Source organism: Myotis yumanensis, unplaced genomic scaffold, assembly GCF_028538775.1.
Source record: "Myotis yumanensis isolate MYYU_CA2020_CCGP unplaced genomic scaffold, mMyoYum1.0.hap1 SCAF_7, whole genome shotgun sequence".
NCBI lineage: Eukaryota > Metazoa > Chordata > Mammalia > Chiroptera > Vespertilionidae > Myotis > Myotis yumanensis.
The window spans coordinates 31,381,921-31,453,802 of NW_027223758.1; the positions used below are offsets into that span (position 1 = coordinate 31,381,921).

Here is a 71,882-nt window from a genome sequence, read left to right on the forward strand (position 1 = left end):
GCCTTTGTCCCCAAGCCTGAAGCTTTCCCTAAAGACCCAAGCTGGTTGGCCTAGGACGGGAGGAAGCTATGGGCCCGTATCCAGAGGCTCCGTGCTCCCAGGGCCACGATCCTGAGTGTGTCCTGGAGGGACTGCCTCTGGGAGCCATGGCCCAGGTGCCATGCGGGCCTGTTCTGCCCCCAGCAGCTCAGGGCCTTGGCCGCTTCATCTCTGGGACTTCTGCCTCCACTGCAGTTGTAACCTGGGCCTCATGTCACCAGGACTTGGGAAGTATCAGCCCATCTCTCGTCCCCTTCTCATCTCCCACCTCTCCCACCAAACCCACTTCAAATCCTACCCAGGACCTCTGGCCCCGTGCCCTTCCTCTCTGCAGCCATGGTCGAAGGGCTGGCCGTCCACTGACCCACCACCTGATCCTGAGCCTGAGTTTCAGCGTCCTTACCTGCCCAGGGGGATGATGGCCCCTATTGGTGAGCTCCTGCCAGGATTAAAGATAACAACCAGGAGGACCTGGGTACTTCTTGCCTAGGAGGCACTGGAAGGCTGGAGGCCAGGGGACCACATGCTTCCCCGGGAATAGGGAGCTTTCTTCCAAGCCTCTGAGAACACGCTGCCTGCCCTCTGCAGCGCCCCAGCAGATCTGCTCTGGACTGGGGATGTGGGCCAGCACCGGCACCCTTGGCCACCCACAGTGTGTGATGGTGCCTGTTGCTAGGCAACAGACCTCCGCTCAGGCCCTGAGCCCCTGATGTCAGCTGCCTCCTGGATGCCAGTGGCCTCCTAGATTTCTCTCCTCCATAGCCCAGGAGGGAGGGAGGGGCAGCTGTGTGTTGGGGACTCCGTGAGTTGTCATGCCTCTCTAGAGCCAGACCCAGGAGAGGCTGTGACGAGGAATCCCGAACTGTCATCAGGTTTGGGGCCCAGTGAAGGACAGGGACCTGCCAAGACAGAGCCAAGCGGTGGTGGAGCAAGGGCTCTAGGACCCAGATCTATCTCCTCATTGCCGTCCCCACTAGAGGTGATGCAGACGGGTCAGAGAGGTCAAGTGACTGACCCAAGATCACACAGCAAGTAAGAGGCAAAGCGAGGGTTCCAGCCACATCTGTCTATGCCAAGACGCCGTGTAAGCTTGTGACTTGCAGGTGGCACTCCTTCGAGCCTCAGGTGTCTGCAGCAGTGTCTCAGGGGCCTCGCAGGGGAGGCGACAGAAGCCGAGCTCACAGCTGGGACTGATACTCCTCCCCAATCTCCTCCATTGTACGTGGGCCTCCCAAGGAACAAGGGAGCTACAATGTTTTTGAGAAACTGCTGACCCATTCAGCACCTTCACTGCCTCAGTGTGGAAACGGAGGCTCACAGAGAGGAAGGGACTGGTCCAAGGAGCGCAGCGAGGACTAGGAGCCGGGGCGTCTGATCCTCACCCAGGGGCTTCCCCGGGGGGAGGGGGAGGGGAAATAGGGAATGGAGTAAAGAGGCCTTTATGTCGAGCCGCTAAATCACTCTTTGTGTTCACCAGCACCATGAACATTTCCCTTCGTCCCCTCGCGCTAGCCGAGCAGTACCCTGTCCTTTTCCCGTCCACCCGCCTCCGCACTCAGTGCTGTCGGAATCGTGGTGCTATTCCTGGGCCCACTTGTTCAGTGCCCGCCTCCCTCCTGCGAGGGGGCCGCTCTGCAAGCAGGGACCAGGTCCATCTCAGCAGTTGTGTCTGTCTCCCGGCACGAGGCTTGGCTCAGTAACAGACATGACAAAGCTGAGTCCTCACAGCACCCTCAGAGACATTTGTCATTTTGGTCCTGCGGTATCCGTCCTGTCCTTCCTACCCCTGATTTCCTTCTGGGGAACTGCCTTTCCCGCATTGCAGAATAGTAATAATAATAATAATAATAATAATAATAATAAACTAATATGTATTGCTTGCTTTCTGAATGCTAGGTACTGTTCTCCGTGCTTTGCACACGCCGCTTCATTCATCTTCTCAGTAAACCCAGAACACGGTGCAGCTCCCAGCAGTTACTGAGGGCAAAGCCAGCTTGAAGGTGGCCTCGCTTGCACGCAGCAGGCTGGGATCTGAGCTGAGCTAGGCCAGCCCTGGAGGCACCCTGCTCTCTCCCTGCCCTGTGGGTCGTTCCCTCAGGGCTTGCTTCTTAGAACGCTGACACCACTGAGGCAGGCCACGTGACCTGTGCGTCCAGGTGGGACTTCAGTTCGGAGTGGAGTGATACGGGACCCAGTATGGGCGGAGTTGTCATTCCACAGGCAGGGCCCTGACAATCTGGTAGCTGTTATCCTGATTCCTGCCTGTTCCCTGGCTCTCCAGCTTTTGCCTCAATTCTATGATCCCCAATAATCTCCCAATAAATTCTCCTTTTCCTAAAACACCAAGGAACCTCATGGATACAAGGTGAAGAGGGGATGCAACAGTTAGCTGCTGCCGTGGAACAAAACGCCACCAGGAAATTATTGAATTAAAACAACAGGGAATTCTTTCTCACAGTCCCATGAGTCTACTGGAACGTTCTTCTGGGCTGGATGGTGTAGGATGGCCCCACACACTGGCTGGCAGTGGGCAGGCTGGCTGGTCTGGGGCCCGTCTCTGTCTCATGTGGCCTCCCAGCCTCCAGCAGGCTCAGGCTCGCTCACACGATGCTCTCAGAGTCCCAAAGAGCAGCCAGTGCTTCGCAAGCCTCTGCGTGTGTCCCATTTGCTATTGTCCTATTGGCCAAAGCAAGTCACATGGCTGGGCCTGGAGTCAGGGTGAGGGGGACCCCCAAAGGGCATGGATGGAGAAGTGGGGGAGAATGATGTGCAGCCTTTTTCACTGTCTTCCACCGGTGGGTGTTTTTCCAGGAGGGTCTGTGCTGACCTCCGTTGTCCAGGGCTCCAGGCGCAGAGCGGGAAGGCGGCCCTCCCAGCAGCGCTGCGGAGAGGGGAAGGCAGGCCCGCTTCCCTCTCTGATGTGAATCGAGCTGATACAATAATCCCTTTGGCAACGAGGAAAAGCTGCAGGGAGACATTTGTTGTGTGGAATTAGCAGCCCATTGCCCGTGCGCAGCGCTGACCTGGGCTGATTGCTTTTATGTGCAGAAAAATAAGAAAGGGACCCGCACGCGCTTCCAGCGCCCAGAGAGGTCGCCGTCTTTAAAAAATCAATTACCTGTTCCCACTTCAGAGGAAACACTTCGCACATGCATTTTACATTTTAAGTAGAACTCAGGGCTCCCGGCTGAAATCTACCTGGAAATTCTTGTCAGGGGCTGAGCCGCCAGACAGAAGCCCCCAATTACCTCGGCTATTGACGTTCCAGGCGGAACGCGGTGCCATCTCAGTAATGAACTGTGTTTCCATCCAGAAGAAAATCCCAGAGTGTGACAACCCTCAGATCAGTTCCTCCTCCCACCACCTGGCCTGCCACCCACGCGGTTTCCCAGCCACGTACACTCCGTGGTCACAGAGAAGAGGTGTGGGAGAATTCGTCTGCCTTCCTCTAGGCCGGCATGAGCTCCGGTGTCACACTCAATCCCTTTCTGCCGCCTTCTAATTGTGCGAAATTGGCTCATGACGCAACCGCTCTTGACCTTGGTTTTCTCATCTGTGAAATGGACACAAGAACAGGGCATCACAGAGTCGGGTACAACAGCGTCGTTCCAGGTGGCAGTAGCCCGCGTGGCGGTGGAGATGCAGGAGTGGATGTTTGTTGAGGACTTTCCGGGCTCCTCGGGCCTCAGTCTCCCCACAGCGCTAACTGGTGGGCAGCCAAGGAGAGGGTCTGGCTCAGAAGTTGGGTTGCCTGGGTTCAAATCTCAGCCCTGTCGCTCACCAGTGGGCTGACTGAGGCCAGTCACTTCACATCTTCGTGCCGTGGTTTTCTCATCCATCCACAGTGCCTGCCTCGCAGAGCAGGACCTGCCAAGGCCTGGGGGAGACTGTGGTGTCCTGGCCCCCCAACATGGGAGGAAGAGTATGAAGGAGGCCGGGCGTGGAGGGAGGTCAGTCCACCTTCAGCCCGTTGACGCTGAGGTGGCCCTGACTAGGTGATGGGAGGTAGGGGCACACTGGGTGCAGGTGAAGGCCCGGGCAGGCGGCTGGGGCACAGATGGCTGGCAGGCATGGAGATTTCAGTAGCCCCTTGATGTGACGGGGAATGGGGTCTGACAGCGATCCCTCGGGAGAGTGTTGTGTGCATCCGAGGAAGAGTGTGAGCCACAGGTGGTGGGCGAGCCCTGGCCTGAGCCACAGCCTCTCTGTGAGAATCGCTGAGAAAGGTAGAGTCAGTCCTGTGTGTCCCCACCTGGGCCGAGCCAGACAGCCCTTGGGTCAAGCCACTCCCTCTCCTCGAGCCCCAGGTCCTCCAGCTTTAAAATGAGGACAATCATGTGCAGCCGCCAGGGCGCCATGGTCACCAGAGGCCACGGGAGAAGGTGTCATAGCTCATGGTTGTTACTATTGCATCTGTCCTGACGCTCCACACTCCTCCGCTACGACCAACCTGTCAGCCGCTCCTGGTGGCTCTACCTCCAGAATCTCCCCAGACTCTGGCCCCTTCTCACCTCCGCCTCGGCCAGCCACCCAGTGTGGCCACCTCTCCCACGGTATGTGCTGGCCTCCTGGCCCCCTTCCTGCTTCACCACCCCACACCTATTCCCAACATGGAAGCCAACGGACCCTTTGACAATGGAAGCGGGTCCAGTCCCTGGGCTCACACCCTCCAAAGACCTAGTAATGGCAGGCAGGCCCTGCGTGATGGATGCCTCCCTCCCCTCCCCTCCCCTCTCTCACCTGCCTCCAACCCATCGAGACCCCCCACTCAGGGCCTTTGCACTTGCTGCGCCCCCTCCCCAGACATCCACCTGGCTCACCACTCTCTCCAGTCAGGCCTCTGCTCAAATGTCACCTCTGCCAGGAAGCCCGCCTGCCACCCTGACCCTCTGCGTCCCATTGCCCTGATTTCTCCCTTCGAAGCACGCACTGCCTGCTGCATGCTTTAGTGGTTATTTCTATCTGTCTCCCTGCACTGAGCTCTAAGGGCCAAGAAAATGGGGTGTCATGCATGGATGTCTCCGGATCCCCAGCAGTCGGCCTGGGCCTGCCTCAGAGTGGCCACTACTGGGACCATAACAGCCGCCCTCACTTGCTGACCTCTGCGAGGGCGCCACGCCACTGACCTGTTACATCTCATAACTATGTTCAGTGGTCGGCAAACTGCGGCTCGGCAAACCGCGGCTCTTTGGCCCCTTGAGTGTGGCTCTTCCACAAAATACCAACTTCTGCGCATGGGCCACAAAGTTTCAATCGCACTGTACGTGTGCGCCCGCACGTGGTATTTTGTGGAAGAGCCACACTCAAGGGGCCAAAGAGCTGCATGTGGCTCGCAAGCCGCGGTTTGACGGCCACGGGTGTAGGTCAGTAACCAGTATGACTCCCTGGTAGACAGGGGAGGACCCCGAGGCTGGCAGAGCCCCGTGCCCACCCAGGGGCCCCTCTGTGGGTAAGAGGAGGTCTGAGGCACCAGGTGGTGCCCCTCCAGGCAGCTCAGGCCATGAGTCCCAGCACAGGAAAGGTCAGAAGGCAGAGGCGATGCCCAAGTGAGCCCCTGGCGCCCGGCATGTGTGGGCTGTGAACAGGGAGCACAGCCTCCGGTCACCAATGCCCAGGTGGGGCCGAGGCCCCGCAACAGCCAGCGTCCAGGGCGCGCCAGCGCCTGAGCTCCTCCCAGGCCCCAAGCGCCGAGCGTGCAGCTTCTTTCAGGGCCAGTGGGCAGAGCGAATGGGCAGTGGGTCCTGTCAGGGCGATTAGGGAGCTCCAAGCTGAAGGGATGGCAGCTTGGTATGTGGTCTGTGCCGCCTCTCTGGGTGAACACAGAATAAAGGTCCTACCGGCCCCTCTCACCCCTGCCCAATGCCAGATTATGTAACGTGTTTGTGCTGCAAGTGGCACCCACTGACTCCCTGAGAACTCTGCCTTCACCCTAGAAATGAGTCTTGGGAGGATGGCCAGTGCTCACCACCCCGTGCCCCAGCCTGCCCAACGCGCGAACACACACACACACACACACACACACATGCATGCACATGCTTGCTCACAGGCACGCATGCATGCATGCATGTACACCACTGTCCAAAGGAAAACAGACACTTGGCGTCAGTCACTCAAGAACTCTTTATTGAGCACCTACTATGTGCCAGGCACTCGTACAGCAGTGAACAGGATGGATGAGCATGACTGCCCTCGGGGAACTGGCATTCCAGTGGGCATTATGGACAACAAACAGGACAAACAGATGCTGCAGGAGATGGTGCTGTGTGCTCAGGAGGAAATTAAAAGTAAAGCCAGCAAGGAAGACAAGACGAGAGGGACAGAGCTGGGTAGATATCAGGGGGCGGGGTGAGGTGGGGGTGAGGGGAGGATACATTTCAGGAGAGAGAATGAGTGCAAAAGCGCTGAGGCAAGAGTGCTGTGACGTGTGTCCCCCCAAAACACACGCTGGTGGGGCTGGAGCAGTGTGAGTGCGGTGAGGAGAGTAGAGGGGTCAGGGAGGGGACAGTGGCCGACTAAGGGCCGGCATGCCAGGGTAGGACTTGAGTTGTTACGCTCAATGAGAGGGAAGCCACTGCAGGGCGAACCTGCTCGGTGAGCATACCATGTCCCTCGTCTGTACATGGAGCTGGTGGCCTCGTACCTCTGAGGCCTCGGTGGCAGCCTGCTTCTCCGTGTTTGCTCCCTCCCTGGCGATGGGCCCCTGCTTTCTTCTGAGCTCCACTGCAGGGGGCTCTTCGAGGGAAGCTGGAGGAGGAGGGCCAGGCAGGAGGGGACAGCCTTCCTGCTGCAGAGCCCAGACAGGGCTGTGGCTGCTGAGAGGAGAGAAGCTGCTGGGCAGGCGGTCGGTCAGGAGAGGCCCGTCCAAGGTCCGAGCCTGAAGCTGACTCTCCAAGCTGGAGAGACCCTTCTGGGCCAGCGACCCACACCCATTCTCCTCTAACTTTTAACCGGAGTATTTTTATACCAACAGAAAAATGAATCTTGCAATGGACACCCTACATACCCTTCACCTATGCGCTCCCTTCCTCTCTCCCTCCCAGCTTCTCTCCAGGGAGAGGAAAAGATGGAGAGACAGACAGACAGAGAGAATAGTGGTACAGCTTAGCTATCAGGCCATTTCACCCCTAAATACTTCAGCCCATACTCACGTATCATCCCCAAACAAGGGCATTCTTCTTTCTTTCTTTTATATTTTAGTTTCATTGACAGCATTTTTATTTTTAATAAAAAATGTTCCGATCATCATTTACAAGGGCATTTGTCTATACAACAAAAACACTGAACTCTAAAATAACCCAAATGTTTAACGGTGTTGTACTACACTCAGCATGCAGTCTATCATCATATGCCCAGATGCTGAGTTCCCCAAATGTATGACAACACCCTTTTACAGCTGTTTGAGTCACTTCTTCTCAATCCTTGGTTGCATCAAGCATTAGAGACTTCATTTGGCTGGTGCCCGCCTTCAGTGTCTGATCTAGAATGAGTGGCGCCCACTGTGCCACCCTCACCCTTCTTTTCCTTTCCTGACATGGGCATTTTTGAGACAGCCCAGTTATGCTGTTGAATGTCCCTCCGTCTGGGCGTATCTGCTTGTTTCCTTGCGGTTAGATTCGGGTGGAACATTTTGGGCAATAACACCACAGAGGCGAGGTCACGTCCTCGACAGTGCATTATGTAAGGAGGGCATCATGCCAGCTCGTCCTATTGTCACCGATGCTGACGTCACCTTTGATGCAGGTGGTTCCAGCAGACCTGACCATCGTGGTTAAGCTTTCCCTTTGTAAATGCCGGTTCATCTGTGTAATGAGTGATGTGTCTGAGCCCGTGTGACTGTCCTGTGTAAATTCATTCCCTCACCCATTTTCACTCCGTGATTCCAGCAGCTATTGATACCTTTTCCGAATTATGTCTCCGGGACCTGCAAAATAGAGAATTCCCCAGTTCTATCATCCTGTCTACATTCTTCTGAAAAAGGAGTTTTCCGCTCCCTCCATGGATTCTTTTATTATTATTACTCTTCAGTGTGAAAATTCCATCGTCATCGTTGTTATTTCTGATGTTCAGATTGTTCTAAGTTTGGCCTGTGAGAGTCCTTTCAAACTTACTCTTCTGTCCCCCACCTTTTTGATGTGACAGTTTTATTGAGGCTTAGTTGACATAGGATAAGTTGCACGTATTTGGAATGTCTGATTTAATGATGTTTGACGTGTGTATATACCCATGGAACCATCGCCGCATTCCACACGGTGCACATGCCGTCACCACAGAAGCCTCCTCGTGGACTTTCACTTTCTTTTTGGCTCCTGCTTGCTAGCCCTTCACGGTCTCCAGGCAACCACCGATCTGCTTTCAGTTACTGTAGATTAACTTGCATTTTCTCGAGCTTTATATAAATAGAATCATGCTTTTGTACTCTTTTGTGTCTTGTTCCTTTCACTCTGCAGAATTATTTTGAGATTCATCCACATTAGTGTGTGAAGATCATTCTTTTTTGTTGCGGAGTGGCATTCCCTGGTATGGATATTTTGCAGTTTGTTTGTCCACGTGTTGATATGTTGATGGGCATGTAGATTATTTCCAGTTTGACGAGCTATTACAAATAAAGCTGCTATGAACATTCGTGGACGTCTTTGTATGGGCACATATTTCTTTTTCTCTTGGGTAAAAATCTAGAAATGGATTCAGATGGATCATATGGGAGGTGTATGTTTAAGAAACTGCCAAAGTATTTCCATGGTGGTTCTACCATTTTCCATTCCTACCAGCAGCATTTAAGTTCCATTCCTCCACACACTCACCAAGGTGGTCATAGTTAGTCTTTTTTAATTGTAGCCATTCTATTAGGTGTGCAGTATTGGTATTTTAGGTATGAGTCATTGGTAATTTAGTTTTTAAATTAAAATAAAATTAAAAAATTTTTCTTAATGACAAATGATGTAAAACATCTTTTCATATGGTATTTGCCATATGTTTATCTTCTCTGGTGACATGTCTAGTCAAATCTCTTGCCAATTTTTTAAATTAGGTTGTTTTCTTATTGTTCAGTTTTGAGAGCGCTTTAAATATTTTGAATACAAGTTCGTTATTAAATACACATTTTGGCCTGACTGGTTTGGCTCAGTGGATAGAGCATCGGCCTGCGGACGCAAGGGTCCCAGGTTTGATTCCAGTCAAGGGCATGTACCTTGGTTGCGGGCACATCCTCAGTAGGGGGTGTGCAGGAGGCAGCTGATCAATGTTTCTCTCATCGATGTTTCTAACTCTCTATCCTTCTCCCTTCCTCTCTGTAAAAAATCAAGAAAATATATTTAAAAAAATAAAAATAAATACACATTTTGTAAAGATTTTCTTCCAGTCTGTTTTGTCTTTTTATTTTCTTAAGTGTCTCTTGACGTCCAGAAATTTCACATTTTGATGTATTTCAACTTATCCACTTGTTCTTTTATGGACTGTACTTTGGGTGACATATCTAAGAGGTATTTGCCTAACCCTAGGCCACAAAGATTTTCTCCTATGTTTTCTTCTAGAAGTTTTATTGTTTTAGGTTTTACACTTAGGCTGTGATCCCTGTTAATTTTTGTATACAGTATGAAGCATAAATTTAAATTTTTCGTATTCTTGTTTATCCAGTTGTTCCAGCACCATTTTTTTTTTTAAAGCTAGCCTTTATTCATTGCATTGTCTATATAACTTTATAGAAATCAATTGTCTAAATATGTGTGCTCTATTTTTTGGACTCTATTCTATTCTATTGATCTATGTGTATATCATTATGCCATACTATTTTTATGACTATCGCTTCATAATAGTTACTGAAATCAGATAGTGTTAGTCCTCTAACTTTATTCTTTTTCAGAGCTGTTTTCACCATTTTAGGTTCTTTATATTTCTATGTGAATTTTAAAATTGACTTGTTCATTTCTACAAAAATAGCCTGCTGGATTTTTTTTATTGGGATTGTATTAAATCTATAGATCAATTTGGGGAGAATGCCATCTTAACAATATTGAGTTTTCTGGCCCATGAACAAAGTACAGTCAATTCTTATTATTTCTTGTTATTATGTTCTGTATAGTCTTCATGAACGCCAAATTAATGAATACTGAGCATAGCTCCTAGGGGAAATACAGGGTTAGGTTCCTGTGAGCTTCTAGTCACATTTTCATCAATTGATCAAGACATAATTTTGTCTTATACGTGTTTCTGTTTAAAGTTGCCGTATGTAATAAAAATTGTTGATTTATTGACATTGAGCTCATAGCTAACAGCACTACAACTCATGCCTGAAAGAAGTTTGCCTAACACAGATCTTCTCCGTAATGTACATCACAGCCTTCTTGCTCACAGGGACACCATGCAGCACTTCAACACTATGCTTGGGGGCCATTCTAAAATCACCAACAAAAATAGAAAGGTGAAAAGTGTGGCTGAATAGGCTGCGGAAAGGACATTTGCTTACAGTATGAGACCTGAAACAGGAAGGCAGGGAGGGCATCACCTTGCCTGGCATCAGCTGGGATGTGTGCATCAGGCTACTCACATTTTTGGCTGTCCTGTGTGTGTCTGTCCGTAACCGCAGCAGCACTGTCATTATTGACTGAGTTACAAATACATGTTAGCTAGTATGTGAATTCAAAAATGCAGAATCCACAAATAATGAGGATTAACTTATATCTCTGTTTTTTTAGGTTCTCTTTAGGTTTTTTAGGTTTTCTCTCAGCAATACTTTGTAGTTTTTTATTGTACAAAATCTTCATAACTTTTGTGAGATTTATTACTAAGTAATTGATATCTTAAATGGTATTTTTTTTCTATTTCAATTCCCAATTATTCATTGCTAGCAAATAGAACAATTGTATTTTGATCTTGTATCCAGCAACTTTGCTAAACTCAATTAATTCTAGAAGCGTTTCTTTGTAGATTCCATTGGGTTTTCTAAACAGATGATCATGTCATCTGCAAATAAAGACCTTTTCTAATCTCATGCCTTTAATTTCTTTAATTTTATTTTTTACTCTTTGCAGGGGCTAGAAATTCCAGTACAGTGTTAAGTGGTAAGAGTTGACATCCTTTCTTGTTCCTGATGTTAAGAGAAAGCTTTTTACTATTAAATATGTTGTTAGCTGTAGTTTTTAATAATGCCCAAGGAAGGACAAATTTGGAAGGGATCTACTAGTAAACCCCTTGGAAAAGGTATAGTTCAGCCACTGGATAGCAGAGAAGTTTTTTGTCTTTTAAAATATATTTTTATTGATTTCAGAAGTTTGATGGTTCAGCCAGGATGGAGCTGGTCTGGAGTTTCTGGACAAGCAATGGGCGGTCTTCCAGAGTGTATGTATGTGAGGGCAGCAGGCTCTCAGCAAACATGTCAGGGGCAGTGGGAGACTGGGCACTGGTGGTGGGGGGGAGTGGCCTTCAGACTACCAGGGTCACACACGGGCTTGTGGAGAGAGAACTGCTGGCTAGGTGAGACTCTCCAGAACACAGGCAACTGTGCAGGCCCTGAAGGGGCTTGGCTTCAGGAGGCCGTAGAAAGGTCATCACTGGGCTGAGGCTGCCAGGCCACAGAACAATGGTGTGCTGTGCCTGTGGTTGGGGTAGGAACCCACTGCAAACCCCTCACCGAGCTGGAAATTGCAGGAAGCCTTTTTCTCCTGCAGTGTCCCTCCAGAGTCCTCTACTGAGAGCTTAAAATCATGCTCACTTGAGAGGAGAAATGCTTAAAGGAATTCTGTTGCTTATCATAGAGCACATATTGAAGGAGCACTTAGAACTGAGGCAATAAATTAATAACAGGTGGGTAGAACTTACCACTTAACCACCATCCAAAGCTGGCTGGAGAGGGAGTGTGAGGGTCTCAAGAACAGGGCAGGGCTGGGGAAGGGGTCCAAGGATCAGTTCTGGGAGGTAAGTTTGGGGCCCTGAGAGCAGAGAACTGGCTGGGCTCTGGGGTGAGGGCAACTGGCTTGGCTCCACAGGCATCCATGGCTAATTGTCTTTTGTTACCAGATTACTGTTCATCTGATGACCCAGGAAAATAAAGGCCTATTTTTCTGTGCTGGAATTGGGTGGCCTCCTGTCCCGGGCCCGTCCATAGGCCTGGCCTGGCTGCCTGTCTAGAATTATGTAACAAATGCTCACAGGCTGCATCCCACCCGCAGAGCTGGGGCCAGACCTCATTCTCTTAGCCTCTTAGCTCCATCTTGCCTGAGCCGAAGTGCTCAGGGTATGTCCTCTGTGTGTTCCTCCCTCCTTCCCTCCCTCCCTCCCTTCCTTCCCAGGTCTCCTGAACTATTATTAATAATGATAATACCTAACCTTTGTTAGACTGAGTCAGAAGCACACTTGTGGGGCAGAGTGGCTACTTGTCTTACCCAACACCAAGTCTCCCCTCAACTTTAGTAACAGGACAACTGCCCACCTGTTTCCCAGTCTCCTTGGCATCAGATGTGGCCATGTGCCAAGTTCTAGCCAAGGAGATGTAAGTGGAGGGGCAGTGTGGGGCTTCAGAGAAGGTTCCATAAAAGGGGGAGGGAGGCAAGCTCTCTCTTCCTCCGCCTGTGCTGTTGCCTGGGATGAGAACATGCCTGAAGCTCCAGCAGCCATCCTGGGCCGGGCGGTGACCTTGAAGATGGAAGCTTCTTGCTGAAGATGTTGGAGCCGGAAGACAGAAGGAGATGGGATCCGAGATGACCTCGTGGAACCAGCACATAGCCCCGATTGCTGTTATGTGAGAGAGAAACCTACTTCTCTCGTTTCAGCTGCTGTCATCTGGGGTCTCCTGTGTAGGCAGCCAGACCTAATTGTCACAGGCACAGGTGCAGTTGTTATCCCCATTTTACATATGACAAAACTGATTTGATCCCAGACAGCCTCGCAGTGGGCCTGTGTGCAGAACCACTGAACCACAGGTGCTTCCCAGTGGAACGCTAATTGCTCATTGCGCGGGGTAAACACTAGCTGGAGGGTGGCCGGGCTCTGCCAAACGTGGGAACCAGGAACGCGTGGCCTTGGCAGTGGCCTTGGTCTGCTGGCGGGGGCAGCTGCTCTCTGTGTTCTCACCACATTGGAGTTGTCTGGGCCAGGGCCCTACAGCATTTTGGCGGGAGCCCCAGACCTCGGTTATTAAATTCCTCATATTCCAATCTGCCCTCAAGGAACCAGTAGACCAAGCAGAGGCAATTACTGGAGGCTTTAGCCGGGGAAGGTGATTCCAGCCCCATGTGAAACCGGATGGGGTGGCCGAAGTCCCTGGACAGGGAATTAGGATCTGAGAGCTGCAAAGATCTCGTTTAGCATCTCCCGAAGCGGGCTCCGAAGCATTTGCCACGGAACACTAGTACCAGGAGCCGAGAACAGGTGTTCAGTGTAGAAGCGTCGGTGAGCCAAGAAGCTTGAACAATAGGACTTATTACAGGACTTCCCAGAACTTTTCATGCATTGGGACACTCCCGGAGGGGAAATGAAATACACAGCATTCCTGAACAGTATTTAAATGTTGAGTCCCTTTTTGGGGGAGGAGTATCTCAAATGATGTTTTTCCCCTTTAAAAAATATTATCAGTAGATACCATTTATGGATAGTTTACTGCATGCCAGGCACTGTGCTATGGATTATATCTACTATCTCATTAATTCTCAGGAAAAAAAAATCTATGAAGTGGGTAGTGGTTTTGTTGACATTTTATAGGTAAGAAAACGGAGGCTCAGAGAGTAACACGCCGAGGTCACAAGACTTTAAGTGGTAAAGCAGCAACCCACACCCTCGTGTCTGGTTCCAGAGACACCATACCCTTTGGCCCAGAGAGGAGGGAATTTGCCACATTCCTCGCAGCGGGCAGGAGGCCATGCTGGATTTGGACTCAAGTCTCTTGACTCCTGTTACGATTTTTTTTCATACTTTGCTGCATCTGGATTCATGAACATGTGTCAGTTGGTGGGTGACATCCATCTCCCTACACTGCACTTCCCTGCCACACCCCAGAGCTGTGACCAAGAGGCCAGCTGGACATGCGCAGAATTTCTGGGCCTCGTCAGCGTCAGCACCGTTCTACAGTGCCCTCTCATTCACCTTTGTGACCTGACACGTGACACAGGCACATTCCCCCTGAACTGGACCCACCAGTTACAGGCCATGCTGTCCACTGCAGGCCCAGCTCCCAGAAGCAAGCCGACTGCTCTGGGTGTGTGGTTTTTACATTTTTAAATGGTCGAAGAAAAATAACAGTGGGTGACACTTTGGTGAAAATTATATGAAATCCAAATTTCCGTGTCCATAAATGAAAGTTTACTGGCACACGCCCACGCCCATTTGTTTCCTATGGTCTGTTTATGTGCTATAATGGCAGAGTTGAAGGGGCCCTGGCCTGCAAAGCCTGCAGTATTTACTTTTTGCCCTGGATAGAAAATTTGCTGACTCTTGTTCCAGGTGAAAGAAATCAAAGCTCAATAGTATCTTCATCCACATCTGGTGATTCCTCCTCAAGTAGCTGGTTTCATCCCTGCCTCAGGGGCTGACGGGAATGAAATGGACTGTGGCTAAACCTCAGGAATGGAGAGAAGTTGCAGGTCAACCCACGAGGGTGGGCCGGGGCCCAGGAACCGGGTTCATGTCTTAGGGCTGCTCCCACCATAGGCTCCTGAGCAAGTTCCTTCCACGGGGCCGTGCTCCCGACATGTGCTCTCACCCACCTCTTAATAACTGTGTATGGATTGCCTACTATGGGCCACGCCAGGCCCTGCGCAAGGGCATAGATTATTTAAACACAGACAGTTCCCAATTGATGATGGCTCACCCTCGGCTGTCCTTCTCCGAGCTCCAGGCCGCCGTCCGGGCTGAGCACAGACGGACCCTTTGCAAGAAGCCCCATCCCAGGGGCTGGACACCAAAGCCGGGGTCTGAATGCAGCTTGTTCCCTCAGATTAGGCAGGAAGCCTGTCTTATCTCTTCCTCTCACACACATTCCGAAGTCCTGACTCTGTCCTCCTGCAGTTTTGATTCCCGAGTTTACCAAGTCCCCTGAGAAAAGGCCCAAGTGGTGGGTCCCATGTCAAACACCAGCCTTACTGGATTGATGAGCATTCCTGAGGGGCTCAGCATTTGGCAGACTGAGAGCATCCCAAACAGACAACTAAAGAATCATCTGTTGAGAGGCTAAGTGCTGGGTCCAATCAGGTTCTTATTGAACCTTCAGCTGCTCTGGAGGTAGCTATCACCTCCACTGTACGTGAGGAAGGGAATGTGCAGCCAGCGAGGTAATCACCTGCCCACTGTCCCCGTCCTTCCCAGAGCACCACGAATTCACCCACCGGGTGGCCTGGATTTCCCTGGGCTTTAGTTTGCTCATCGGCAGAGGGGCTCACACACCTACCAGGCAGGCCGGTGGAGGATCAGAGTGCCTGGCTTTTAGTTAAGGGCCAGTGATTCCTCAAGGAATGTGGCTTTTGTTGCCAGGCAGAGGTAGAGGGGCTGTAGGTACTTTCTTCCACCCCCAGACCCACCAGGATGGTCTCACTTAGAGCCTCTGCTCTCCAAGCTCTGTGCCTCCAGGAGCCCCTTGCTGCTGCGGTTTGGAGACCCTTCTTATCTTTGCATTAAACATCCCTGAGGGTGGAACTTGCAGAAGCTGTGCTGGGGCTGAAGGGCCTGAGATGTCAGGAGGAGGTCCGTGTTGGCTAAGGTCCTGGATCCCTGCGAAGGGCAGACCAGGTTTGGTGCAAGCATGTCAAACTCGTGGCCCACAACGAATATGTTTGCGGCCCAGCCAATACAATGGTATGTAAAAAACGTTTTAATAAAAATGTCATAACTTTTTGTAATATCCTCTTATACATAATCTATAATAATAAAAGCATAATATGCTAATTAGACCAGCCAGCCAAACGACCTTCTGGACGTCATTCCGGATGTCCTTCCGGACAGAGCCACAGCAGTGGGGGGAGAGGCAGAGGGGGTAAGGGGCGAGCAGGCAGAGGCGGTTAGGGGCAATCAGGCAGGCAACAGAGTGGTTGGGGGGATCAGGCAGGCAGGCAGAGTGGTTACGAGCAATCAGGCAGGCAGAGGGTCCCTCCACCTGTGCCCCCCGCCCCACCTCTAGTCCTCTAGTTATTAATAACGAACTATAATGTTCGTTAATGACTGATTACTATAATCCTGTTGCATTCATTTCCCTTACACGCCTTATGCACAGGCACACCATTTCTCTCCACTAATACTAGCAAAGGATATTTTAGCAGCCGATTGACACGTCATTAGTCTTATACTGACTTGTTTGGTGTACGCAACAGGAAATATTTCAAACAAGAAAAATAGGTTTATTTGTGTTATGCTTATTAATTTGTGCAGTTATTCAGTGTCTGGTAAGTTAATGTTCAAGAAAAAATATTAATTTTTGTTAAAATGTTCTATTGTGTTAACGATGACTCATTTATTTTAGCCTTTTGTATTCAGCATGTCTCTAGCGAAATAAACCTGTTTCTATGAAAACTGAAGCTTTTTGGGGGGGGCCCACATGAACTTATTTGGCCGTGTTAGCCTTTGAGTTTGACATGCTTGGCTTGGTGGATCCCTGCTCCCAAGTGCAGGTTCCTCGAGTCTGAACATGTTCCCAGGTGTGGGGTGGGAAGACCAGTTGAGAAAACCACCTGTTACCCTTCATCAAGCGACTGCCTATCCTTTTCTCTCATGCTGTTCACCCATGGGGACCAGGGATAGGATATGGGACTGGAGAGCTGTCACAGGGCTGGCTTCTCTGCCTTCCCACACAGGTGTTGAAAAAACCACACACACGTTTTCAAACCACATATGGCTTCTTTGACCCCATCAAATAACTTTATTCACACAAACGTCCCTTAATTTACAAAGCCTCAGTCATTCATACACATTAGGGGCTCCACAGTGTTCAAGGAACTTAAATATCATGTATCATACCAACCCAAGTAAACCAAGTACAAAAAATACTCATATAAAGTTGTTCACACGTAGGTCCTAGATTACCAGCTTCTGTGCAAAAAAAGAAAATAAGGAAAATAGGTTTATTAACTAGTATTTGAAACAAACTTTGAGCCTGGGTTAAATCTTCCCTCACTGAAATGGCCCCACACAACTGTTAAATCATCGCAACATACTCCCCTGCTCTGATGGAGAGAGGCCCTGGGGCATGAACGCGGTCTTTAAAATGTCCCTAAATAAACTCCCTTCCTCCTGTGGCCTCCCTCTGGTGACCCCTGCAATTCTAGGGGCGCTCCGGGCAGCCAGTGACAGTCAACCCTCACACCACACCTCCTGCTTCCCCTCCCGAGGCACCTCCCCATGCTCAGGTGGACAGGATCAGAGATGGGCCTGTGTTGTCCCGAAGGCTGTGGCTCAGCCCAGCGTGAGGCACTGTCTCTGGGCCTCAGCCCTAAACCTGGCGGCCAGAAGAACTGAATAGTTCAAGTTCAGCTACTGTCCTCCTAGGAGACTCAGCAGCTGCCTATCTGGGGGCCACCAGACAGACCTAGAAGGGGCAAGGGCCATGGGAGGCAATAACCCGAGAGCCCCCTTAGAGTCAGGCCACCAGTGCCCCAGATATGTGTGGGGGCACCAGCAGGATCAAGGGTGGGAGGCGCACCTGGAGGGAGGGGCTGGAAGCCCAGGTGGCATGGAGCATGGTGAGGGCAGAGTCAGGATCCCCTCCTTAGGGGCAAAAGCCTGACTTGCTTTTCCAAGCTTCCAAGATACCCCAAAGTCAGAACCCAGATGTCCATCCGTCTTCTAAGAAGGCAAACAGTCAACAGCATAAAGAGAGTCCCACAATGTCAACTCTTTTCCTTTTCTTATAAAAAGACTCAAGCAAAGAAAAAAAAAAAAAAAAAATCTTATTGCTCCACACACTGGTTCTCTAGGAGGCAACTGATATGTTAAGGAGCTGAGGACCTTGGAGGAAGGAATGCAGGTGGGGAATGTCCAGGACCAGGAGGCTGAGGAAGGTGGCCAGTGGTTGTAGCACCGCAGGGTCGGGGAGTAGAGGGAGTGCAGGGAGCGCCCCAGCCCCTGGCACTTCTGCCTTCATTCACGCTGGGGCCACCGCCGGCAGTGCCATAGAGGCCAGGCGGTCCCGAGTCACTCTCCACCTAGTGTTGGGCACCATTCTCCTCTGGCTGTAAACAGGGTATTTCTCAAGTAAACATATGCACGCCCTCAGAAAGGCAGCCATGAGGGGCAACCACATCCGGGCAGGAGGAGAGGTCCCGTCCTCCTCCCACTGCCTCCGGGAGGAGATGAGGCTGAGGCCTGCAGCTTAGTCCCCAGTGCCCAGAAGGGGGTCAGATGGAGCCGGTCTTGTATGAACAATGGTGGCATCCTCCTGGCTAGAGGTAAGAGGCAGGGACTGCTGGGTAGTAAGAGGCAGAGTGTACCTGCCTAAAGCATTTTCCATCCTCAGCTAAAGCTGCTAGAGATCGCCCTGGTGGTGGGCGGGAGATGTGTACCTGGCTGCAGCCCCCAGGAAGGGATGGGGGAAGGAGAGGGGAGGAGAGGGCAGAGGGGAGCCCCATGCGGCTATGGGTGAATGGGAGGGAGAGTTTAAGAGACAGATGGACACAAACGAGGAAGAAGACACAGACTCCAGGGGAGCGGGGCCTGGCCAGGGAAGACAATGGAATAAGGCACTATGCATGATCTGTCTGCTGACTCCTCTCACTCAGGGGCACCAGGCCCAGACTCTCCCTCCAACAGGCTGTCCTTTCAGACTGGAGAAGCGAGTAACCGACTGCTATTTTAAGGTTTGGAAACTTCTGGAACTTGGACAAACTTAACAAACTTGGTGGCACTGAGGTGATGCATCACAGAGCTGCTGCCAGGCCTGAGACGGGTGGAGAGGGTGAAAAGGCAGGAAGAGGGGAGGAAGCCGACCACGGTGGGAACAGGTGGCAAGTGGCTGAGAAGGAGGACAGGGCCACCCACCTCACCCCAGGCTCGTCCACGGACTGGACTGACTTAGGACCGACGCCCAACTTCAGGTGGACAAAGTGGAGAGAGCAGGGGAAGGAGAGAGGGGAGACAGGCACTTGGGCTAACGAGCTGGCCCTCAAGAGCTAGGGAAGGAGGTCCCACCGCCAAGCCAGGAGGGCTGGAGCCCTACAAGGTAAGGGCACATGGAAGCTGGCTGCCCAGGCTGCCCACCTTACCCAAAAGTTATGGACATCCCGTCATCTATAGGGGATACCCTGGTGCCAGGAAAAATAACAAAGGGGGTGCATTGCAGCTCCAAGACCTACTCAGAGCTAAGAGGCTGGGGAGGGCAGAAGAAAAAGACAAGCAAAAGGCAAATGACTTGTTAGGCTTGAGCCCTCACTGGGGACTTCAGAACCCGAGCTGCAGCAGGGAGAGAGGGCTGCTGAGTTTGGGGACTGTTTTTCCCATTCGCTCATGTGCAGAGACAGCTGGCCGCAGGGAAGGCAGGGGGTGGGGCCGGAGTGTGCACTGCAATTAGGGGATGCTGGGCTCCCAACCTTCCAGGTGCAGCCCCGAGCACACACAGGGCACCCGAGAAGAAGCGATAAGAGGCGATCACAAAGGATTTCAGCCAAGGAATGGAAGGGCCTGGTTACCACCTGCAGCACTGCTGGTCCTGCTAACCATAGCCAGCTAGCTGTCTGCCCAGGAGGAAGGAGCCTTGGTAACCGAGGAGCATGAGAAAAGGCAGAAAGAATGTGAGCAAACATATTGTCAAGTTTGGGCTGACACCGCGCTAGCCTCTCCCAAACACCCAGAGCTGCAGGACCAGGGCTGCTGTGGGGAAGGCCCCCTTGGTCACACAGAACTGAAAGGCCCTCCAGCCATCTCCCCTACTGATCCTATGCTGGCTGAGAGAAGACAAAAACCAAAAATAAACACAAAAGAGGAATTCCTTCCCCCTCCCCAAAGGCCCTTTCTTGCTTGGCTGTCACAGGGTGAAGAGCTTCTGGAGTAGCTAAAGCAGCGCCCAGGTGACACAGGGGGCCAGCACAGGAGGGTTCCTCTGTCCTGCCGGGAGCTGGGAGGGGAAATAGGGGTGCAGGGGGACAATGCCAGGTTCAGAAGCCTGTGAAGAGGGGCTGTGAGTGCTGTGGAGAGCGGAAGAGCAGCTACACTGACCCTGTTGGTGGGCTCCACAGCTGGGGAATCTCTAGATGGCAAACCCACAATCAGGCACCTAAAGGCTGCAGGGGTCTGCCCAGTCACCCCCTACTCTCGCCTGCTCCATCCTTTTCCAGTCAGACACATTTACACCTAACAGTGTGCCCCTGGGGTGAGGGAGATGGCACGACACTGTTACCATAGTGATACCAGGGGTCCCGGCACATAGGGCACACCCTTCAGTGCAGCGACAGCCAGTCCTGGGCACCCTGTTCTATGGCAATGCTCACGACAGGATCGCAGGGACTCAGGCGGTCTCCGTGACAACCTGGGCAGAGGTTTGGCATGACAGTTTCTTCCTGGGGATCTTCTGCTGGGAGGAAGAACACTAACAGAAACGTAGGCGTGTAGAGTTGGGGTGGGCTGACCGCTCAACCGCCAGGAAGTGGGAGATGATCACTTCTGTCCCGTCCCCTGCCCCTTCAGAGATCTCGGTCACGGAGGGCAGTGGGGGGAATGGAGTCCCACCACCGTCAGTCCTGGTGTGGCCGGGGCTTCCACAGCTAAAAGAGCACACCCCCCCGGGTGGGAGCTGCTTTCTTGAGTTCTCCCAGGCAAACGCTGGTCTTCCTCCTCCAGGCGGATCTTTACCCAAGGCCAAGAGCTGGCCGGGAGCAGCTCAGGGTCGGCACTTCCTGGGCCTGGTGGGAAGGTGGCCCAGGGGCCTCCTCCTGTCTCCATTCCCTTCCAGGAGAAATGCCCCCATTGCCACGGAGAGGGGCCTCCTCTGGGGGAAGTGAGGTGTTATAAGCAGAACTGAGAAATGGGTAAAAGAAAGACAGGGAAAAGCAAGAACAAAAACAAAATAGTGCCCTAACCCCTTATAAAAATTAAAGATGAAATTTACACAAATGCTTTGTCCATATTAAATTTCTTTAAAGAAACTGGTGCCTGTCCACAGCAGAGCTTCTGCTCTTTTGAAGTCTTAAATCGTTTAAATTAAAAATAAAAAAAAAAGACAAAAAAACTTAAACAAAACTGAAGGGAGAAAATGCAAACAAAGCTTCACATTGCTGGAGCTCCAGCTGTCGGGAGATGGCCGCTGGCCGGGCACCTGTACCCTCTGCCGTCCTCTGTGAGACTTGACGAGACTGTGGGTCCCGGGGATCAACCTGGAAGACAGAAGGCAGGGCGCGAGTGGACACTGGTCAGTGGGCTTGGGGTGCCTCCAAGCTCCAGATCTCCCACCAGGTGCCAGCACCCAACCGATGACCTCAGGAGCTGTGCTGTGCTGGGGCCAGGGAGAAGGTTTCTAAATAATTTATCTGAAGTGAATGTAGCTTCATTATTGCCACCCTGCCCCAGACACACAGTCTTACTATTCAGTTGCAGGTTAAGTGACATGCCTGAGCTCACATGGCCTGAGGGGCAGACCCTGGCTGGGAGCCCAGGCACACAAATCCAGTCGATTGTGAATCCTGTGCCATATAACAGCTTTCTTCAGTGTTTACAAAGACACTGGCAGACCCTAGGTACCCATCCCTGCAGGTCTTGGCAACCCTGGTTCCCCTCATATTTCCTTCCTCACCTCTCTAATCGTGCTGCCCTGAAATGTCAAAGCAACTCTCGAGTTTACTGATCCCATTTTAAGAGAATGAAAGAGACTCAGGTCTCTGAGAACAGAAACTAACTACTAGGTCAGTGATGGCGAACCTATGACATGCGTGTCAGAGGTGACACGCGAACTCATTTTTTTGGTTGATTTTTCTTTGTTAAATGGCATTTAAATATATAAAATAAATATCAAAAATATAAGTCTTTGTTTTACTATGGTTGCAAATATCAAAAAATTTCTATATGTGACACGGCACCAGAGTTAAGTTAGGGTTTTTCAAAATGCTGACACGCCGAGCTCAAAAGGTTCGCCATCACTGTACTAGGTAGCCAAGGTTCTCCTGTCTTAGGAGAGGCCAGAATCCCACTGCCGGGCCGTGGGGGCCCCCGAGCCAGGTGCTGGGTCCTGCGCAGTTGTGCACTGCAGGGGTCAGGAACCAAGTTCTGGAGCCAGAGCCTGTGGCAGACTCAACAGACCCTACCACTTCACTGTGGACAAATTTAAGTCCTCGGTTCCTTGGTCTCGTCACCTGTACCTAAATCACAGGTTATTCTGAGGACCAAATGAACTAACACACGTAAAACTTAGAACATTGCCTAGCCCTACTATTAGCTATTATTTGAGAATCAATCTCCTTAGGGCTGGGCCTCAGGAACAAGACAAGCCACCTGCCCTTCAGGGACCTGTTCTAGTGGAGCCTCCAATACAAGCACCTACAGAGGTCAGCCTTGGGCCGGCCCTCACCCAGCCCAGTTCTCCCAGCTTGAGCCTGGTCAGAGCTAAGTGCAGCCCTAATCTAGGCAGGGCGGCATCCAGGGCAGCAACGCTGCAACCTGAACCGCTGAATCAGACAAGTGTTTCACCGTGTGCTTGAAATTCCCCCATTGGCTTCAGTACTCTGCAAGCTCTGTGTGGCCTGAGAGCTGCCTTCCTACATTACTTGCCCTGAGCAGTCTGACAACACTGGTCGTCGTCCTCAGGCCACGGGGAGATACCTGGCTAGTCCTCAAGAGAGGCAGTGGGGTGCAGTGATAAGGAACGGTTTACTTCCTGTCAGCCTCAGTGTCCTCCTCTGAGAAACGGGGAGGGCTCTATTTTGAGGTCTGAGGGAAATAACTAAAAAGTACCTGGCCACAGCAGGAACTGGATACTCCATGAGCCCATTCTCTCCCAGCCATCTGTTCCCACCAGAAATGACGAATATATGAGATTTAAACACCTTGGTCCTCAGCCACTGAACCAGCAACCCTGCTCGGAGCTGGGCGAGGGTGCCACGAAAAGGACACACACCGTGGGAGGAGGGAGCACAGCCTTTTGGAGAGCAACATGGTACTGTGTTTTCAGAGCTTCCGCCGTGTTTGGACCTGTAGACCCTATAGTTCCACTGCTGCAAATGTATCTTAACTGATAACCCTACACATGAAAAGGACTTGATGAATAAAGATGTTCACTGAAGAATATTTAAAGTATGAGGCAACAATCCACAACAGAGGAGATTTAAGCAAATGATGCAGAGGAAATGAGGAGGCTGTGTGGCATTTTGAACAATATCATAGCAGAAGCATTCCCTGGGTTAAGTGGGGAGAAGCAGGCTACAAGTTCTGCAGCAGAGTATGCCCATAACTGAAAACACAACACTTCCAAACGTAGGAAAATCTGCAAAAAATACACCACAATGTTGTACTTGTCACGGGTGTGCCTTCTTCCACTTTTCCTGTATTTTTAGTACTGAGTGACATCACCCTGTCACGCTCTGTGCTGTAATGGAAATAGTGGACTCTAATCAACAGGAAAAGCTGGCAGCTCCGACGCGGAGGTCCATGGAGCAGCGAGCAGCCCAAGAAACCAGACCCGTCTTTTCTGGACTCTTCCGCATACAGTGGACATGGAGAATTCCCCACACCTGTCAGACCTGAGAGGTGAGAGGATTCCCTTCTCTGCCTCCCAGGTGAGGGGACCCAGCATCCGTGGGTGGAGTACAGCAGGAATGGATGATAAAAGCACTGGACAGCTATCTGATGCGGAAAAAAATACTGGATTCCTAGGCCCAACCCTTTCCTCTGCTGCTTCTGTCTCCCTTCCTGTTAAGTCCTTTCAACAAAAACCCAGTGATGGGCCCTGCATCTCAGTCTTTGGTTTGTAAAAATAAAACCATCATACACATGCCCTGTGATGATCCAGCAGCCCCTCATATCCAGCACTGGTCAGCATGCCTACTGCCTTCAGCAGACAAAGCAGAGCAATCAGGAGACGGGGAGAGGGAGAGCTTGGGGAGGACCTCACCAACAGACACGCTAAATCCTCGTGAAGTAGGACAAGAAAAGCCTGATAAGTTGAATGGTCATGTGTCATCTGCTAAAATAATCTCTGGGACCAGTTATGACCTTTTCAACACCGCTTTCCTTCCTCCCTGGTAGGACCCAAGCGAAGACAACTTCCTCAAAAGGATGATCAGCAGCAGGAGCTGGCCCCCGGCAGCTGAAAAGCAGTGTGATCGAGGAGGCAGAGGTTCTGGAGCCAGAGTCCCTTTTCCATAATAACTGGTGGAACAGAGTGTGACTGCAGAAGGTCGAACCACTCGTCCGGTGCTCTGCAAGAGCTCCTGCGACACCAGCACGCAATGACCGCTGGAATCACTGGGTCCCTTGCCAGGAACCAAGGCTGACAATGCCCACAGGCTCCTCCACCCTCCCTCCCTTGGACTGGCTTTGGCCCTCCTGGTAGGTCTGCTGGCTTCACCCTGTGGCAGCGACAGGAAAAGGAGAAGGGACTCTCTTCTGTGGAGAGGACCTGGACTTTGAGTCTCTCCCCTTGGAGAAGGTACAGCTTTCCAGGGAGCCAATGGCAGAAACTGCACTGGAAGACAGAGGGGAGTCCTTTCTTGAGCCATGGAGAGGGAGGCTCGGGTTGACGCCCCAGCCACACAGTTCTGGGCGGAAACAGCAGCAGACCCTCCCAGGCACTTCATCCAGAGGGACCAGGCCTCAGCTCCCCGACTCCCCAGGCTGGGCTTAACTGCTCAGTTACCAGCCTCAATCAGAGCGTGCCTTGTCCCTTTCAGTGGAACCCCTACTCTGATCAGAGCCCTCCCTAGAGGGCAAAGCCACACCCACTAAGCAAACATGGTGTGATAAACCTATAGATGACACCTGTCGCACACTCCGTCTTTCACTGTCCCCATCTTGTGAGGATGGATTTGCCCATTTTAAGAAGGGAGTAGGCCCAGAGAGATGGAGCAAGTTGGCCCACATCACAGAGCTGTTGAGCGGTAGAACCAGCACTCAATCTAAATTTTGCAGCCCCTTCCCCGCCCAGTCTCTCCACTATGACAGTCCTCAAGTGTTTTACACCTACCGCCTGCCTCACTGCACTCGACAACCGAGGTAGGAGCTGTGGCCACTCCAGGTTTAGAGATGAGGAAACGGAAGCTCAGAGAGATCTGCTCCTACTTTTAGCCTAGAAATTTACGATGTCAAGTCCCCGCCTACAGAGAGAAGTGCTTAAGAGCTTAAGCAGAGTTTCAAACCCATTTACACCTTTCATTTGGAAACAGATTCAGGCAGAAAAAGGAGCATGGAAGGCTTGACTTAGGTATCTCTGCACAGGTCTGATGTCCAGAGCACAAACAGGGATGTGATGCCAACCAGGCAGTGAGAAGCTTCCGGCAAGTGCCTCCACCAGCCAAGCACTGGTCTCTGCAAGGACACCAGGGAACCAAACTGTTTCCACAAGGCCACTGGTAGTGTGGAGACTTTCCGAAGTTGGGAGAGCTGCAGTGGGAGCAAGCGATGATGGGGCTGGGATTGGGGATGGAATGGGCTCACACACCGAAAAGAAAGCCATCTGGTTGGCGTGCTCATAGACCACAGCACAGTATAAACTCAAATTGCGGTGCTACTGGGTGGTGGCCAAGAACTCACTCTTACCTAAGTTCTCCCTGTAGTCCTGTGTGGTGATATCACTGTAGCTAATGACACATTTGATATGCTAGATACCATGCAAGATTAATAGGCAATGCTTCCTTTGTCCAAACAAAGGCCCACGTAGGAATTCTCCCATTTCACAGATGAGCAAACTGAGGCTCGGGTGTTAATTTTCAGCACATCATGCTGTGGAGGCACAGAGGCAAGGTAATCTCTGGGTCACAGAGGGCAGGCCTCTCCTTCTAAATAGGATTAGCTTCAAAATGAGTCATTCTTCACTTATTTAATACACCAAACAAAGCAGCTGGCTTTCATATTCAGTTTCATGCCAGCCCTTGGGGGTTCAGTGGCACCAGACACCACTGTCAATTCTCACCTGTTAAAGCCAAGCTTTCTGATGCATCATTCCCCTAAGGCTTGGCTAGCAACAGTGGTGCTAGGAGTAGGGCAAAAAACAGAGATGCCTGTGCCGTGGGCAGCCCCGGCACAGTACATGGGGGTTGGTCCTGTTGTCAGGGTAAGAAAAATGGGGGTGAGATGACAAATGTGGTAACAGCGTTTTCTGTCTTCAGGTCTACAGAAGGGAATAGGGAACAAAAGCCTAGAGATTATCAAAGCATACCCACCAGGAGCTTCATGGTCTCTGAGCCCTGACCAAGAGACCAAAACCAGGTAGAAATCTAGAAGCAGGTCCCAAAGGGGGAGCATCTTTCAGAGAGCGTGTTAGAATGGCAAAGAATGATTGGTGCTCTGCCAAGCGCATGAACTTTGGAGTAGGAAGACCTAAAATTCCTATCTCAGCCCTACCAATCACTAGCTTGGACCTTTACCAAGTCAAGGCCCCCCCAAGTCTATTTTCTCAACTACAAATATGGAAATGTTGACCTTGCAGGGTGTGAAGTCCAGTGACAGCATTTGTAAAAGGCACCCAGAAGGTACTTAATAGTTGTGATGGCAGCATAAAATCACACCCAAAAACACCAAAACAAAACCTCACAGTCGTCACCGGCTCACGCAAAAATTCCAGACAAGACGACTCAGCCCAAGTCAGTCTTCTCTCAAGGTGACAGCCTTTCTGCTTTTGGCCTCAGGCTGAATGAATGATTCTGTGCAGTCTGTAAATTAACTTTTTATTGCCATGTACCCACACCCAGTTCCTATCCATCATCCAGTATTTGAGTTCCTGTGCCTGGCAACCTGAAGCCTCCTGAGAGAAGCAAGAGACTGTCCCTGCTGGTCTGGTTGCACACCCCAACCGTCCCAGGCCCTGAACCTGTCCCTTCATATCCACTCAGGTGGCACCCACCCTTCGAGACATCCTCACACCTCCTCCCAGGAAGCAGTCCCAGAGGAGCCAGTCTCCAGTGAGCAGGCGCAGAATGACCACAGACCCCACCCCACCCCACCCAACCATGCTGTGGGTGCCACTCTTACCACCCTAACTACAAGCTTCCTTAAGCACAGGGACAGTCTCCTGCTTCTCTCAGGCTTCAGGTTGCCAAGCACAGGAGCCTAAATACTGGGTAATCGATAGAAACTGGGTGCAAGTACATGGCAATAAAAAATTAATTTACAGACTACACAGAATCATTCATTAAGCGTGACAGGATTTTAATATAAAATTATGGTGATGAAAATCCCTGCTTTTGCTCGAGTTCCCAATGAACTTCCCAACCAGCTGGGGCAGAGAGGGCTGGGCCTTTCTCAGGCTCAGCAGCTGGGAGGGAGGAGCTGGGATTTTGCCTGTGCTACTCTTCTCCTGCCCAACAGCATGCCACTCCCCTCCACCACCTTCAGAGCTGGGTGGGAGAAATGAGGCACACAAGGGTGACACAGCCCACCAGTTAGAGAACCAGGAAGCTTCTGTCTCCATTCCGGCTCTCTCCGCTACTCCTTTCCTCGCAGAGCTGTCTGCCTAATCTAGAGATGGGGCCTGAAATACTGGTGTGGCTAGTTGGAGCTGGCCTGGCTTCAGAGTATGACCCTGAGTCTGTCAGTCAGGGTAAGAAGTTCAAGGAAAGGGCAGTTAGGACTGGAAGACATGGGTTTGGCCTCAACCCTGTGGACTTGCCCAGATCTTAAAAGACCCACCATGGTTACCCTAGCTGGTTTGGCTCAGTGGATAGAGCATCAGCTTGCGGACTGAAGGGTTCTGGGTTCGATTCTAGTCAGGGGCACATATCAGGGTTTCGGGATCAATCCCTAGTAGGGGGCGTGCAGGAGGCGGCCAATCAATGATTCTCTCTCATCATTGATGTTTCTATCTCTCTCTCCTTCTTCCTTCCTCTCTGAAATCAATAAAAATATATTTAAAAAAAAAAAAGACCCACCATGGTGGCCTGCCAGGCCCAGCCACCTCCCAATGACTCTCCTTAGCTCAATAGGCTGGGGTGGAGACCTGGCTGGGGTGCTGTCAGGTATGGTGGACTCCCCTACTCCATATTCAAAACACAAAGGTTGTGGAAATAGGGACTGGGGGCAGGGCAGCCCTATGAGGAACCGAGCTCCAGCCCTTGGCAGCCAGAGGTCCACCCTTTGCCTAAGAAGCCACCCCTCCCATCTTCCACAACCTCTTCACCTACTTAGGTGTATGCAGAGGAAGCAGCCCTGTGGGTTCTCAGAAAGGTGGACTGTCACCCAGGTGTGATGGCACAAATACAAGGGTAGAAATGTTCTTCTAGGTGTCAACCTACAGGAGACACTAAAGTAAAATGCAGGTAAATGATAAAGGATCTTGCCTGGTAGTGACAGCAGGAGTGGGAGACCAGGCTTCTGGTCTCATCTAGTCTCAACTTCTCTCTGGGACATCATTTTTCCATGTGCCAATAAGAGGCTTAGGACCAGGGCAGAGGTTCTCAACCTGGGGTCCTACTGACTCCAAGGATGCACAGGTCTGCAAACCCCCTAAAGGCACATGAAGTACCAGAGTGTAAGTCACGTGCATTTTGCTGAGAGAATATCCCCAACATTCAGATTCTGAGAAGGGTTCATGACATAAGGAATACTAAGAACTAAGGATCTTTGTCGGCTCCTTATCTAAGGCAAGAACTCCAACCAGAAACAGCACAGGAAGGCAACATGGGCTTCCCACAACAAAGGTGGTGGTGCTACCTGTGTAGCCGGGCCAGGGTGTGAGGGGAGTGTTGTGGGGAGGGGAGGCGGACTTCAGCTCATTGCACCAGAGCCCTTCCTAACAGCGGGAGGGTGACATTCCTCTCCCTGAGGCTCCCTTACAGCAGACAAATGCCACTGAGAGGAGATGGCTCTGTGCCGTGTGTCAGCTGAGCTTGATCCACTTACCACAATGAGGACACACACTCTTGTAGAAACAACTGGCAGGCCCAGTGGACAGCAATGACTAGCTTACTGAGAGAAAGGGAATGAGCAGAGCTTAAAGCCACGCAAACAGATGTCAGCTTTATCTCAAGTGTGCCAGAAAGTTCGGCCAGGGCAGTGAATGGTTCTACTTGAACTGTAGCAAGCAGTTACTGCGGAAGCTTAGACACGGAGACTTGGTCATGTTACGGCAGTGATCATGTTGTCACCACTGTTGACTTGCTTAATATTGTTTTCAACTTTTTGATTCCTTGGAGTGTGCTGCTGCCCAAATGCTAGTATTTAAAAGTTTGCCAAACGCACAAAAATAAGAATCACAGGGCAAGACCTAAGACTCTGAGATCTGCAAGTCTCTCTGGTGACCAGCAATCAGCAGGATGCACACGGAGTCCTCATACTTATCAGAGACAGTTTAAATCTGGGAAGTCACACATGGAAGGCCTTAGGGCCCTGGGGTTGGTGATCTCCCCTAGCACCTAGGCTGGTAAACAGGTTCTGGGTGGAACTCACTCAAAACAAACTAAGGGGGAACTTTTTGTCTCCAGGAACAGCACTAATAATTAGCAGTAGGCTACGGGGATACCTTAACTAATTCCCTTCCTCAACTCATTAAGTGTGGGGATGAAATGAAAGCTGAAAACTGCCTCAATTGGTCCCCAAAGAGGTTGAGGTTCAGCTGTGGCTGCTGTGATTAGCAGAAAAGGGCTCAAGGGAGAGAGGCTGGGCTGCTGAGAGAGTTCTCCTGTGCGCCCTTTGCCAGGAGGAAAATGTCTAAGGTGCAGTAACAGCTAAAGGGGAGCGATCACTTCCATATGGGGCAGGACAATTTGTGGTTACAAAAGGAAAAACTCAAACAAGGTCATGCCCAGAGTGGTCTGGGCGAAAGGAGACCATATGGACTTCTGGTGACAGCACCAGCCCAAGCCCCCTATGCCACGGGGAACTCACTGGGGGCACTTGCTAAGGGGTTTGGAGCTCTCTTAGAGAAAACAAGGGCACAGCACATTGTTCATGAGAACTGAAGTGAAAGCGATGATTAGCCTACGAGGATTTGGCAAAGACAAACAGGATGAGGGCCGCACACAGAGCCGCCACCACTGAACTCTCACTGTCTGGAGGAACTGCAGTGGAGCCTTTGCATTTCTTGTATACTTTGTCTTTTACAACAAGTATAGCGAGCACCAGCATTAAATGAGTATCATTTAATGGACAAGGAAATGGGGCCCCAGAATCAGGTGACTTGTCCAAAGTTACCAGCTAGTAAGTGGGAGAGCTGTGATTTAAACCTAGGTTACCAGCAAATCAGGCTCAAAAGCACCGTGTGGAAGCATAGGGCTTCTCACTGCCCCGGCCAGTCATTGCCCTTTCCCTCCACGTGCTCGGGAAGGTGGCTCTGCGGCCTCACACCTACTAAAGACTGGTACTGTCAGGTGCAGCATCTCAGCCGCCCAGGGGGCTGACAGTTCTCCCCTCACAGTGACTGACTCATCTGCCAAAACTCCGGCTTTATACACCACCCCCACCTTTTTTACAGAATGAAGTTCTCCCCCTTAGGTTCTTGGCAACTTTGCTATGTTGCACTCCCTCTTTCGAACCAACCCAAAGATGGGCTCTTTCCACAAATTCCCAGTGTCTGCCTTTGCTCACACTGTGTCCCCTGCTGAGATTCCCCTTATTTGCCCTCCTTTCTTCAGGGCCATCGCAAACCACACATCCTACATGCTGCCACCACTTATTTCTTCAACAAAAAGCCGGCACTCCCCCCCCTCTGAGCTCCCCAGAGTGCTGAGACAGTCCTGTGCCACCACAGACTTGCTACTGTGACCTATCCTCAGAAGCTCACGGAAAACGCCATGGCGCCAGAGAGCTCCAGCCATGTCACCAGTGGGGCAAACCACTTCCTCTCTGGGGTGGGGAGGACTCCATACCCAGGACACACGTGAGGATTTCACAATAAACACGGGAGAGTATGAAGTGTGAAAAACAGCATGAGCTCAGTAACTTCAGGTGAGAGAGAGGTGTCCGTCCCTCCCCACCCAACATGCCTTATGATAAAACTCCATGCTGCGCAAGCTTATTCCTGTCCTGAAGCAAACAGAGTGAATACAGGACTACCAGCAAGCCACAGAAACTCGCAGTAAGCATCTGCTACCCCAGGGCAAAAAGACCTGGACTCTCCTGGGTTCAGGGAAGGAGATGTGGTGAACAGGCAGGGGCGCCAGCCTCCACCCTATTCCCCACATATAATGCAACCCAAGGGTGAAGGGTTAGCTGAAGGACTGACTTTGAAATCCCTACTCCACTAGCTGGATGTCAAGCTATGGCCGTAGGGCCACCCTTGGTACTTGCACTTAGAAATCTGAAGGTAACTGAAACCAGGTCTGCTCCCTCACCTCCTCTCCTTAATCCAAAATAGAAAGTATTTCTCAATTTACAAGTTAAAGTGGCTCTCAAAATTAATTTTATAATCAGCAATTATGGTTCTGTTACAGAACTATTAAAAAAATAAAACAGAGTGAGATGGGGGTGCTAGAAAGCTGCTCTGTGGCAAACCCCAGCCTATCCACGTGATAGGACACTGCAGACTTTCAGCTCTAAAAAGCAAGAGTAAATACCCAAACAACAAAATGCTATGTTCTTGGACATAATTATAGCACATGCAAATGAGGACACAGAGGAGCGAGACACATCAGTCACCTAATGAGAAGCTGATTACAAGGGGAAGCACAAAACACAGAAAGATTCAGCCATCAAATGAAGGCTGTGAATGCAGCCCTGGGTCTCGAGGTCACTCTGTGCCCATGAAGATACCCTATGTTCGGCAACAAATCTCGGACTCAACAGCCTTCCAAGAAGACACAAACACAACTCACCAAATACCCACTGGAGGAGAGCAGATGAGTTGATATCCATATATCTAAGACATCTGTGTATTCCTTACCCGCTTCAAGAACGTTTCCTGCAGCGTTCACAATCTCTTAAATGGCTCTGCCCCCCTGCCTGGTGACCCACAGATAATGGAGTTACCCCTTGCTTAACCTTAATACAATCTACTTGTGAGCCCTTTAGAAACCTCCAAAACATACCTTGAATTCTCCTCACCCTTCTCCATATGCTGTACCCATCACCCCACCTGGAAAACTGCAGCTTGCTAACTGGGCCCAGCTTCCATGCTTGCCTCTCTCCAATCCTGCTGGCCACAGAGCTGGAGTGATCTTGTAAACATGTAGAGCAGATGGAGAAAGCCACCATTCAATGACTTCCCATAATCTACAAAGCTTGGCACTGTTGGTTCCTGTGCTCCTGCCAGTTCCTTGCCCCTCTGCTTGGCAGAGGCCTCATCCTTCAGGTCTTAGCTTCTATGTCACCTCCTCAGAAACACTTTCTGTCTTCCTTCATCCATATACACACCTGAAACTGTCTCTGTAGTTTCCCTCTATGATGTGAACAAAGGTATAAATGCCTCAAGGAGAGGGACCATGTCTGATGTTTCACCAAAGCACTGCTTAGCACCTACCACAGTGCCTATAACATACATAGTCAATCAATAACAACTAATAGGCCCCTCTGTGGGTGGGGGGGGGGGGGGGGGAGGGGGAGGGGGGTCTTTTTATCAGTGGGGGGCTGGGGTAGAAAGCACATGAACCTGCACCCATTCTGAGATGCTACTTCTAGCTCTGTTAGCAGCATGGCCAAGACCTGGTATAAAAGGACAGTAGGACTCAACAGCTGTGGAGAGCCTACTGCATGCTCTAGCCAGCTTTATATTCATTCTCCACAGAACCTTCATGAAAATCCTATTGGTAAGTGTCAGCAACCCATTTGAGAAATGAGGACTCCAAGGCTCAGAGAGATGCCTAAGGTTTAAATGGAGTGAGGTCATAATCTCATCTCATGGCCTATGCCAGGCACACAGCAGGTGTTCAATACATGCCAGTGGAATGAACAAGTGAAGTTCTCTAGTCTGGCTCAAAGCCATGTCTAAGACTCCGCGTGGAGATCTAAGCCCTCTGTGCATCCCCTTCCCTCACAAACTTCCATTTTTCTAAGGGTGATCTTCTGTCCTACCGTAAAGACCTCACAGGGACCTGTTATTCCCGATGGTATTCGCCTGAGAGCATACCAAGTTGCTCGCGGTTACTATGGCTCACGGTTACTATGGCTCAGAAGTCCACTGCCCCAGGACCAGGGAAGTCCAGGAGAAGTTCAATGGTTTTCCTCCTCCTTTTTTCAGGAGCTGGCGGCTGCAGGGCCTCACCTCATCCTCACTAAGGAAGAAACTAGGTAAGAGCCCAGAGTCCCTGGTCCTAGAACCACATCCGCTGTGGAACTGTGATTGTGCCAGGGCTAAGGGAGTAGGGAAGAGGGCCAAGAGTGGTCCTTTGGGTAGTCTGGTTTCCTGGATGAGGAAGCTACGGCCATTAGGAGTGACTTGCCCAAAGTCCCAGTGCAAGGTAATTAGAGAAGACAGAGCCAGGATTAGACCCTGGCAGGTCCTCCAACTCTTAGGCCTAGATCCAAGCTTTTTGAGGGCAAAGGGGTAAGAGGCAGGCAGTTGGCTCCGTGTTTAACAGATAAGGTGGTGGATGGTGCCTTTACCCTCTCTGCCACTTTCAGAACAAGTGTGCAGCAGCAATCCTGGAGTCTGCAGGTCTGAGGTGAGGCGGGAAATACGCCTTTCTAACAAGTTCCCCTGGCATGCTGCCAGTCTGGGACCACCATTTGAGAACCACTGTGCTAAGGTTTGTCGCTGGCACTGTGTGTTGAGGGGTCGGAGAAAGTGGGGAGTGTGGCAATAGCTTGTCGATATCTTCAAGTTCACAGGATAGAATCTCGATCTATTAAGTAGAACACCTCTTACCCATAACATCCTCAGTTCCTTCCACTGATAAAAGGACAACAGTCTTTCTAACCATGGTTAAGCCCATGTAATTAGGCTGCAGATCCTGAAGAATCACCTCTGGGTCTGCCTATGGCATCACTATGTTATGCCCAACTCAATAAAATCCTAAGAGTAGGTGGGAAACTGGAGTGCTAGGGACAGCGGCGCCCCTGCCATAGGACCCCCAAAACACTGGGCTGGAGGGACTGCTCTCCGTGCTACACCTGCCTGATGCCCATGCCCTGAGGTGTTCAAGGCAGGCGAGGGAGGAAGATCTCTGGATAGTGTCAGTGGTGACATCTGAATTTCAGTTTAAGCAACTGGCCTAAACTCCCAAATAATTTTTTTTAAAGGTAAAGTCACCCTGTTGTTTGTCTGGGGTGTGGTATAGTCACACCCATTTTTGCTGCTCTATGCAGTTCCTTCCAAACATTCATCAAACCCAAGCCGGCAAATCTGGTTACTAACAACAAATGAGTTTTTACTGTGACTTCCAGCTCTCCCATGTCTGGTACAAGGCTGGGCGGTGCTCGAAAGGCCCGTGCACTCTGCCAAGATCTGACGGCACGCCTTCCCAGTCCCTGCCTTAGATTTGCCCCACACTGGAGCTTTCAGGGAAGACATGTCTTGGGCATGTCTAAACAAGCAGAAAGGAAAAAATAAGAGGGTGCTCTACGTGACATTTCCGGGGTTCCTTTTTCCAAAAGGATGGATGTAAATACAAAATGAATCCACTGGCTCACATCATGTGACTTTCCCACTGGAACAGATGATCAATACTGAAACTCAATATGATACACCCAAGCCAACCTGCCTTCCATTCCTGCTACAGCTCATGCCTTGCAATTATGAAAAATCAAGATCACCATTTACAAGATTACCTGCCCAGGCCCACATTAGCTCCTCTGTGCAGCCAGGGGACACAGAGGCATTTTCAGCTTCCTCACAATGCGCTATGATGTGTCTAGGTGGCTCTAATCCATTCCTCCCGAGTCCCTAGACATCACTTTCTTTTACAAAGAAACAAAATACTGAATTCTGACCTGTGTACAATGCAGGCTGAGTTATAGCTTCCCCCTGGCACCTCTAACAGAAAGTGAAATCCCTTTACGTTGGGAAATTCATTGCAGTACTTTATGGTATTGATTTATTTTAAACTTGGCTGGCAGTTTCAAGGCCTGAATCCTAGAAATGTGCAGGAGGTCTCCATTTCCTCTGATTCTGTAATACCACCGAGGACTCACTAGGGGAAATGAAACGAGGGGCTGGGAGCTTATCTACTGCTGCCCTCGTTTATCAAGACAGAACCTTGGGGAGTCTCCCCAGGTTCTGGGCCTAGAACGCATCTCTGGTTAGGACTTTCGCTAGAACAGTACCCTTTCCCCCTGCCAGCTCAGTCCTGCACCCAGCAAAGCCTCACTATGCCAAGGAGAGCTTCTGACAAACCGTGAGATGTGACCTCTTCCCCTATCGTCTGGCTGACAAGGTGCCCCTAAACCTACCTTCCAGAACCAGCCCAGGGCACCACCTCCTCCCGAAAGCTTTCCCTCTACTCTCTCCATGCTTCCTATAGGTTTCCCAAGTCATGCCTATGACAACCAAGTGTCCATATGCTATCCCCACTGCTAACCCGAGCTCCAAGAGGGCAACACTGCGGTCAACACTCTCAACACCTCCACTGGGCAAGTGCCTGCCAGAGCCAGGAGGACTCTTGCTCATTAAATCTGCCTTGGCCACAATCTTTCAACACAGGGCTGCAGGCAGCAACACCAATGACAGGCACACATGATGAAATCCCTTGCTTTAGTCAAATTTCAATGAGCTGTGTCAGGAGAACCCAGCAATCCTGCATTTTGCTTTGAGTCCTCATCAACCTCCAACGCCCAGGCTAAGTTCACTCGGAAAGGACTTTGGCGAGGGCACTAGGGAACAGAGACAACGGGTCCTTGTACAAACGCCGCAGACTGTCCTGCCAGCGCTCCCTCAGTGTCAGTGCTCTCCTGGCTGCCATCACGTGGGGTGTGCTTTGGGTCCCCCACTTCCCAATCTTTTGGTAATTTTGATGTCTCCTTTCTTACGTGACTTCTGCCTACTGTTGCCGGACCCTTGGTTATCCCAGCCATGCCTCACCTAACCATGTTTGAGGCTGTATCAGTGTGACATAAGAGGAACCCCCACACAGGTGACCTCGCCTGAAGGATGAGGTGGTGGCCCTGTTGCAGTGTGCTCAGATACCTGTCAGACTCTGAAGGATGCACGAGGCGGCACTGCCCACTAACACCTAAAGGACCACCTGTGATGCTGTTTAAAGGGGAAATCGTACTCTGCCTCAAAATATAAACCCATCAAAAGCTACTTTTAAAGAGGCTGAAAGAGACAGAATAAAACAGTGGAATTTCCAGTCAGGTACCTTGTTTCAAATCCTGACTCTCAAAACCATAGGACAGTGATTCTCAGCTTGCCCATCAGCAGAAAGATGGCAGAAAACAGAACACTTACGTAGATGCTGTATGATAATACACGTAAAGTACTTAATTCAGGGTCAGACATAAAAGGGCAGTAAAGTCAGGTGGCCCCTCAAAGCAGGTTTTCATAACCAGGAGCTGTTATTGTTTGTGGAGTTTCTGTGTGTCCCTGGGGTAAGAGGAAATGGGAGTTGGAAGGACCCCAACCTTCAAGGCAGCTTTACTCACAGATGGATGATTACAAGAGCGATTCTGATTTGCCCAGAGGGATGCTGTCTAGGAGGAGCCAAGGATGCCAGGGAGGAGGAGAATGTGAGCAGCAACAGCCTGGGCAGGCCTGTCCCTTTCACAAATGCTCTGATGTCCTGCTGAGCTTCAAGGGACAGATTATCCCTGGGGGCCACCAGCCACATTACATAACCAACAGCTCAGCTTCCTCCTGTTCATAGGCAGGAGCAGACAAGGGATGGCAACAGCAGGCACGAAAGCTGCTCATGGGAGCTGACTGACCTTGCAAACACCAGCCTTCCCCATGGGGGGGACACCCAGAAAACACCAGTAGACAGACCAGGCCCCAGATGTCTCGGATGCTAGTTCCTAGGGATGTCAGGTCTTCACAGTGAAGGTTCAGCTTTCAAACCCTCTGGATCTTCACTCACAACCCCTCCACTCACGCACAGCATCATGAAGTCTAGTGAGAAAGGCAGGGCTGGGACTTCCACTTAACAGACAGGGGCTCAAGAAGGTCAGAGGTTTCAGGTCTGCTTGGATAAAAGAATTTGTAATCACTGGTTAAATACACCCCCTACCCCAATGTGCTCTCTACTTTAACTAAAACCCCCATTGTTTAATGATCTAATCACCCATTCTAGGGTGAGGGTGGCGTTTCCCTCCTCTTACCCTCCCTTTGTTCAAGGCTCCACCAGCGACTAAGTGGGTGAGCCTCTGGAGTATAAGAATCAAACCTCTAATTTTGGCTCCTTGGCAGTTTCACCTTTTCCATAAAGCCGTCCTGGCTTACATTCTCCTTTGGTCTACCTACCTCGTTGTTCACCAGCACAGCTGAGCTTCTTCAGAGAAGAGATGACCTCCCAACTGCAAACCTACTCAGTGCCAGACACCTCCCACCCACTTTACTCCTCTTAAAATGAGCAGGTGCTAGGAGGGCTTTACTCATCTCAGAATGAGCGGGAACTTGGTGCTCAGTTGTTAGTTGAAGTCAGTTATAAAAACATGAGTTTTAAAGATGATTCAATGAGGTAACATACCATATTGGGTAAAGTCACCCATGGCTTTACTCCTTATTAGCTCTGTGACCTTCGGGAAGTTACTTGAGAAGTTAAAGAAATATGGGCATAAAGCACTTAGCCCAGGGATGACCAATAATTACCATCATCTCTGATCATCTTCAGCACTGTCACCTTCTCCTTTGGAGCCTAACCCCTCAACCCTCCACACTCACTCCTTCCTTGGGGGCCTGACCCCTCATCCGCCACCTCCCCAGGGAGGGCAGTCCTGAGTTAGTTCATGGCTGTTCTGATGGCTGGGCCAGGAAGTCACAGTCAACAGAGAAGGGACCTGGAGGCCTATCTAGTCCTGGATTCCCAATTTCTCACCTAAAACTCCCTTTTAAAATTTATCCCCCAGCGATTCTGTTTTGAAGACTATGCTGTTTAAAACAAAATACATCAGTTGTTACAGAATGATTAGAAACCCTTAAAAAAAAACAAACCCGCAGAAACCACATCAGTTAAGCATTTCTTGTCCGTTTTTAGTGTCACTTCTGATTAACTTGATACCTATAACGTGACACGGTTTGGGGTATAATTCCAGACAAAAGGAAGTAGATCTGACTGGCTTCCACAGCTTCAATGTGAGCAAACTTGCTTTGCCTGTTCTCAGATGAGCTGAAAAGCTTGTGAATTCCCCAGAAGACCATTAGGGGCCCAAGTAGAGGTTTGGGGACCTCACGTTAAAAGCACCTCAACTCTTGTAATACAGAGGCAAAATGTGAAACCAGGTCAAGGGGCCAACGTAGGTCACCAGCTTGTTAGCCCCAGAACCACATCTTTGAGCCCACGCCAAGGATTAATATATCACTTATCACTTCAACAAGAAATTGGGCCTGATTTCTTTCTCTGATGGTAGGTGCTTAACATCAGAGAAAGAAATCAGGCCTAATTTCTTGCTGAAGTGATAACAGCTACCAAAATCACATGGAGCAAAGAATATTTTCTATGACCCCCTCATGTCACACCAACATCTGATTTCCTTCAGCAGGCTTGAGCTGCCTGCTCCAAATAAACAGCATTCAAAGGCCCTGGCTTCGAAAGGCCCTAGTAACCAAGATTTGTATATTAGACAGCAAGCTTGGCCATGAATGCAGATTCCCTCATCCATAACTTCCCTGGTAACAAGTGGGTGGTGGCACCTGGAACATGAATTTGGCTGGCTTTCACTTTGGATAAGGCTTGTGGCTGGCTGGTAGGAACCATTAGGAATTATTAAGCAATGTCAAAAAATGACAAATAAAAGAAAGATATAATCCATCATTAAGCAATCTTTAAAAATAGATAATTTTTCTGAAACAAGTCATTGAACAGTTGCCGAGAACAGCTTTGTTTAGGAAAAAAATCTATTTGGTAATCATCAGAGGCAAGGCAACCACTCAAGACCACTGCCTTAAAAAAAAAGAACACTTCTACCTCAAGTCAAAGTGTACATATCTAAAATTCTACCATTTAACATTTCATTTAGGCAGTTTTTATAAGGCACTTTCACAACCTCTTGTGATTCCCAACAACCTCAATAAGATAAATATGATCCACTCTATTTTATGGATAATAAAACCCAGAGAGATAAAATAACTTGCCTCAGGTCACATAGCCAGTAAACCACAGAAATGGGACTCAATCCTAGATAATCCACTAGGCAACATACCTTTCAGAGGAAACCTTTGTTTCCAATCCAAAGTACATTTCCATTCATTGTTGCAAAACACTAAAATCATGTAACCCTGATTTAAATATTACTCTGAAATCTACAATCCTAGATTGGTGCGGGTACTGGGGATAAGTATGTTTCCTATATGCAGTAGAGTCAGAGCCAAAACAACAGGTCTAATAGAAAAGTAGGCTAGAAATCAAGACACAAACTCTGTGCCTTCATTGGTCTCCAGCTGCCCCCTACTTCCCAGCTCCCCTTCCCAGTAAAATTCCTCAGGAACAGTCATCAATACCACCATTGGTGCGCAAAGTGTGGTGTGCAGTTTGGGAATCCATGAAACTAATAAACTTTTTCAAAACACTCAGACTTTATTTCCCTTTTCCCTTTCATTCTCTCCTAAGTGTATAGTGGAGTTTTCTAGAAGTTTCATGATGAGAGACATGGCACCAGGTTATAATACAGAAGCATATATGAGAATCCAGCTGACTATTAAGGCAGATACTAAAGAGAGTTGCAAAACTATAAAACAGTGCCATTCTACTGTTTCATTGAAAATAGTTTTTTTCATAAATTATAATACTTATGTTAACATGTAGTCAATCTAGCTAGTATTTATATTCACTTGAAAGGAACATTTAAAACATCTGTTTTAATTTCTAATATCACAAATATCCATAGATAAAACCTAAAACAAAAGCTCTCTGGCGTCCTCAGTATCAAGTATAACAGACCAAAAACTCAGAGACATTGCTCTATTCTCTCACTGTCTCCAATTATTCTTTCATTCCCTCTCAAACCCTATTCTAGTTAATGGTTTTCCCCATTATGTGCCACCAAAATTGTTCATGAGCACTAAGGCCTTCCCAGGTGTTAAGTCCAATGGTCCATCCGAAGTCCTCATCTCACTCAATCTACCAGCATCTATGCCATGGCTGATTACTTCCTCCTGAGGTATTTTCTCCACCTGGCTTCCAAGAGACCATATCCAGGTCTCCAATCCGTGGTTTCTTTTCTCCCCAATCTCAACGTTGGATGGCCCAGACTCAGTTGAATCTTCTCTATATTCACTGTAGTACCTTGGCCATCTCTAAATTTTATCTCTAGATCAGACCTCCTCTCTGAACTCCACATTCATCCAACTGTCCATTCTACCTCTGTAGTTGGCTTCAAAATAGGCATTCCAAACTTTCAGATGACTAAAACCTAACTCTCCAGCCAAACCTGTTCCTCCTACGTGTCTCCCAATTTCATCTGATGGTAACTTTATCCTTCCAATGGCTTCCAAGGCCAAAACCTTGAAGTCATCCTTAATTTCTTTCTTACATTCAATCCAGCAGGAAATCCTGTTGGCTGACTTCAAAAACTCACCCCAAATCCAATCATCACCTCCCCCGCTCCCTCTCACCTGGGTTATTACGGTAGCCTCCCATCTCATCCCCTCACTTGCTCAACCCTATAGCTTACTTTTAGCACAGAAGTCATAGTGACCCTTTTAAAAGATTACATATCAGGTAACTGAATACACACCGATGTGTTTCTATCTTACCCAAGAATAAAAGCCAAAATCCTTACTAATTGACTATTAAGCAATGTCAAAAAATGACAAATAAAAGATATAATCCATCATTATAAGGCCTATTCTAATTGACTTCTAGTTGCCTCTCTAGGCTTTCTTCCTACACTCTTCTTGGTTTACTATATCACCCTTAAGCCTTTATGCTGGCTGTTTCCTCTGGAATGCTCTTTTGCCAGAAATCCTCATGACTCACTCCCTAAACTCCTAACCTTTAATGCTCAAATGTCACCGTCTCAAGGAGACCCACCCCATCTCTTCTACTTCAAAACACACCTCCAGCCCCACCTGTCCTCCCAGCATTCTGATCTCCCTTATCCTGTCTACACCCCTCCCCCCAGCACTTAGTACTTTCTAACATATCACCTACGTTATCTGTCTCCCTACGAGAATGTCTCCACAACTGCAAGAATTTGTTTTGTTCACTAATGTATCTTCTGTGCCTAAAATCATCCCTGCCAAATAGTTTCCCAATAAGTCAATATATGGAATCAGCTTCTCCATCTATAAAGCCTAGTGGGAGAAAAAGGTATTTGGACTCAACAGACCTTACCAATTTTAGCCAGACAGATAGAGCTCAAGTCATAATTGATTTGAAGCTTTTGGTTAATCCTCACCTGAGGATATTTTCCCCCCACTGATTTTTAGAGATTGGAAGGGAGAGAAACATCAATGCAAGAGACACATCGATGGGTTGCCTCTTGCACACACCCCCCGCCCCCCCCCCCCCCCCCCCCCCCCCCCATCCAGGTCAATATCAGGCCTGCAACTAGGTACATGCCCTTGACTTGGAATCAAACCCAGACCACCCTTCATTCTGTGGGCCAACATTCTAACGACTGAGCAGTTCTAATAACTGACCTGAAACTTTTAACACAAGGCTCAGCACTTGGTCACACAGACTTGGGCTCAGGTCCATAATTCTAAGTGCCCAGCTACGGCAGGATAGGCTACACTCAAATAGGAACCAAAAGATCAAGTACTGTGCTGTCTTTATTTGCTGTCAGCCTGGGACACCATATACCTAACTTTTTCTCCTCTCAAGGTCACCTATTTCTCTTACTTGCAGGCATCACTCCTATTTAGCTATACTTTGCCCTGCGAAACAGCACAGATCTCAAGTGTGGATGTCCAAATGGAAGTCATGATCTCAATTAGTTGTGACAACCCCATAAACCTAACCCAAATTCAGGTCCCTCTTCCAATGACAACTTTCTTCCTATTCCAGGGCAAACTTGAATTCTAAGGGGTTTTTTAAAGTGGAAAAAGATGAGATGGAAATGGGAAGTGACAGCATGAAATACAATTAAAACACTCTCTAGCCAACCCTTTTGGGGGTTTTAATGTGGTATTAGCCCAAATCTAGCTTTAGGGAACATGCTTCTCTTCCTCATTGGGCAGGACTGGCCTGGCATCTGGAAGGTACTCATAAATGTTCATGGAATGGAACAATTAAAGCAAGTGACTCACTCTAGAAATAAATTCAGTGAGAGCACTACAGATGCAACCAGCTCAACACAGTATTTACCAAGTCCAACTAGAAATCTGAGGGTGATGAAAAGAAAGGAGGGTGACTAAAAACCCACTCAGATGATGGAGGGCTCTGTGTCTCATGTGCTAAGGCCCCCTCCTTCTGATCAGCTACCGGGATCAGCCCCATCTCCATCACCTCATCTCAAGGCTTCAGCAAAATGTAAGAGTAGCTTGCTTCCAGCTTGCCATATTAAGAAAAAGGGCGAAAGAAAGGAGTGGCATGAGTAAGATATACCTGCCTTTAATTTAGTAGGATATAGAGTTGCAAAGGAGAAATAAAATGGTACATGTGAAAATACCTGGCAAATATGGGTCAATGTTCTTTTATTCCCTTCCCACAAAGGGATTTCTGTTAAGGAAAAGAATTCAAATCTGACCAGAACACCAGCTAGCATTTGTATATTCTGCCTTTAATCTCCCACATCTAGTACTTTCTTCTACTTCCACATCTGGCCAGTTGTCTAGCTAATTCTCTGCCCTGAAGATCAAGGCACTCCTTTATCCTCAGTGCCACGCAACTGCAGGTTCAACAACATTCCTTACTAGTGTGAATAAAACTGACCCAATGGTCTCCACTCACCCAAATCGGTGGAGTCTCTCAAATGTGCTAAGGTCCCTCTGGCTTCAGGTCCTTTGCAGAGGCTGGACCGTCTACCGGGAATGCTCCTCCTTGCCCCCAATTTCCTACTCTTGCCTCTGGCCACCATCCCCTGAAAGGTCAGTTTTCCTTAACTCTTCTCCTTTTTTGCAAAGAGACTATAATAAATATTGAGTAATGTTTGTCTCCCTAGCTAAGCTGCAAATTTCATGAGGATGGGGCAAATTTCTGGTGTGGCTTACCACTGTTACCCCAGAGCCTAGCACAATACTTGACAAGGGAAAGCTCATAATAAATGTGGGCAATAATGTACATAAGCATAGCCTTCCAGGTAAGAATCCTCACTCACAGTCTTTATAGTGTATAAGAATGGAGAAACCATCTGGTATCTAGAGTAGGAAAATGGCTATATTATGGTACATATAATGAAAGCCATACTTTCAAAGTGTGACATGGGGAAATGCTCAGATTAGCATGGAGTGAAAGAGCAGGAAACAAAACTGTAACTAACCACAGCATGATCTAAACTATGTAGAACTGGATGTGCAAGTAGAAGGGATACAATTAGGAATGGCATTTATCCTCTGAAAAAAATTGCCCGTACCGTTTTGTACATTTTCTACAGTAAGCCTTTATTAATTAATGAGAAAACATGTTTCTAGGAAATGTAAGAATTCAACTCCAATGCAACTCCACTCAGAAAACTTCTAGACATTCCAACTCATACTCAAATAATCCCATGTATCTCCTCATCAAAACTTGGGGGATCTTTGATAACAAGCACTTACTGGTAGATCTCTTCAATCCTGCATTTCCCGACTCCCTAAGGGCCCGCCCCAGAGCCCAGGGTGACCAATCCAGTCCAGGAAGACTGCATGCACAACAAAAAGAGTACACTCACCTAGTTTAAAAACAACCAAGATGCTTTGCCCTGAATTTTAAGCAGCACATGTGACCTGGTCCATTCTGGTTTCAAGTTCAAAGGCATCAGGCCGGTCCTGTGGGTTAGCAGCTAACATATCTTTCAAGAGCTGCTTGATCCCCTCAGACATGGAAGTCCTGCGTTTCTGGGGGATGTGCAACTCCATCTTTGGATTTTCTAGCAGCGCCTCACCAACAGGGACGATCTCGGTCCCCTGTTTGATATAGGTCCCCAGGAGCTCCTTCTTGGTCTCAGAGTCAATGAAAGTGATTCTTTCTATCATTGCCCAGATGATAATGCCCAGGGCAAAGATGTCAGCCTTGGCTGTGTAGTGTCCCTCCCAGACTTCAGGGGCCATGTAGAAGTCTGAGCCGCAGGCTGAGGACAGCCAGTATTTATTCACATTCACATTTTTGTTGTTTTGATTACCCTCTTTGCCTCGGGGGGCTAGCCCAGCACAGACCTTGCTTAGTCCAAAGTCTGCCACCTTGAGGATGGGGGTGCCAGACCTCTCCGTGATAAGGATGTTGTCTGGCTTTAGGTCCCTGTGCACGATGTGGTTTTTGTGCAGGAAGGCAATGGCGCTTGTGAGCTGTAGCATGAAGCTTTTGTTGGTGGCTGGGTCCGGCCTCCGGGACAGGACGTACTGATTCAGGTCTCCACCTTCACAGAACTCCATGACAAACCAGAGATAACAGGGCTCCTCAGCATAACCCAGGATCCTTTCTCCTAAATCAAAGGAAGACCGGAAAGAGCTTGAGTGAGATGGGCACATTCACACCACCTTGAGGCTATAGGAATGCAGTCTATTAAAGTTAAAAGTGATAGTGGTGACAATTGCTCCAATCCAGGAGGACCAGTAAAATTGGCATGAGCCAACTCTACACAGCCAGCCCATCTCTACTCACACAGGATGAGTGAAGGGACAAAACATGGTATGACACAGGCTGCAGGGACTGGCATCAAGCACCTGGATTTGGAGTTAAGGGTGCCTGGGTTGTAACTCTGGTTTACTGCTGACTGGGTGAACAGCCAGGAGGCAATGCAGTTTACCTTTCCAAGTTTCTACTCCTGCTTCTTCACCTGTAAATGGCCACATGTAACCACTTACAGAGGCCTGCACTGGCATTTGACATTCAACTTAATGTTTACCACTACCTAAGGAGGTAGAAGGAAACAGCTCCATCTTATAAAATGAAGAACCTGTGGTTCATAGAGACTTAGAATTCACAGACTCAAATCCATTTGACTGCGAAACCAATGCATTGCTTTTTTTTTTTTAAATATATTTTATTGATTTTTTACAGAGAGGAAGGGAGAGGGATAGAGAGCTAGAAACATTGATGAGAGAGAAACATCGATCAGCTGCCTCCTGCACACCCCCTACTGGGGATGTGCCCACAACCAAGGTACATGCCCTTGGCCGGAATCGAACCTGAGACCCTTGAGTCCGCAGGCTGACGCTCTATCCACTGAGCCAAACCGGTAAGGGCAACCATTGCATTTCTTTATACTGTTTCCAAAGAGGCAGCATCATATCACCCAAACCTCCCAGGGCTGCTGATGAGACAAGGCAAAGCATGTGAGGAGACTGTTAAATGTTTGTTACTCCATGCCAAGCAAATGACCTTCCCTCCCTTCTTTGTAACTTGTATGTTGATTCTTGTCAATACATCTAGAACTGCACTACAATTCTATTTATTCCAGAGGCACACTCCAATTCATCAGTTTTCTGCTAGCCCACCATATGTCTATCCCAGTGAGTACACAACACCCCCACCTCTAATGAAGCTTGATTTAAAGGAGGTTACCACTATTTCAAAGGTAGGTAGGAGTTGCCAGATCTAAAAAAATGAGAAGGGACAAGACTTAAGTTACCCCTAAAGGATAGGTTGTACATCAGCAGGGAGAAGAAAGAAGGGAATTCTAGGCTGAGAGATGGAATGGATTAACAGAACAAAGAACAAATGGACTAGAGGTATAAATAGAAGTCTGGTGGGAACAGTGGAGTCTGAAGTAGATGTATAGGTGGAATCACATTGTATTGGCTTGAAACTACAGCTCTTATCTTTCCGTCTTTCCTTTTGAACCATAGAAGCTCCAGAAAAGCTGGTGACTGGCATCTCCACACAAATCCCAATATTCTTTTTTTTTTAAGTTATTATTTTTTTATTTTTTCCATCACCATTTACCCCCTCTATGCCATCTTCCACCTCCACCCACAGTGCCTTTATGTGAAGTTATTTGATAACTACCAGTGCCCAGAAGCTAAGCCTAAAGTAGACAATGTCTTACCTAGCTGATGAGGCTGGGCCTGCCCAAGGTGGTCACATGGATCATTCATGACTATGCCAGGGCCTAAGGACAAGTCCTATGATCCCCAGTATGGTGTCTCCATTCTACTAAAAAGGAGGGCTATACACAGCCTCTCCTGGAAGGTTTCTTTTTACTAGTTATTTACTCTACTTCATTATAAAGAGAAATAGTGATCCAGGATCTCCCGCCCCCTTCCAACCCAAACGGCCCCCAAATTACCAGAGCACATAGTCTACCAAAGCCAGTGGTTTAGGAGTTCTAGGTTAAAGCAATAAAATGGACAAGGCAAAACCCTTAGGTTTCTGACCATGATCTGACAGGCCTTATTTCCCCTGTAATTATATAATTTGTTTGTTTAATCACTCACAATCAAAGTAATACAGGTAGAACCAGTTTAGGGCAGATGGGTTTCTTTCTTTCTTTTTTTTAAAATCAGTTGTTTCCCATCTCATAATCCTCTTTCTAGGTCATTGGCTCTAGTGGGCCGAGGTTCTTTATCTAAAAACACTATAAAATGAAGTGGTGATCTGAATCCTGAATCTCTAGACTCTAGAATAAAAACTCATAAACAGGAGCAAGACATGTCTGCTGGTGGTAGAGCCAGAAAGGAAAAGATTAAAAAAACATCAAATCCCTTCTGCAAAGGCCACATCAGAAAACAGGGCAACTTTTTCAATGAAACAGTGGGGAAAGAAAGGGTGGGGAGTGGTGATTATTTTATATACAAAGTTGGGAACTATGGCAACTAAAGTAAAAAGAAAACAAGTCTGAAAAACAGACTACTGTGTAAGTCCAGGTTATGAAAATCCAGGGAAAGAAAAAAGTACCCTGAGTGAGTGGGTGGGTGGGGCAGATGGGACCAGGACTGAAGAGCCTGAGAAGTGAGCGAAGCTTAGGAGATGGTTCGGGGATGGGGGTAGGGGGCTGTTTATTGAGAGGAAACATTCTTAGAATCAGACACAGCATCCATGAGCGTGACAGAATGGAAAACTGGGGAAAGCAGCTACTTGTCCTAGCGACAAAAAGTACTTTGCACAGGCTCATTTCACCAGAAGCTGAAGCATGTTTTCACGTGGAGTCCCCAGGAGCCCACTAAAACAAAAAAACAACAAAACAAAAAAAACACGGAAGAGGCTGGTCAGACTCTGTCCTTTCCTTCAGGCAGATTGCCTACCTGGGCCTCTCAGCTACCTCACAGCAAGGTGGAGGGAGGGGAGGTGGCACTCCATGCATTTCTCTCAAGAAGCAGGCCGAGCTGAAGTAACAGGAAGAGCACAGACCAGAAGGCAAGGAGTCCCATGGGCTTACTGAGTGGTTTCTTCGTTCAAAGGAAAACATGGAGAGACTGAGGCATGATGACTAGAACTCTGGGCAAGTCCCTGAACCTCTCTGAGCCTCAGCCTTGTAATCTACCAAATGGGAACGACAGCTACTCCACATATCACTGTGAGTTAAGTCACAGGCACGAAATACATTTTACCAAGTGTCAGATACTTTGGAGCATCACATCCTGCCTACCACTAACATCACTATTCCTACCAGATCTCAGCCTAGTCCTAGGAAGTCACTGATTTCAACAATCCTGGTGCTGCAGGCCATGTGTTAGGCAAGAGATGAAACAGATCAGAAAATGAAAGTCCATGATTCCATATCACATTTCACAGGCCTATAGCCCAAACCCATAGCTAGACCAGACCACGTTTTTTTTTAGGTGATCTCTATCTAAAAAGCATCCTCTCCTTAAATCTGCGTGTACCTTATGGGACCAGCTTGAATGCCAACCTACTAACACTTGCCTGATCTCCCAGGTAACTTGCCTCTTCTGAGCAGCCAAGGCCCTAGTCTTATAATTTACCAAGGTGACTGAATTGGAGAAGGGAAACTGGTCAAACTTTTGTGGAATTACCAAACACTTGTCCTGAAATGACACTAATTCCTGGGCCCCAAAATGTCACTGGGGTTCGCCAGTCGGAGTAGGGGCTTACAGAGGACAGGTGATCCATGGAGCTTTAGCACAGGTCCACCTCACAGTGGTCCCGGTGGGTCCCCGAGCCAGCCTGTGGTGACTTCCCCAGTTTCAGGATGTATAATTGGAATAGACACATGCAGCAACTAGCAGAATCCCCAAACGAAATTTACAGGTTTTATTTTTAACAGATAGAAAAAAATGAACTTTACTTAAGTTTATAATTCCCTATTTTGGTATAATCGGACAGTTTCTATAAGATTAATGAGAGTTAAAAATTTAGCTTCCCAGAAGGGAAGAAAATAGCAAGACTGTTATTTGGAGGTTGTAAGGATTCGAGGTAAATTAACCTGGGAGAGTCCACTGGGTTCCAGGCACTATTTTAAAGGCTCATTATGTAAGCTGTCTCATCTCACTGGACACTGTTTTAGGGGTGGTAAACCTGAGAACAAGAAATAGGGTATCATTCTGCCTGAGGAGCAGGGAAAGGTGGGGAGGAGAGAGGCAGACTGAGAATCATTGCAAGCAGGGTCCTTGAGCTGTGTCTCCTAGGATGAAGGGAGGAGCAGAGCACAGTGGGGTGTGAGTTTGCAGCGAAGGACCCCAGTAATCTGGGGTAATCAGAAGAGAGCTGCAGTAGGAGATAGTCACAAATGAGGCTGGAGATGGAGCTGGAGTCAGGTCATGAGAAATGGTATCTGGCAGACAAAAGGATTTGAAGTTCAACTGGAAGACATGGGAAATAACTAAAAGTTCTTGATCTATTTTAGAGAAGATACTGCTTATTGAATCTAATAAATCATTGATTTTAAGACATACCATTTAAGTAAGATCGACAGGCTGCTGACAACACCATGTAGGCTATTGACTAAGCCGAGTTCTGACTTCAGAGATGTTAACATGTGAAAGAGTATTTCTGAGAATTGATGAAACAGTTCCCTCTGGAAGCATGAGGAGTTAGAGACGGAATACTCATCAGGAGGTTTTGAAAGCCCAAGAAGTGATGGCTGGCAAGGGAGGGGTGAAACGGGGATGGGAGAGAGGTCTTGGAGGTTTAGAATCAATAGAACTTAGTGACTTATCACATGTTATGAGATGGACATGAAGAATTCAGAGAGGACTCCAGCCAATTCTCTTCTTACTCCAAACCCCTACCTACTTAGATGATAATTATATCCCCTGTCACAGGTGAGAAAATTAAGCCTCAAAAGATTAAATAACTTACCTATGGTCTCATAGCCAGTGAGCCTGAATTCTAATTGTGAGCTCCACTATTGCCTCTTAGTGCCAGCAGCAGAATTTAACACCTACATGTTTTATTTCCACTTCGACCCAAGCTCCTTGTTAAGTAGACTCTTATGTATAGGATGTTGTCAAGGAGTTTAATGTTCATCCAGCCTGATTCAGGTTCATTTTTCAGTAGAGAACTAATTATGATTTTGACTTAAATATGCTGAGATGCTAGATCAGCATATGTATCACAGATCTTAAAAATGCTCAATCCATTTGACATAAAAATCCCATTCAAGCAATTTATTCTAAGTGAAGAGTACCAAAAAGACAAAAAAACAAAAACAAAATCCCCTACCACCCCTAGCAACAAAAAAGATACACCAACACCAAAAACAACCAGAACTGGTATTCCATACAGCACAGTAAAGGGGAAGCATTGGAAACAACTATCCAAGAGTAGTTAACAGTTAATTTATGATTACCACTTAGTTTAAGGCTTTAAAAGGCCAGTTATACTTCAACAAAATTTACTTAAATAAAAAGCCATGTCATAAGCAAGTTTAATGACAAGTTAAAAAAAAAGAATATAAAATTGTAATATTGGAGAAAACGGATTAGAAAGGAAACTAGAAAAATGAAGTTTGAAATTTGTTGACTACTGCCATCCCTGTTCTTGATTAGTTAAGAATTATACATTAACATATTTTAAAGAAGTGGCACAGCTAAAGATCTCAGTTCTGAGAAGCTGCTGAAGACAAGGACCCAGCGTAGCATGTCTTCCTAAGGAAAAGATGAGCATATAGACCAGGGGTTCTCAACCTGTGGGTCGCGACCCCTTTGGCGGTCGAACAACCCTTTCACAAGGGTCGCCTAAGACCATCCTGCATATCAGATATTTACATTATGATTCATAACAGTAGCAACATTACAGTTATGAAGTAGCAACGAAAATAATTTTATGGTTGGGTCACAACATGAGGAACTGGATTTAAAGGGCCAGAAGGTTGAGAACCACTGATATAGACCAACCTCTTGTCCCAGTCTCAATGACCTTGGGCTGTTACTTTAAGACAGTGATGGCGAACCTATGACACGCATGTCAGAGCTGACACGCGAACTCATTTTTTTGGTTGATTTTTCTTTGTTAAATGGCATTTAAATATATAAAATAAATATCAAAAACATAAATCTTTGTTTTACTATGGTGGCAAATATCAAATAATTTCTATATGTGACACGGCACCAGAGTTAAGTTAGGGTTTTTCAAAATGCTGACACGCCGAGCTCAAAAGGTTCGCCATCACTGCTGTAAGATGTTGGGGGTAGGGAGGTCCAGTGTCAACACATCAGGGTGTGTTCAAAGTACTTCTTAAGATTAGCCAATGTTATTGTGCACTAGAGAATGGACCCCTTAGGGTGGCTGCCAGAGAAACACAGTGTTTCACAGAAGCCAAGAGGCCAATAATGAACCCATAGGCCTAGAAGGACAAGGAGACAGCCAGGTCTGCGGTCATCATCCCCACTCTTACACCTCCATGGCCATGTGACCCTGGGCAAATGTCTAAGAGCCTATGAATAGGGCATGCAGCCATGTAAATTAAAGACATCCAGAATTTGAGTTACTAAATAGGGCTTCTGGCCATAAGGACCCCACAGGCCATATTGGAAGTAAAAATAAACTGATGTTCTATTAGGAAGCTAAGCTCTCCTAGAATTTTTACACACTATAAAAAGCCCTACCCAACGCAACCCCAATTAACCAAAGCTCTCAAGTAAGGGTTGTTTCAATCTCCTGGGGCTGGGATCTAAAATCCCCAGTGCACACAGAAGGAAGGCAGTTGGTTGGTAGCAAGAGAGAAGTCTGCCTGGTTGTCCCAACATTCAAAAACAGAACAGAAAGGAGGTAAAGGGTGCCTGGCAGCTGAGACATTTAGAGAAGGCACCGACAGAAATCAGCAGTGCCACAAATACTGAGCATATAGACCAGTGGTTCTCAACCTTGGCTGCACATTAGAATCACCTGGGAATCTTTTTAAAATCCTGATTTCTGGGCCTCATCCTCCGGAAATTCTGTTTCTTTGTTATGGGGTGGGGCCACAACATTAGTAACAAAGAAACAGAATTTCCGGAGGATGAGGCCCAGAAATCAGGATTTTAAAAAGATTCCCAGGTGATTCTAATGTGCAGCCAAGGTTGAGAACCACTGATATAGATCAACCTCTAGTCCAAGTCTCAATGACCTTGGGCTGTTACTATAAGATGGTGGGGTGATTACAGATCTTAAAAATGGTTTCGCACAGAAACCAATGGCTACTAAAAAAGGTTTCCCCAGGCAATATATAATTAAAATTAAATAATAGCCATTGGTTTCTGTGTGAAATATGCTTCTGCCCACTTAACGATCCAGAAGAACAGAACCACTCAGGACTTAAGCCACCTGTCCCAAGAGTGCAGCACAGCTGTTAGTGCCTCAGTTGTCTCACCTGTAGAATAGGGATAATTACAGTATTGACTTCCAAGGGTGGTTGTGGGGACTGAATCAGTTAACAGGTGTAAAACCTTCAGAACAGACCTGGCACACTGCAATCAGTGAGTTTTAGCTCTTATTAACAATGTGAAACTGGAACCAACACCTCCGGACTCCAAGTCAATACCAGTGTTCTACTGTATCCCATTAATTTCCAAGGCCCCTAATGCTGCCTTTTACCTATGTCACTGTCATGAAAGCCAAAGACCACCATTCAGCTCTCTGCCTTCACTGGGGGACTCCCTTAACCCTGAGACCACAAGCACAGCAGAGAACTCAGAGTTGCTTTCTAGTGCAGCGGCTGCCAACTGGTGGTCCGCAGACCACGTGGTCCTTGATGTCCGAAAGGTTGGCAACTGCTGTTCTAGAGGCCTGGGCACTGATGACCTGGTACTGAGCCCAAGGTTTCCCCAGGCAATCAACAGGCTGGGGCGAGTTTTCAGGCTGACAACCAATCCACTGCTAAGACCCTGGTCTCCCTCACCTCACTACACTCCCCGCCTCAGCTTACTAAAGTCTACTTCCTTCCCTGTTTCTCCTTGCCTCTATACTCCCATAGGGAACCTCTACTGTTTTCTGGGATACCCATCACTCCTGACCTTCCGCTGGGATCATTTGGGCATATGTCTTCTGCCCAAATGAGGAAACTTTGTGTTGCCTCTTGTAATACAGTGCCTGGCTCACAGTCATCACTGGGCATCGGTGCACAGACACGACTGCCTCCCAAAGGCCGAGATTCCCACCCATGTCAAGCCACCTAAAGGTATCCCAAGAGCAGCAAACATCAAATAACTGGTAAAGCAGAGCTACTGTTTACCAAGTTTGGATAAGCAAGGTTCCTCGCTTTCTAATTTGGCTTTATGAGCCTGGAGAGTTTGTCTTGTATTTTTGTTTATTTGTTTTGTCCTTAGGATCAGTGTGTACTTTAAGAGAAAGCACCAGAATTTCTGAGTTTTACACTGACCTCAAGGCTTGCCTGCTGTCTTCTCAGTGGTAGTAATCATGAATTTAGTTTTAGGTGCTTTAGCAAAGGAAACAAGGAGATAAAAATGAACTGTTGATGCCTTAGCTCCTTTTTGTAGAAAGTATTTAAAAGTTAAATAAAGACACCAATTCATTAACCAAATAATTTACAGGATTGCTAATCTGGTGTTTAAAAGCCTGGAGGCTCACCTGAATGCCACCACTAACTCCTTTGGGGCAAGGCCTGTGCTTTTATGGGCTTCAGTTTCCTTCCCTGTGAAACAGAAAGCCAGATCGACACCTAAGACCGCTATGGACTCTGCAGCTTCTGTTATCTACATCATGGTCTGGATAGGACTTGTTCCATGTATGTTCAGAGAGAAAAGGACAGACACAGAAGTCTATTAAACAAGGTTAGAGAAGACCAAGAACTGAATTTAAAAGTTGCCCTCTTCTTTTAGATATTGGATTATTTCTGTGTCAAAATAATTAGTTAAGACTACAGAAATGCCTCTGAGCGTTCACTAGAGAGTTGATACTAATGCTGGGGAAACACTATTCTCTATTTGGCCCAACTGTGAAATAAATGATTCCACCTTCTCTCTTCACTACCTACCCACATGTCCTAGGCTCCCTTCTTTCAGGCCCACCTTCTCTGCCAACTTCTGATTCTCATTCCTGTTAATTCTTTATAATATTCTGTAGGAAGCCCTTGTTAATGAGCCAACCTGCTTTTTCCTCCTGTGACCCGATTAGAATTTAAGTCTTCTACAGGTCCTCAAACTTTCCAAATTAAGTTCCTTTAGGACAAGTCCAGACCATTCATTAACCATGGTGAAGGAGGAGACAGTCTGAGAATGGAGTGAAGAGCTTGTAAAATACAGTGAACTAAATAACACTACAGGGACTCAGTAAAAGTATAGAGTACAGGCATACCTCATTTATTGTGCTTCCCTTTTTATTTTTAAACCAACTGAAGGCCCTCCAGCAGCAAAAAGATTCCGACTGGCTCTATTGTGATGACGTGAACCACACCTATGGAGGAGGTGTGCCTGCACATAGATTTGGTTCAACTGAGACCTTAAGGCAGATGAACCCTTTTTGTTCTCTTTCAAAATTACCCTAAATTGCTGAAGACTGGGAAAAGGTGGCTACAAAGGATTTTCTACTTAAATGACAGCTAAACCAGATTATCTCTAAGATACCTTCCAGCTCTAACATTCCTGAATATCAGTGTGTTGTAAAGTCAGCACCACAGGGCAGACAGAGTAAGACTGCTAAACTTTGGAAGCTGAAGCCAGGAAAATGGAGTAATTTGGGTATGTGTTCTCCACTTTAAATATTCATAGCAAAAAAGTGTTCTCCACTTTAATATTAATAGCAAAGGACAAATAAACAAAAAACCCTGGATGCCTATTTACTGCTTTCCAAATTAACACTTGACATGTAAATTTCAATGCGAGTTTCGTAAGTGGAGGCAATGTCACTTCACTGCTCCATCTCTGAGTCAAGAACATTACCTGACCCATAATAGAAGCTCATATATTAACACTCCAAACTACTGAAAGGAACATATTAAGTGACCTAAAGCAACATACTTCATTTCTATAGCTGTTTTAGTTCACAAAGGAAGAAAATACCAATGTTTCTGTCAACTAGGTGTTCCTAGGAAATGGGATGTGTTCCATGGTCAAACAAGTTTGGGAGACTTGAACAAGAACACTGCCCATCTCAAAGGGGATGATGGCAGAAGATTCAAAATACAGCCTAAATTTACTGAGGCGATGAGGTCCCCTTATCTGAGCACTTACTGACACGCCCAGGCTGCACAGCAACCCGATGTCATCTTAGGGATAAAGGAATGCTCCCCACAGCCTTGAAATAACTTGTCCCAAGTCCCATGCAATCAGTTCCGACAAGCCATGATAAAAGTGAGTTTAACTCCAAAGCCCATGGTATCAACCAGTTTACTGTGGAGTTGTGACAAATTCTCCAGGTGGGGGAAGTTTTAATAGTGTACAGTTGACTCTTGAACAAGGGCTTGAACTGTATATGCTGATTTTTTCAATAAATACTATAAATTTATTTTTTCTTACTTATGACTTTCTTAATAATATTTTCTTTTTTTTTCTAGTTTACTCTATTGTAAGCATCCTATATAATGAAGATAGAGTATGCAGATTGTCCCATCTGGGAGTTTGACCAGGGGGCGGGGCAGCAGCCTCTAGTACAGTATATAAAATACATCAGTAAGGCTTCTGGTCAACAGGAGGCTAATGACCAGACCACTCATTTCAGAGAAAGGGGTCTGAGAGTCAAGTGAAGAGTTTATAAAATACAGGTGAGCTAAAGGAATCTACTGGAAAATCTTTTCAAAACAAATATATCCACCCTGTGGGGAGCGTGTGCTTTTCGGGATGGGTGGGGCAGGGATGGGCATATAAAGCGAAAGCCTATTTTGAAAAAGGATCCCAGGTGATAGTGATAGTCATCATGTCCCTCAACCCACCGTCAAACAATGACTTGAAGTGGAACAGGGAGTTCTCCTGGGATGAGTCTGTAAGATCTTAAAGTCTGGCAAAAGTTCCAAACAAAATGCCCTATCCAAACCCACCCCAAATCCTCTCTATTCTTAAAGGTTCATCCTGGGGTGGGGAGGGCACCATTACCAATTTGAAAGGATCTAGGCCTTGAAGCAAGACAAATCTGGATTTACAGCACTTGATTTATAAAAAAGTTTGTAAAGAAAGCAGCAACTTCCCTTATAAACTGAGTAACCTTCATCATTGTTCATGTGTAATCATTAATTTCACCATTTATAGAAAGAGGAAGGACTTTTAAAATTATTACCTAAAGTCACTTCTGGAAGACCATTAGGACCTAGTTGGGAGAAAGATTAATAATCTCAGACCCTCCTAGCCCATGGCCCTCTCCTCTCTGAACACGAGCAAGATGTGTGAGTACTGAGAACCCAGGATGGACTCACTCCCTAACTGCAATGAAAACTCGGAAGCTAGGACTGCCTTCCCAAGGCAGGCAAAGCCCCCTGCCTCACTGAGCCCAGTCTTTCCGGTAAATAAAACCACTTCCATGCCAGCCTCTGAGGATTAAGAAACCGTTTAAGAATGTCAAGTGGGCGAAAAAGACGTTAGATATTGTGATGTGAGAGCTCTGGGCCCACCTGGGGGGTTAATTATTCCCCTGGCCCCAGAGGACTCGGCCAGAAAGCCAGCAGCTTGCTGGACTGCCCTGGGATGCCATGCCGGGCTGGCGGTCTCAGAGGAAAAGGAAGGGTAGGAAGCAAGAGTTTGGGGGGTGGAGCAGGGGGAGGGGGCTGTGAGGATATTTGGAACCAGGCAGGGAGGGGGCTTAGACAGTTCTTCCACCAACTCTGAACCCAACCCCCTCCCCTCCCCTCCCGATCTTAAAAGTACTAGTCGTTTCTTAATGGCTCGCACGTACTGAGCACTTATTGAGACAATGATTAGAACTTAGCGAGCGCTTGTTATGAAAATACCAGTTAACGTCCGTCCCAGGGACCATTCTAGGTCCCAGGCTGAGACGCGGGCCCCAACGCCAGGGCCCGGGGAGAGAGGAGGGTGTGTCTGGGCCCAGGGTGACAGGACCCAGTGGTCCCGAGGTCACTTCTGGCCGAGCCGCCCACAGCAGCGGGTCCAGGCCCCGCGCGGGCGGGCGGGCGGGACGGTCCCGGTCCGCAGGGCTCCTACCTTTGAGCGAGGTCTCCACCAGGCGCAGGTAAAGCTGCGAGTTCTTGTTGCCGTGGCTCATGCGCTGGGCTAGGCCGTTGCGCTGCAGGACACACTCCTCAAACTGCACCACGTTCTGGTGGCGCCGCTTGAGACTGGTCAGGGCCCAGAACTCCGCCAGCGCCAGCTCCACGTTTTCCGGGGCGTCGCAGCGGATCTTCTTGACCGCCACCCGGGCCCCGCTGCGCCCGGCCACGGCCTCGTAAACCACGCCGTAGCTGCCGCGCCCGATCTCGGCCACCAGGCTGTAGCGCGGCTGCGCGGACCCGCCGCCACCCTCGGGCCGCCGCCGAGCCAGGTAGGCCTCGCCGGGGGCTTCGGCCGCCACCGGATCCATGGCCTGGGCCGCAGCCACTGGCCTCAGCTTCGCGCTGGGCGCCCGCGGCACTGGGCTTCGCCTTTTCCTCTCGGGGCTTTGTGTACCTCGGCGGGCGCCGTCCGCCTCCCCCGTTTCCATGGCTGCGGGCGGCGGGGGGAGCAGCAACGGCGCTGCCCGGGCCCCCCCTGCCTCATCCCTCCGTCCGGCCCCGGGACGCGAAGGAGCGGGTGCTTGGGTTGAGACCTGCGGGTGAAAGAATCGGTTAAACGACCAGGCCGAGGCGCGGAGGCTGGGAGCGCAGACCCGAGGGCGCCCCACCTCCACCTCCTCCTCCTCCTCCGGCCGCCGCGGCCCCTTTAAGACAGAAGCCACCGCGGCTGCTGGAACCCGGGAGGGGAGGGGAAAGCGGGAAAGACGAAACCACAGGCCGTGGCTCAGAGGGGAACTGGAGAGAAAAGCAACACCCCCACCACCTTCCCAGTTAACTGATTGTCTAGGAGTAGGAAAAACAAGTTCTCGCAGACTTTACGAGTTATTAAAATCGCCTTAAGAAGCCACTCAGACTGTGGAAATCTTTTTTCCTGCCCGCCTCCCTGTGGGATCCCCCCTCCCTGCTTCCCGCCTAGCGTTCTCCAGCGTGTAAACCGTCCATTGAATTAAGTCCGAGCGGAGCCGAGCAGACCGACCCACGCCTCCAGGGCGGCGGGTGGAGAGCGTTGGCTTAAACTTTCGGCGGCCCTGCGTGCGCCAGGTCCGGGGCCCGGGGCCCTTCCCCGGGGCCCGAGGCGGTGGGGAGAGCTCCAGCCCCAGCACTTACTTTTCCTCCGCAGACCGCGTCCTTACCTGGCCGGAGCCCCTCCACTTCCGGACGGCCGGTTTCCCCCCAGGAGTCTCGGGCTGGGGATGGTGCGCTCCCGGCTGGGGCTGCCTTCGGTACCGAGCCGCGCGGGAGCCGATGGCCCGCGCCGGGCGTGCGCCGGAACCTGGTGCGGCCCCGGAGATTGCCGCGGCGCGCGCGGGGGAGAACCCGGCGTCCGGGCTCCCGCGGCTCTGCACGCGCTCGCGCCAGCTGGTCCCTTTACATAACCGCTTTACATAAGGCGCACCTCCGGCGGGCGCTCGGGCCAGCGGGGGCTCCTGGTGGCCCATGCCCCGGAGGCCAGCCAAGTACCGAGCCGAACGCTTTCTGCCGAGGTCGACGGAGCAGCCGCAGACGGGGCCCAATCACAGGCGAGAACAGCCAGACTCCAAACGTAGGCGCCAAATTCCCGCGATCCGCCGCGGCCCCGGGTCTCTGCTGCCGCCGCGCACGCACCGCAGCCTCCTCTCTCCGCCTGTACTGAGTGAGGAGGATCTGCACGCAGTAGGCGCGTAATAAATAAATACGAATTGGTTGACAGGATTGGTCGGTTTGGTGGATTTATAAAAGCTTCTTCCTGGGAACCTCCGGGCTAGGTTGGAATCGACACCCCGCCTCCAATTAATCCCTTTATCTTGGGTAAATCATTTCTCAGATTGGAGCCTCATTTTCCTCTTCTGCAAAATAGGTAGACTGAGCCTTACCTCCAGGGTTGCAAGGATTTTATAAATATTTTGTTCACTGCTTTGTACCCCAGTGCCTAGTAAATGCCCAATATTTGTTAACTGAATCTACAGATACTTATTAAATTCTTTTAATGTGCTAGGCTCCCTGTCTAAGTCGCTAAAGAGCAGCGAACAACAGTTTCTATCTTAATTGAGGTTCTGTGCCAGGTGAGACAAGTCAATTAGGTCACCTTGGCCAAGTTAATCAACTTTCTTGTGTCTCCATTCCTCATCTGTAAGATAACAATAATTGTAGGATTCACTGAGCTTGTACTATTAAAGCACTTAGAACAGGACAGGGCCTTGCACACAAAAAAATAGGTATTATTAAAGACACGATATAGCTTTTTACAAGAAGTGTAATGGAGAAAAAGAATGAGCTAAAGAGTTCCTGGGGATTGGAGACAGGCCATTGTGATAGTGTGATCACTTAAAGACTCTTATATGTAAAATTTCAAAGTTATGTATAAATTGCAAAAATAGTAAAGAATTCTCATGCATTTCAACCAGAATAACAAATTGTTATATTTTGCTACATTCTCATTATCACGTTTCTCTTGTGTATATATGTATGTAAAACATGAATTTTATTTTTTTTCCTAAATCATTTTAGAGTAAGTTTCAGACATCATGTCCCTTTAACACCATATGCTCTGTGTGTATTTCCCGAGAACAAGGATGTTCTCGTGCATAATCTCAGTACAATTATCAAAATCAGCTATTTTAATAATATTCTTTTACTTAATACACCTTCCACATTTAAATTTTGCTAATTGTCCCAATAATGTCCTTTAAGGTATTCCCAAGGATCCAATTGAGGATCACTTGTTCATTTAGTTGTCATGTCTCTTTACCTTCCTTTACTCTGGAAAGACGATTACTTAGCCCTTCATCTTTCATGCCCTTGGCTTTTTTAAGAGTGTTGGAGTGTTATTTTGTAGATGTCCCTAAATTTGGATTTGTCTGAAGTTTTCTCATGATTAGATTCAGGTTATGCATTTTGTCAGGAATACCACAGAAAGTTGGGTTCTCAATGAATCACAATGGGAGGCACATGATATTGATTTGTTCCAATGCTGGTGATGTTAACTTTGATCATTTGATTAAGGTGGTGTCCGCCAGGATACTCCACAGAAAAGTTAACTGTTTTTCCCTTTGTAACTAACAATTAAGCATCTTATGGGAAGATATTTTGAGACTATCCTGTTCATCAGACTTTCAGCATTCATTGATGATTCTTACATGGATCAATTATTATTGTTGTTGTTGCAAAATGGTGATTGAAAGGCCTCTGTATTGGTCTGTTAGGTCTGCCCATAATAAAATTCCACAGACTGGTGGCTGAACAGAAATTTGTTTTCTCACAGTTCTGGGGGCGAGCAGTTCAAGATCAAAGTGTTGGTAGGTTTGGTTCCTCCTGAGACCTCTACTTGGTTTACAGATGGCCTGCCTTCTGACTGTGTCTTCACAAAACCTTTCCTGGGATATCTTTTCCTCTAGGACACAAATTAGATTGGATTAGGAGCCCAATGGGCTCTTTAACTTTATCTCCAAATATGTTACATGCCAAGGTACTGGGGGCTTGTGAATTCAGCAGGCAAATTTGGGTAGCATTGAAGTTGGGCATGAGACACAATTCAATCTGTGACAGTCTCCGTGAAATATGACATCGAGCTGAGACCTGAAGCCAGCCATGCTAAAACTAGTGGAAAGGCATTTAAGGAAGCCTTGAAAGAGGAACAAAGTTGATGTTAAACTTCAGCCAATTTAGTGAGAGTGTAAAATTGTACAATCACTTTGGGGAAAATAATCTGGCAGTTTTTTATTCATCTACCTATGGCCCAGCGATTCTATGCTTTGGTATTTATCCAAGAGAAATGAAAACTTATGTTCACAAATACATTTGCATGAGAATGTTTACAGTGGCTTTTCCCATTAGAGTCCCAAATTGAACTCCAATGTTTATCAAGAAATGAATGGAGCCCTAGCCGGTTTGGCTCAGTGTGGATAGTGTCAGCCTGTGGACTGAAGGTTCCTGGGTTCAATTCTGGTCAAGGGCATGTACCTAGGTTGCAGGCTTGATGGTCCTAGTCAGGGTGTATGCGGGAGGCAACCAATGGATGTGTCTCTCTCACATCAATGTTTCTCTCTATCTGGCTCTCCCCCCTCCCTCCCACCCTCTCTAAAAATCAATGGAAAAATACCCTATGAAATGCCGCCTGGGGGGAAAAAAGGAATGAAGTATTGATACAATAACATGAATGAATCAAAATAATTACACTGAGTAAAAGAAGCCAGGCACAAAAGTGAACATACTGGATTATTCTGATAAACAATTCTTTAAAATGCAAAACTCGTTTGTAGTGACATAAAGCACATCAGTAGTTGGGGTGGGAAGGCAGGGATGGAATACAGCGGTGTAGGAAACTTGTCAGGGTGATGGATTTGTTATCTTGAAATTCTCGTGTGTGAATAGTTTCAAGGGACATATGCTAAAACACTTCAATACTTTCAATAGGTGCTGTTTATGTACATTAATTTTACAGCTTCACCTCAATAAAGCTATAAAAAATGGAGGAAAAAGTATATATGATTCCATTATAAAGTCAAGCAACACTGAACCATGTAGCAGGAATTATACCAGTGGTTATCTTTGGGGTGAGAATTGACAACTAAGGGACACAAGGCAATTTTCTGGGTGGTAGCATTTTATTGTATGCATATTATACTGCACTAAAGTTGATATAAAAGGTGAAAAAACAAAATCCTGCCACCAGGAACACCCATATCTTAGAGCTTCGAAGGACCAAAGGCTGCCTGGTACTCAGCAGGGCTGGCCCATTCCTGCAGTCACTGGCCCTATAGGCTGAGCAGGGCCAGTGGAGTCTCTCCTCTGGTTAGTTTCCTGACCTGAATTTTAAGAGAGACGGGGTCTGAAGGACTGGGACCGTGGTCGGCAAACTGCAGCTCGTGAGCCACATGCGGCTCTTTGGCCCCTTGAGTGTGGCTCTTCCTAAGCCTTAGGAGTACCCTAATTAAGTTAATAACAATGTACCTACCTATGTAGTTTAAGTTTAAAAAATTTGGCTCTCAAAAGAAATTTCAATCGTTGTACTGTTGATATTTGGCTCTTGACTAATGAGTTTGCCGGCCACTGGTCTAGGATATCCACAAGGTGTGAAATCCTTTTGTATGCTGTGAGAAGGACCAGCTACAGTGGGGCCTTGACTTAGAGTGTCCCGACTGAGTTTTTTGAGATACCAGCTGTCTCTCGGCCGATTTTTTGCATTGAGTTGATAGAGTAATTTGAGTTAACGAGCTCCTTAACGAGCTCGGTCTCAGAACGAATTAAACTGGTAAGTCAAGGCCCCACTGTACTTGCAAAATTGTTGCTGGCTTGAGCATTTTTTTCTTGAGTTGCAGCAGTAACCTATTCTTAGTATGGCTAATAGCCAACTTTTACTCAAGTTTTCTATCTGTCAGGCACAGAAATGAACCAAGAATTCTCATGCCAATCCTGTGATGTAGTTACTATCCTTTGCTCCATGTTACAGATGAAGAGGCTGAGGGAAGAGGTCACACAGCTGGATTGGAGCTGAGACCTGACCCTGCTCGACTCTCCTGCTCAGCATTTTCAACCAACATGCCTACCTCTGTGCCACGCCAGCACGACCAAGGGTGATCCCGAGTGGGGGCATGAAAGGATTGAGAAAAGACAGACAAGAGAACGAAAGCTGGGTCTCGGGGGGGGGGGGGGGGGGGGGCGGGGGGGGGGGGGGACGCTGCCTCCCTGATGAGGCGACAACGACAGCGCCCACAAGCCGTGTCTTTATTTTATAGCAGATGTCACGAGGCAAAGTAGGGGCGTGATCACGTTGTTTACAGCATTCTCGTGAGTTTCAACCTCACTCAACTACATGCACCCGAACTCTATCACAAGGCACGTGGGGCTACGCGTTTGGACCATAGCTTCAAGCTTACAACCACAGCCATTGGCTATAATTGTGCTGGGAGGGCCCTGCCCTCTAGCTGGGACTTGCACGTGGCAATGAGAGGACCCTGTCCTTTCATTAGTCCGAGGCTTGAACCCGGCCAAAACACTGTAACCTAGCTCCACATACCTCCATATCCCTGGAACCTCGGATGTGTCAGACACATGGCTGGAGCTCAATGTTTAATGACAGAAGAATGGAGGAGAAAGGGAAGGGCAACAGTGAGGTGTTAGGCCAGTGGTTCTCAACCTGTGGGTTGCGACCTCTTTGGGGGTCGAACGACCCTTTCACAGGGGTCGCCTACGACCATCGGAAAACACATATATAACTACATATTGTTTTTGTGATTAATCACTATGCTTTAATTATGTTCAATTTGTAACAATGAAAATACATCCTGCATATCAGATATTTACATTACGATTCATCACAGTAGCAACATTACAGTTATGAAGTAGCAACGAAATAATTTTATGGTTGGGGGTCACCACAACATGAGGAACTGTATTAAAGGGTTGCGGCATTAGGAAGGTTGAGAACCACTGTGTTAGGCCCTTTCAGTGGGCCCCTCCCTGGGAAGGGAGGGTTGGGTGGAAGGGAGGATTGTGGGAGGATGGAATCTGGGAGGGGCCTGAGACTGCTCTAATGGTCAGTGAAAGGTTGGCGGGAAATGAGGCAGGGCTGGGGGCTGGAGGTGGCATGGGGTTATGGCAGTTATAGCAGAGGGAGGCAAGGGCGAGAGGGGGTTAAGGGAAGAGAAGCTGACACAGGGGTCTAGGAGGGGGGCTTCAGAGGGCCTTGGAGGTACTGAAGACAGAAGCTTGAGCTGGCTGCCTGGAGGGCCATCTCCAAGAAAAACGAGCTTGTCATGCTGCGTAGCACCATGCAGCTTACAACGATGTGGGAGAGATGGCTTGTCCCCATTTTATGAATGGCAAGATTGAGCCACGGAAGCTTACATCACAAGTGAGTGGAATGGCTGGGATTTGAATCCTGGCAGCCTTAGGGTTTTGTATCCAAGCTCTTAACCATTATACAGATGTTCGCAAGCTTGAGAGCCCATCAGCATCACCTGAAAGGCTGGTTAAAGCCCAGATCGCTGGGCCCCACCCTCAGAGCGGCTCATCAGTGAGGATCATCAGTGAGGCATGGGTAGAGCTTGATAATCCACATTTCTAACAAGGTCCCAGGTGATGCCGACGACGATGTTGCTGGCCCAGGGACCACACTTTGACAATATTATATTTCTCTACACTATGTCCTTAGAGGGAGCACAAAGCTGAGGTGACTGTAGAGAATTTAGGGAGGAAGTGGAGCTATTACATAGAAAACTGAGCAAATAATACATGAGGTGATAATTAAAGGCAACACAATAAAAATTATAAGAAAAACAATCATAAACTATAATGCTCAGCTGAAAATAATATATTGTCATTACAATGTAAAATCAACACATTGTTTTAACCAAAAATTATGGTATAATTGTTTGTGGAAACTTGGAGTGTGTGTATGTGTGTAGAGAATAAAGAAAGGAAAACAATTCCTTTTTTCTATAGCTGTAGTTAATGGAAAGGTGTATAATTACAATATCCTGAGGTGACACCTATAATCAGGATCCAAGAGGCAATCACAGATTTAGGTATTGCTTCATGGGATAAGACTTGGGGGTGGGATAGGATTTTTGTTATAAGCCTTGTAGTAATATTTAACTTGAAGAGTAACTAATCTTAAACATTACATATGTTTGTTACTAGGGTTAAAATGAAAAGTGGGTGTGGGCTTTAGCCACCACTGAGCCAGCCTGTCAGCTTGGTGGCGCTGTTCAGCTGCTGGCCATGACATTCACCTGTTGTCCTGCATCACCTAAAAGCATCTGGAGGGTTACAAGCAGCCAGTGCCCAAATCACACCCTGAAAACACTGCACCAGAGACACTGTCTCCAGCAGGACTCAACAGAGAGGTCCTCTTGTCTACTAAACAAGGGTCCGAGTTGCAGAACCAACGATGGAAGCAAATACAGCCACCCTGCTTCACATTTCAAAGGTGCTTCCTATCAGCCACTGAAAGGGCTCAGCAATCCCAACACTTCTCCTCTCTCATCTGGAAATTGCATAAAAATTCTTTGTCAGGCTATATTTGCAGCAGAAAATTGGTTGCTAAGTTCCTAGCCGCTGTTTATGGCTTTTGGAAAGATAAAGGAATACATTACAGAACTAGCGGGGCAAAGTCTTTAATTCTGTGATATTAGGATATTCAGAACAAATGATCGTGGAATCTGGTTGAAATGTACACAACTGTAAGGCAACAAAGTACACTCATTGATCAAAGTGTAAAGCAATAACAGCCTTTTAGGAAGGCAATTTGATCATTCATTGTTTATTAATATATTTTAAAATTAATGGACTTTGGCCCAGCAATTTTATTTCTAGGGTTTATCCTATAGAATACTTACCCAAGTGTGGAACAATATATGTGCAGCAAGGATTTTGGTGGTCATTTGTAATAGTAAAATATTAGAAATACTCAAGTACCAAAGGCAGGGGATTAGTTACGTACCACCACACATTTGAATATAATGTAGGAAAGCAGGCATTAGCTCTGTATGTACTTCCAAAGAACAAATATTTGCTATATATTCGTACATAAGGAAGCAAATGTAAACTAGGGTCTATAGTGTGACCTCATGTTTAAATATCCCATATAATAAAGAGAGAATATGCAAATCAACCATCACTCCTCCACAAAGATGGGTGCACCCACAGTGGAGGCCAAGTTCCTGTAACAAGCCTTAACGAGCAATCAGCAGGGACCTGAGGCTGCACCCCCCCCTCCTGCCCCCATGGGGCTTGACAGGGGACCTCAGGCCACGCCCCCCGCCCCAGCACCGGGCCAGGGGGCCTGAGGCTGCGCCCCCTACCCGCAGGGCTTGATGGGGGACCTCAAGGTGCGCCCCTCACCCTGGTGCTGGGCTGGGAGTGTGTGTGGGAGTGTGGGGACCTCAAGCTGCGCCCCCCACCCCAGCACCAGGCCTGGGGACCTCAGGGCTTGATGGGGGACCTCAAGGTGCACCCCCTTGCCCCAGTGCTGGGCTGGGGGACCTCAGGCCATGCCCCCCCCAGTGGAGCTTGATAGGAGACCTGAGGCTGCACCCCCCTCCCAGCACCGGGCTGGGGGACCTGAGGCTGCACTCCCTGCCCGGTGGGACTTGCCAGAGGATCTCAGGCCGCATCCCCCACCTGGCGGGGCTTGACAGGGGACCTCAAGGCGTGCCCCCAGCCCTGGCCCAGGCTGGGGGACCTCAGGCCATGCCCCCCACCCTGGTGCTGGGCCAGGGGACCTGAGGCTGCGCCCCCCGCCCCCCCGCCCCCCAGCAGGGCTTGACAAGGGTGGGACTGGCCAGGTCTGGATCTAGCCCAATGGAGGGGGGGGGCAGCCAGGTCTGGATCTTGTGCAATTTTGAGATGCATGTGGGCAGGCAGGGACTTGACTCTGGGCCCCGTGGTGCACCCCAGACTCTGACAGGAGGAAGATTTTCATATACATTTTACTAATTTTCTTTCATCTCTGACACCTCTATTATAGAGAAAAGGCAAATAGCAATATTAAAATATTTCCTCTAATCCCCTTTTAGTGTGCACAAATTTCGTGCACTGGGCCACTAGTGTATACGTAATTGCTAACCTTACTTGAGTTGTGTCTCTGTATTTGGAGCTGTCCTAAGTGCTCTATAAAGACTAAATTTATTATTTCAATAAGCCTATAGTATAGGTCTTAAGATTATCTCCATTTTTTTTTTTTTTGTAGAAATTGAGGCACAGACAGGTTCTGTGACTTTCTCAAGGCCATGCCACTTAGAAGGTGAGCTTGGATTCAAATCCAGGCATATCTGTCACGCCCAAAAGGCCTGCTCGGGCGCCACTTGTTACGGCCAAAGGTGATCCTGAGTGGGGGGTGAAAGGATTGAGAAAAGACAGACAAGAGAACGAAAGCTGGGTCTCGGTGGGATGCTGCTCCATGATGAGGAGATAGCGCCAGTGCCCACAAGCCATGTCTTTATTTTATAGCAGATGCCATGAGGCAAAGTAGGGGCGTGACCACGTTGTTTACAGCATTCTCGTGAGTTTCATCCCCACTCAACTACATGCACCTGAACTCTATCACAAGGCACGTGGAGCTACTTGTTCGGACCATAGGTTCAAGCTTACAACCATAGCTGTTGGCTATGATTGAGCTGGGAGGGCCCTGCCCTTCCAGCTGGGACTTGCACGTGGCAATGAGAGGACCCTGTCCTTTCATTAGTCCGAGGCTTGAACCTGGCCAAAACACTGTAGCCGCACCCCACACATATCCAATTCCAAAGCTTGTGATCTTAAACCATCACACAATACAGCCACTCTGCTTATGTACTTGTGTGTCTTTATGCAGACATAAAGGAAACATTTGGATAAATAATACTCTAGATGACAAGAAAACTTCTCTTTAGGTGATTCTTTCAACATTTCATATGATTTGACCTTTTTATGTATATCTTTAAAAAATTTTTTTATTGATTTCAGAGAGAAAGGAAGAAGAGAGAGAGAAACATCAGGGATGAGAGAGAATCATTGATCAGCTGCCTCCTGCATGCCCCCTACTGGGGATTGAGCCTGAAAATGCCCCTGACCAGGAATCGAACCGTGACCTCCTGGTTCATAGGTCAATGCTCAACCACTGAGCCACGCTGACTGGGCTTTATGTTTTTGGTGTTAATTTTAAATACTTTTTTTGCAGATATGAAAAAGAATTAAATTCAATTAAGAAAATAACATACCATAATGCAGACTGTATCCTATCGCTCATTTGCTCAGCGAGTGCTAAGCTCCTACTGTTTGCCAGCGTGGGGACTGAGATAAATAAAACCCAGTGCATGCCATGGAGGAACTCATAGTCCAGTGAGAACACCAAGAAGGCAGTACCCAGTCCACAGTCTTCCCTGATTCTATTGCATGGTGATTTTACTTTAGATTTCGGTCGACCAGTGAAAAATGAGGCTGCACCATAGACGTCAATACTGTAAGTGTTGCCTCTTTCAGCTAATGGGAACCAGGTGCTGTGCTGGGCCCTGAACATTATACACTGCCTTGCTTTCTCTATAAAACGTATTGCTTCAACCAACATTTACTGGGCTTGAGGCTCTTTGTGTGAGTTGGGGATACTGAGATGATTAAGACAAGTTCCCTGCTGGCAAAATCTGGTATTGTGAGGAAAACTGCCATGTTTCTAAGTAGTTACAGTTCCCTGTCGGTGAAAAAAAACACATTTAAAAAGCACTTACCAAGGACTGGTTCATACACTTCTTATATATACTAATTTGTTGGATTCTTAACCCTGTGATATAATATTACTGTATTCTCTCTTTTACAGATGAGGATACTGGGGCACAAGGAGGTTAGGCAACTTGCCCAAGATCACGCAGCCAGGAAGTAGAAGATCAGGGAATTTCAACCCAGGTTAGGTTGTTGGAAGAGCACAGCTGAAGAGACCAGCTTGTGGTAGGACAATCATAATAAACACAATTTTAGCAACTGTGACAGCACCAGTCGCAATCACACGGGCTTTGGGAGTTTTAAGTGCTTGCACAGACTTGTCTCCGTATTAGGTGGTCCCAGATGTAAAAATGACCCTCTCTTTTTTTCACAATGAGAAAATTAGCAAACAGAAAATGTTTGGGGGACCGACTTGAATATAGACATTCTTAAGGCTGTAGATGAAATAATCAAATGTCTATGTAGAATATTTAATTTATTATGTTAGGTATGCACATACTCTCAAGATTATTAATACATTATTTAAAAATATATTTTACAAATATATTATGTGTTAATAATATAGTACTTTAGAAATACTATTCCCCCTCCCCAGGCTTGTATTTAACAAAACAATTTTATCCTCTCTCTTCTTGTTGTATACCTTGGATCTCAGTATTTTTATTATCACTGGGGATGGTTTCTGAATCACCCCGCTCACCTTCTAGATCACATAAATTTCAATTCTAACTTGTTTGTGAGCCATCACTTTTTGAGCCTTTATACAATGCTGTCACTGAAATATTTTATCCTCAAAGTCCCAGTTCACTCAATCTTAGGACAGTATTGTTTTTCCTTTTGTCCTATTGATTTATATTTGTGATCACAACACCTTAATATTTTAATGTGTTGCATTTAAAAGTCCTCTTTATAAGAAGCATGAGGCCAACCCCTCGGAATTATGACTACATCTGTGTCAAAAATTGTTTGCTCTTTTTTTTTTAAAAACATCAATTCTATCGTTTGCTTTTTAATCATCAATTCTATTAGTTGGTCTTCCACAGACAGTACTTTGTTGTTTAAAATAATTGAGAGAGTCTAGGGAATATGAAAGATTCTGTGAGCTTTCCTGAGAACTTAAAAATAAGACAACCCTTTTTTTCTTCTTAGGGATACTTTTTGGGGAAAAACACCCCGCCTTATATCCAGATATAGACCACATGTTAACCTCATCTATTAAACGTGGCAGGCTTGCCTGTACAGATCTGTGTGGGGGGCACTATCCTCACTTAACACATGAGTTAAGTTGAGACTCAGAATGAGAAGTGACTTGCTAGAGGTGTCTATTAGGTGACAATCTGGAATACAACTTGATTCCAAGTCTGTCTGATCCTCTCACCCCCACGGTTCTCATTAAAGCACTGGTGAAGGTTCTAAACCACTCTCCTAATTTAGCTTGCTGAGCTGGTTAGCACACAGGACTGGGTTGTCAGAATGCTAACACTAACATATTCTTCTTCTATTACCTTAGACATGTATAGCCATGCACAATATTTCATAAAGAGAATGACAAAGCAATTTGCACAAATAAAACCAAGATGCTTAATTTTAATTTCTGGTTTTTGTTTCAAATCCATGGAAAAACAGGCGGTTGTTTACACCATAAATAGACACCCGGTGTCTATCTCTAAGGATGCCCGGAAGGTCCTTAAGTGGTGTATCTGCTTACATTTGCTTTATTCGTGGGAAGCAAGCCTTTCACGTATGAAGGGGAAAGAGTCAGGTGCCTTCCTCGGGAGTGCAAGGCCCCTTCCGGGCTGTGCTGCCCTGCTTCCTGCGGCTCAGGAGGGCTCATCGTGAGCATCTCTTCCCGGTTCTGCTCAGTGACTTCACCTCCACAGCTTGAAACCGGCCATGGTGGGAATATCGGAACATTGAAAATCAGCAAACCCTACAAGTCAAGGCTCCTTCCATTCCCGCCCCCGCCTTCCCCCAAAGGACTTCACCTCCCTGTGCTGTGTGAATAGTCAGAATAGTCAGGTGATTCTGAAGATTTAGTGAGATAGAACATGTAAGCACATGGCAATGCTTCCATGTTTTTTGTTTAAATAAAGCATGCGTATGCAAGGTTGAAAAAATACAACAAAAAAGGTTACAGTGAAATGTAAGTTTCCTTCTCAGCCTGGACCTCCATTCCAATTCCTGTCCTGAAAGGCAGCCTGTCCCTCTGAATCCTCCTGGAGATGTGCTCTGCAGAGATAAGCATGTGTACATGCATACACATGTATGTGTATTAATAGCATATCACAACAGTGTCCACCCTTTCATTCTATATAATAAAAGGCTAATATGCAAATTGTCCCCTCAGGAGTTCGACCGACAGGGAGTTCTGCCACTCGCTATGACATGCTCTGACCACCAGGGGGCAGCGCAGAATGAAGGAATGCCCCAGCTGGCAGCCGGAAGGCCCTGATCGCCAGGCAGGCCTAGGGACCCTACCTGTGCATGAATTTCGTGGGCCTCTAGTATGTATATATTAGAGAGGTACATACACATGTTGATCTACTATGGCAGGGGTCCTCAAACTACGGCCCGCGGGCCACATGCGGCCCGCCGAAAACATTTGTTTTTTTACTTCAAAATAAGATATGTGCAGTGTGCATAGGAATTTGTTCATAGTTTTTTTTTTTAAACTATAGTCCGGCCCTCCAAAGGTCTGAGGGATAGTGAACTGGCCCCCTGTTTAAAAAGTTTGAGGACGCCTGTACTATGGTATACCTATCTCATTCTATTTATCCATCTATCATTATTCTAAACTGACTCTTATAGATCTTTGTGTTGTTGTTAATCCTCACCTGAGGATATTTTTCCATTGATTTTTAGAGAGAGTGGAAGGGAGAGAGAGAGAGAGAGAGAGAAACAGTGATGCCGGAAGCCAGTCCATCCTTGCTGCTTGACACAGTCGCTGCAGGAAAGAAACATCTGCACAGCATATGTTCCAAGGGACCTGGCATATATAGCATATATAGCATATTGTTCTTAATATGTTTGCTCTCCTTAGCGCCATGTGTTTTAACCAAGGTCACCTCTCCGAGAAAGGTTGTTTCCCCAGGTGGGGATTTTTCCCTGAGGTTAGGGAGGGGATACAACCCCTTAACTAAGTGCCAGGCGGGTAGTCAATCACTTAACTACGAACAATCACGCTTAAGCTACATAATCTTTACTCCCTGGAATGGAGATAAGAAACACCCTAACCTTTGGAATAGAAATTGATAGGATTAAAATCAACTGGTATAAATACAGATGTAACAAGACAACAGAACACAGAGCCTAGACACAGAACCTAGACACAGAACCTAGACACAGAACCTAGCGAGACAACATGGCAAAAGATCCTGGACAGAACCTTGCTACAGAACTTGGCTGGAGAACCTAGAGAGAACATGGCAAAAGATCCTGGACAGAACCTGGCTACAGATCTTGGCTGGAGAACCTAGACAGAACTTGGCAGGAGAGCCTAGACAGAACCTGGCTGGAGATCCAAGACAGAACCTGGCTGGAGAACCTAACCAGAACTTCGCTGGAGATCCTGACCAGAACTTGGCTGGAGTTCCTGGCTAGAGATCCTGGCTAGGCTGCTGATCAACTGAACGCTGTCTCCGTGTCATTCCTTCTTCGCGAACTCCATCCACACCTTTGGGGACCCCTGGACCTGCTAGGGCTGGACCCCAGCACAGTGACGTGAGAGAGACACTTTGATTGGTTGCCTTCCCACATGCCCCGACCAGGGCTGGGGGATCAAGCCTGCACCTGAGATACATGCCCTTGACTGGAGTCGAACCTGGGACCCTGCAGTTCACAGGCCAATGTTCTTTCAAGTGAGCCAAACCCAGCTAGGGCTAACTTGTTATTTTAAGGACTTCTCATTATTCCATCTCTGGGATGCAATCAGCCCCCTGTGGGTGATATTTATGTTGTTTCCCATCTCTTGCTAG

The 71,882-nt window shown here is 47.9% G+C and overlaps 1 protein-coding gene across 1 annotated transcript; it reads right to left on the reverse strand.

Moving 5' to 3' along the window:
- Positions 1-21,056: 21,056 nt before the first annotated feature.
- Positions 21,057-58,301, reverse strand: STK35 (serine/threonine kinase 35). The gene is made up of 4 exons (XM_070420053.1): positions 57,870-58,301; positions 56,669-57,269; positions 43,915-44,664; positions 21,057-21,314 (listed from the first exon to the last, which is right to left on the reverse strand). The coding sequence occupies exons 1-3, from the start codon at positions 58,173-58,175 to the stop codon at positions 43,952-43,954; spliced, it is 1,620 nt and encodes a 539-aa protein (XP_070276154.1). The 5' UTR covers positions 58,176-58,301; the 3' UTR covers positions 21,057-21,314; positions 43,915-43,951.
- Between the last annotated feature and the right edge of the window lie 13,581 nt (positions 58,302-71,882).

What these genes read in the sequence shown, in the direction of transcription:
- STK35 (XM_070420053.1), bottom strand. Translation starts at nt 58,175, where the DNA reads ATGGGCCACCAGGAGCCCCCGCTGGCCCGAGCGCCCGCCGGAGGTGCG. An exon ending in AGTGGAGGGGCTCCGGCCAG is followed by an intron (nt 57,270 to 57,869) that starts GTAAGGACGCGG and finishes TTTCACCCGCAG; the next exon opens with GTCTCAACCCAAGCACCCGC. An exon ending in GGTGGAGACCTCGCTCAAAG is followed by an intron (nt 44,665 to 56,668) that starts GTAGGAGCCCTG and finishes CCTTTGATTTAG; the next exon opens with GAGAAAGGATCCTGGGTTAT.